Source organism: Herpailurus yagouaroundi, unplaced genomic scaffold (genome assembly GCF_014898765.1).
Source record: "Herpailurus yagouaroundi ecotype Mexico unplaced genomic scaffold, PumYag 217, whole genome shotgun sequence".
Taxonomy (NCBI): domain Eukaryota; kingdom Metazoa; phylum Chordata; class Mammalia; order Carnivora; family Felidae; genus Herpailurus; species Herpailurus yagouaroundi.
The window spans coordinates 1-71,562 of NW_024412448.1; the positions used below are offsets into that span (position 1 = coordinate 1).

General features: G+C 44.3%; 2 protein-coding genes and 1 long non-coding RNA gene across 4 annotated transcripts in view; all 3 read right to left on the reverse strand.

Moving 5' to 3' along the window:
- Positions 1–2,140: 2,140 nt before the first annotated feature.
- CD300E (CD300e molecule) lies at positions 2,141–10,348 on the reverse strand. Its single transcript, XM_040456316.1, has 4 exons — positions 8,649–10,348; positions 5,964–6,308; positions 3,817–3,928; positions 2,141–3,111 (listed from the first exon to the last, which is right to left on the reverse strand). The coding sequence occupies exons 1-4, from the start codon at positions 8,686–8,688 to the stop codon at positions 2,844–2,846; spliced, it is 765 nt and encodes a 254-aa protein (XP_040312250.1). The 5' UTR covers positions 8,689–10,348; the 3' UTR covers positions 2,141–2,843.
- An 11,134-nt stretch (positions 10,349–21,482) lies between these two features.
- On the reverse strand, positions 21,483–27,903 carry LOC121017875 (CMRF35-like molecule 6). 2 transcript variants are annotated; one of them, XM_040456318.1, is made up of 5 exons: positions 27,674–27,903; positions 26,328–26,401; positions 24,740–25,072; positions 23,144–23,240; positions 21,483–21,900 (listed from the first exon to the last, which is right to left on the reverse strand). In XM_040456318.1, exons 2-5 carry the CDS (start codon positions 26,365–26,367, stop codon positions 21,789–21,791), a joined length of 582 nt encoding a protein of 193 aa, XP_040312252.1. In that variant the 5' UTR covers positions 26,368–26,401; positions 27,674–27,903; the 3' UTR covers positions 21,483–21,788. The 2 variants fall into 2 exon arrangements, with proteins under 2 accessions (XP_040312252.1, XP_040312251.1); XM_040456317.1 differs by lacking the exon at positions 27,674–27,903 and having other exon boundaries at positions 26,328–26,491.
- Positions 27,904–62,010: 34,107 nt separating this feature from the next.
- LOC121017883 (uncharacterized) overlaps positions 62,011–71,562 on the reverse strand; it is a 12,567-nt gene continuing 3,015 nt past the window's right edge. The window contains exons 2-3 of the long non-coding RNA XR_005784939.1: positions 69,592–69,680; positions 62,011–62,255 (exon numbers count right to left, since the gene is read on the reverse strand). This is a non-coding gene — a long non-coding RNA (uncharacterized LOC121017883). The remainder of the gene's footprint in view (positions 62,256–69,591; positions 69,681–71,562) is intronic.

Below are 71,562 nucleotides of genomic sequence, written 5' to 3' on the forward strand. Positions count from 1 at the left end.
TACATCTTTATCTATCTATCAGTTAATGGATATTTTGGCTCTTTCCATAATTTGACTATTGCTGATAGTGCTGCTATAATAATTGTGGTACATATGCCCCTATGAATTAGTACTCCTGTATCCTTTGGATAAATTCCTAGTAGTGCTATTGCTGGGTCATAAAGTAATTCTATTTGTAATTTTTTGAGGAACGTCCACACTGCTTTCCAGAGTGGCTGCACCAGTTTGCATTCCCACCAACAGTGCAAAAAGTTTCCATTTCTCCACATCCTCGCCAACATCTGCTGTTTCCTGAATTGTTAATTTTAGCCACTCTGACCAGTGCGAGGTTGTATCTCATTGTGGTTTTGATTTGTATCAAAACATCATCACTGATGATGAGTGATGTTGAGCATCTTTTCATGTGTCTGTTGGCCAGCTGGATATCTTCTTTTTTTTTTCTCCAATATATGAAATTTATTGTCAAATTGGTTTCCATACAACACCCAGTGCTTATCCCAAAAAGTGCCCTCCTCAATACCCATCACCCACCCTCCCCTCCCTCCCACCCCCCATCAACCCTCAGTTTGTTCTCAGTTTTTAAGAGCCTCTTATGCTTTGGCTCTCTCCCACTTTAACCTCCTTTTTTTTTTTTTTCCTTCCCCTCCCCCATGGGTTTCTGTTAAGTTTCTCAGGATCCACATAAGAGTGAAAACATATGGTATCTGTCTTTCTCAGTATGGCTTATTTCACTTAGCATAACACTCTCCAGTTCCATCCACATTGTGGATATCTTCTTTAGAAAAGTGTTTGTTCATGTCTTCCGCCCATTTCCTCACTGGATTATTTGTTTTTCATGTGTTGAGTTTGATAAGTTCTTTATAGATTTTTGATACTAACCCTTTATCTGATACGTTATTTGCAAATATCTTCTCCCATTCCACTGTTTGACTTTTAGTTTTGTTGATTGTTTCCTTTGCTGTGCAGAAGTTTTTATCTTGATGAGGTTCCAAAAGTTCATTTTTGCTTTTATTTCCCTTGCTGCTGGAGACATGTCCTGACATGTTTCCAGCTGCATTTTGCTGGTGCTGTGTTCCTCTCCTTGAGTCTGTCAGTGAGGAAAGGTGCTGGTCCATTTTCAACTAGAAGCTTCCTTTGAATGTGGTCAGGGCACTGCAGAGAGGGTTGGGTGGGCAGGGGGGTGTTCTACAGCAGCAGGTGACTTCTTGTGGGGAACACCTCCCACCAGTGCTGACAGCTCCAGCCCACATGATTCTGATTCACGCCTCTGAAAAGGGCAATACCTCCAGGCCTAGGAGCCCATGCATGTTACCACGTGGGGAGTCGGCCCCAGGTTCCCACCATAGGGCTGTGTCTCCTAGGGCTGTATCTCCCAGGGGCCTCCCCCCAGCCCACTGTGCATCTGGCAGAGGCAGCATGTTCCTCTGAACTGTCCTGCCTGGGACTGGAACATCCAGTTCTCTCTGCTTAGATCTTCTCTGGGGCACAAAACAGCAATCTGCCTGTCATGTCACAGATTCTGTGGTCAGGAATTCGGACAGAGTGCAGCAGGGATGGCCTGTCTCTGCTCCAAAAAGTCTGGGGCCTCAGCTGGGAAGACATAATGGCAGTGGAAGGGGGGGGGGGACCTAAATGGCTGGGTGCTACTGTCATCTGGAAGCTTCTTTTCTGCGTGTCTAGAGCATGTGCCAGGTTGATCTCAATCTTGATAGTTGACCTGAGATCCTACAGGAGGCTTCTCCATGTGGACCTGGGTTCTGAGAAGGAGAGTGTCCAAAACAAACATTTCAAGAAATGGAGGATGGAGCTACAGGGTTCCTTTGGGCCTGGCCTCAGAAGTCACACAAGGTCACTGTCACCATACTCTATCCATGCATTCTGATGTCCGATGGCGATGAACGCTGTTTTTGGGGGGGTGAAAAAAATGCTGTTTTTATACCAAAAAATTATTTTTATATACAAAACATAGATGATCAGTTGATAGATGGATCGACTGATCGATATATAGAACATAGGCGTATAGTATATCTTTGGTATTAAAATTTCATACCCGTGGCAGGGGGGGGCGGGTTCTAATAAAAGAAAATTACTAAACAACCTCCTTAAGAGGATATCCTTAGGAGGATAATTACGCAACCCAACAGAAGCCCTTTCCAGGGCTGGTGTGCCCCGTGGTGGCTGTGGCATCATGTCAACCTGATGTGGGGAGGTACTCCTCACCTCTGTGTCCTTGTCTTTAGAAAACTGTCTGCTTCTCCTATGGAAAGCACCAACTGTTGACAGGTGGCTTCAGCCACACTTCTGCTACAGTGGACTGTCCACCAGCCCTGTGTGCAGGAGGCCCACCAAGGTGGAGAATTCTGGGAGTGATATTGGGGGCACCCACTGCAGCTCCAACCAGCTCCAGGGCTTTAACCGAAAGCTCTTCAGTCATGGCCGGCCCAGGCAGAGATGTTTGAGCACAGCGTACATTCCCTGATCACAGGGACACAAGTGAGGTTGAAGCCCTATTGAGCCCAAAGACTGAGACTATGAGGGGTAAGTCCTCAGGGAGCCTCCTGGCTACGGGGAGGAGGTGGTTATTACCCTGGGAGACACTGAGCTGAGGAGCTTTTGTGGCAATGAAAAGAGTAAAGGGCTGGACTTTCCAGTAACCTCTAGAGAATTCTTGCCCTTGAGAGGTAGGCATAAAAGCAAGGGGCCAAGGGATCTGGGATAGAGAGAGGAGGACCCCAAACACTGGCCCAGGAGACTCATCCTTCCTGCACCTGAGCACTTGCAGCAAGTGTCATCCAAGACCCAGGATTCTCCCTTGAGACACAGGAACAATATCTCCAGAAGACTTAGGTGCCTCCAGAATCCAGGGACTGCTGCCCCCCTGCCCTGGAGTCCAGAGTCTGAAGGTCTCTTCTATCTGGTCTGAAGGGCTGTATTCCTGGACAAGGCTTTCCTGGGGACGGTGCACTACGTGATGGCTTCTCTTTGTCAGGCTGACTTCCTCCAGTGCCCTTCAGAGGCCTGTTCACCCAGAGGACAGCACCCACCAATGTCAAGAACAGGGGCAGCTTCAGGAAGACCAGGAGTAGCAAGTGGACGCTGCTGGACGAGGACCTGTCCGGGGAAATAGGGACAGAAAGTGAGCTGCCTCTTCAAGGGAGTGGGGCCAGGACCCTTCTCTCCCCAGCTGTCCCTGCAACCTGAGCCCAAATCACTTAGGATCAAACCTGGAAAGGACACGTATCAGGGCAGCACTTCTCTGGGCCCTCTCCCCTCCCTTGATCGTGAAAGCCACCCCCACCCTCACTTTAAAGTCCTGACCCTTGTCCTCTGTCCTGCAGGACCTTACAGAAACATCATGGCATTTTCTGGGTATCTTTGGGAGGAGAAAAACAGCCTGGAGCCAGTCCATCTCCCTGCCCTGGACCCCACAAGTGGCTCCTGGTATAGGATCTATGATACAGCCAAGACCTCTGGAGGCAAGCCTGGGTTGGGAGGACAGAACCAGAACCTGGAGTCCAGAACCAGGTGGAGAAGTAGAGGGGGTGGGGTGGGGTGGGAGAGGCTGCACATCCACCTGAACCAGCCTCCTGGTTCCCTGTAGCTGCCCCACGTGGGAGAGGGTTCACAGAACAAGTGGTATTTTCTGTGAGGAATCCCCATGCAGCCATGGAGAATGTAAAAATCAGGACCAGAACTGGAAGAAAACCCAGCAGACAGTGAGGTAAAAAGAGCATGGTGTGTTGTCAGCCCCCACCCAAAGGTCCCATAAGGCTTCTGAACCCCTTCTTCTGTGATCTGTAGGTTGTGATCCCTTACCCCGAGCAGTGGATCAACACTTCCTCAGCACTGAAGTTCTGCTTGGTACTCAGCCCCGGAAAGATGTCAGATGCAGCTTGACATGTGGTCTCCTCTGCGGTTTTACTTGGTGCTAGAGACAAGTCACACATCAGGTGCTGCCCTCTCCCTAGCCATGCATGAAGTGCCCATTTGGACCCAATGTTGCACATCATCACCCACTCACAAAAGGGACTCTGAAGCTAGACCCAGGCCACCTCCTGGATGGAGTGAGCCCCTCAGGGACCAAGTGAGACTTTTTCAGAACTGGTCGTAAAAGCCACCTCTAGTAAGTGCCAGGTCTTTCTTTCTATCCCAAGTCTGACTCTGCCTGGGGTGACAGCAGGGGTCTCTCAGGGGCTTCCCCAGCTGATGAGGAGCCCCAGAGGGAGGAGGGACAGGGATGAGTCTAAATAGATGGAGTCAGGTCAATAGAAAGTGAGTACAGGGGCAGACTCCATCAGGTGCAGCAGGAGCACAAAGGAGGACATGGACCTCAGCTACTTTCCAGGCAGACAAAGGAAAGACATGAGGGATGGTGATGCCTAGCGGAGGCCGCAGGGATTACAAGATAGTTTTAGGACTCCAGCCTGTTTCCAGGTTGAGGTAAAGAGTGTGGATAATCGATGGAAGAAGGATACAGATGCGCAAAGAGAGAATTTGGCTCAAGGGAATGGAGAGGCAAGGAGCTACAGGGTGAGAAGCCAGCTTCAGGATGACTGTTATTGAACAGAAGGAAACTTCCTTCCACCTAGAAGGGAAAGACGGAAGAATGAGTTAAGCAGCACAGAAGTGTGGAAGCGCAGAAGAAAAGAAATTGAGAGAGTTCACGTCTGGTATCCCGTACTCCCTTAGTAAGGTAGAAGAACAGGAGGGTCATATTAGAAACCATGAATTTGTATTGACACCCATAGGTGCCTTCTGTGACTATTCTTCAGCAGTACTGGAGCAAATAGATTTTAGGTAGGGGATCAATTTGCCCTAGCTTGCCTGGGACTTTTCCAGTTGTAGCACTGAAAGTCCTGCATCCCAAGGAACTTGCCAGTCCTGGGCAACCCCCAATGGTTGCTCACCCTAATTTTAAGATGGATCCAGGGATGAAGTTTTCGAGAAGTAGGTAGGGAAATGGTGCACAAGAGTGGAGGGTACTGGTGAGAGAAGAAAATGTAGTCTTCCATGAAGGTTGAGGAAGGAAGTGAGATCAGGGCAGGAGCAGGATGGGTAATAAATGGGGAGAGAATGGAGAGAGGCATCAAAGGATTGGAGGCATATGTGAGGTTGAGAATAGAAGGGCCAGTGGGGGTGAGGGTGTGGGAAAGCCGATGCACAGAAAGCTGTCCAAAAGTACAATGTCTGAGTGCAGGGTTCTGAACATGGACCAGTTTAGGGTGACAGAAAGCTGTGCAACGTTGCCATGGAGTGGAATTCTGGAAAGTGGAAATGTGGGCCACTGCAGTCAAGAAGGCCATGGAACCCAAGAAAAGGATGTTGGACTAGTTATTCATTAAAAACTCCCAAGACAATGGCAGGGATTAGGGAGTAAACTAGAAACTAATGGAAGGCCATGCAAAGGAGAGGTAGAGGGGTGTGGCCATGTGACAAAAGTGTTAAAGGAGGCAGATAGGACAGTAATAGGTTGGAAGCTGTAATGAAGGGGTGGGAGAATTTGGACACAGCTTCACAGCCCTATAGCACATCGAGGTAGGAGAAGGAGCAGCTTCCACTCAAGAAGCTTATTTTTTGAAATGAGAGGAGTGAGGTTAATTTCAGGACAGTATAGTAGAGGGAATGTTCTGTGAGCAAGCTGAAGATGTATATACAAAGAGTTTATTTCCTTTAGTGCAGGTTTCCAAAGGGCATGGTGGAAATAGCCTTCGTCCAGCAGGGAGGGGCCTCCCAGGCAATGGAGTGAGAGAGTAAGGGCACCTTGGGCTATGCACCCCCACCCATGCCAAGGCTAAAGGGTCAGTCACCTCTCTCTCTCTGCCCTCATCATAGGCTCTTCCCAACACCACTGGGACTAAGGACTAGACAAGGCCTAAAGACATTCTTCAGTATGGCACCCATCCTCATCCCCATGTTCAGTCATGTCCCATAAGCTCCGCTGATGGAGTGAGAAGATCTCTTACCTGGGGAAACAGACACCTTAACCTGGACTGAAGTGCCAGATGACCAGAAGCCCAGGTACCATGTTTTCCGAACTCTACACCAGTAGGATCCAGCATCGTCTGCAGTGAGGTTCTCCATGGTCACGATGAAGGTGAGGCGATCAGCATGGTCTCTGATAGTCACGCGACCATTCTTTTCTTTCGCTTCTCCCTGGGTCTCCACAATATTGTCACATGTGCCCTCATTCTGCCCTCGGCACCAGTATTTTTTATAACTCTGGTACTCTTCCTCATACTGACACTGCACACTCAGAGAGCCACCCAAGGTGCCTGTCACAGAGCTGGGGCCCGTCAGGGACAAAGAGCCTGGAAAACACAAGCCATGTCCCAGGACTCTATCTCAATGGGTCCCCTCAGTAGCTGTATGCCTGAAGCCCAAGGGGAAACTTGCCAAGGAAGTATAGGTGGTTCCAGGCTCAGGTATGGGGACCTGGAGGGACATCTGAACTTAGGACCTAAGCCAGAGGGTTTGGAGACTACAGCCAGAAAGATGAGTAGAGACCTGTGCTCTCTAAGCCCAGAAACACTGAGTAACCACATAGGGATGCCAGCCCTTGGGGACAGGGAGAATTGGAACAAAGCTAGTTCTCAGCAGAGTGAGCTGACTGTCTTGCCCTGTCCTTAGACTGGCAGCCTTTGCCAGACGTGAAATTCAGTCACACACAAAAATATTTCCCTTTGGAGAGAGGCTCTGCATTCTAGGTTTTCTGCAATTCAAACTTGTTCTGCAAGAGTACAACTTCTTGTTTACTCTGCTCTCCACATGTTCTCAAGAGAGGAAAAGTAAACCCCTGGCTCTCATCCAGACTACACTTGAGGGAGGAGTGACGCATTGCTGAGAAGGGCTCAGTCCCAAGGAGACCCTATTAGGCTTCTCGACAGAGGTTTGGGGCATGAGCTGACTCCCTCCCATTGACCCCCCATCACAGTACCCGGAGCCTCACCATCTTTCTTTACAACTTTCTCCCCTTCCTCTCTCAGGCTAGCCATACAACTCTTTGGGGTGCCCTCTATAAAAATGTAAAGTGGTCACACATTTCCAAATGGTGTTTATAACCCCAGTGTGTGGTGGGTGGGAGAAAGTAGGGACAAGCAGGAAGGAGCTGAGCCAGGAGCTGGGATGGAAAAAAAAAGAACCAAAATTCATAAGTGACTCCAAAATTTCAACCTGGACCCAGGAGGAATCCTAGGGTCAGCCCACGTGCGTCTGGAGAGGTCAGCCAGTCCACATGAAGGAGTGGGAAGAGGTTTCCAGTCCAGTTTAATTGCACCCAGGCTAGGGCACTTAAACAATTATATCAGATTTAAGCAAGCAGATGTGAGCAAGCTGTGATAGGCCGGTAAACTGACTCTGGGTAAGGAACAAGGCGGGGTGAGGGGAGTCGAGGAGTAGCCATTGTTTATACCGTTTGCCAATTTCTGTGGTGTAAATGCTCTCACCACGACTGATTTCAGGCCAACAACATGCTGTCACTGGACACGGGGTTGGGAAGATAAGCCCATAATCAGTTCTTATGAGCCGATGCAAGCTGGCTTCAGCCACTACTGCTTTGGATGCCCATTTCATTAATTACGGTAACTCAGAAAACATCTATTATCATCGTCACCCTCATTCAAGACATTTTGAGCACCTCCCACGTGTAATGAGATGCATCTCTTTTAAACGTCTTTCTGAGTCTAAGATCTCGGGGCTATGAGGGCTCTGGAGGGCCTTGAAGATCATCCTGTCTACTCTACCGTGTTACTGAAAAGAAAATTGTGTTTTGGCCAGTTGCATCCAGCTGGTATTCTTCCTTTAAACCTTTGCCTTTTCCACTCACTATTCTGGAACAGTCCATGATTATGTTGGGCAGGTTGCATGTTGTAAAAATTATTCTACAAACATGAAGAATACCGTCTGATTTTTACCCTAAACTTACTTCCTGTAGAGAATGGGCTCTCGTCCATGTTGAATGCCTATTTTTAACAGTTTCTATTCTGAAACTCCAACCTTCAATGGACAATTTTATTTACCTGCCTGAACTACATCTTGTTCCAGAAAGGGTCTGAGGTGGGTGCGGAGGATGCCATTTTAAATCCTTCATTAATTCCTACTAACAAACCTTTCCAACCCCTTTAAACTAAGCTCTGACAAAATAGAACTATTGCTAATTTTTGAAATCTCCATGATCTTTAATATCTCTACACTTTTTCATAAGCTATTCCCACTTTCCACTGAGCCAATTTATTCATCTTTCAAGACCAATGTCCAGTGGAGCATCGGTGAAGAATTGCACCTGGTCAAGAGCAGTGTTTGGGGCCCTTGTTGTGCACCCCCACACCATATAAATAAATCTCTTTCTACAACAAGTTCAATACTGTATCATACTGGCTTGACTCCCTCATTCAACTATGAGTTTCTGACTGCAGAAGTTGCTCTTAAACACAGCACCCAGAATGCTCCTGGCACACATCTGGTGCTCAATAAGCGTATGTAGGATCTGTAGGTGAATGTCTGAGTAGATAGAAGGATACACAGATGGATGAATGTATGTGTCCTTCTTGTGTCTGCTGAGACTTCACCTCTGGCTTGAACCCAGGATAGACCTTCTGCCCACTGTTCCACCCCCTGAAATGCCAGGTACCCAAAGCCCCAGCCTCACTCACCTGAGAGGCAGAGAAGGAGCAGAGCTGGGGACAGCCACATGGTCCCGTCTCTCTGGCTAGTGTCGCCAGCAAATCCAAGTCCCAGCTGGAATCCAGGTGTTTATGACAGAGCCTAGGGCATCCACCTTCTACTTGTTCAAGTTTCCTTTGTGTTTCTCTCTCATTTACTTCCTTTTTCTTCTCCTAGACACTTCCTAATTTGAAGCCCTACTTAGAAACAGGAGAAGAAGGACAAGAGATACTTCAGAGAATGGACTAAGAACAACATGGGAAATCTGCTGATTTGTGCTTCATCTAATGGCAATACAATGTTTGGATCATACCCCAAGCCTCCATGAAAGCCAATCCCAACATATGAAACCTCCAACAGAGGTGAGCCTTTGAACCTGCCTCCCATTCTTCTTCCCATCTGGGTTTGCTTGCTTGACATAACCAGCTGCTCCTGCTCTCTGGCTGCCTACTTTGGGGTCATAAAACATGCCCACTTAAAGATTAGGGGTGAGGACTCCCCATAACTCTCTCAACCATAACCTCCAGGCAGTTGACCTCATACCCTTTCTTCTAACCTAGTCTCTCTCTTGGCTCCAGACTCAACTTTCTGATTTCCTGTGGGGATGCTCAACCTGCTTGTACATTATCAACCTAATTTAGTATTAGGGTTTTGGTTAAGGGTCTAGATTCTGGAGTTATGCAGATTCAAATCCCACCTCCATTGTGTACTACCCATGTGCCCATGGGCATGTTGCTAAATCACTCTCTTCCCTAGTTTCTTCATGTATAAGGTAGAGTAGTTGGTAACCATTCTTGCATCATAGGAAATAAATGAGTGAGCAAACATAAAGCATTTGGCACAGTGCCTGGAACATAGTAGTAACCACTCAGTAAAAATTTTAAATATCTTTAGAATAGTCCTGGAACAGGACTAGCTTCTCATCTGGTCTATCAACCAGCTGTACATTCCCTCCAATTCAACTTACACGCCAGAGGCATATTCTTCTCTAAGACACAGGTATCTAAACATGTAATTCCAGTGATAAATAACCCCCATCATTTTCTTCTCTTTACCAGTGGTTGATACCCATAGCCTATAACCTTCACTATCTTTTGAAACTCTCTACCAGATTATCTGTCACTTCAAACTTGCTGTAAGGGCACAATTTCTTATTTTCCTTCTTTCACCATATCTAATGAAATATGGTATACATGTTGAGCTCCAGAGGGAAAAAGCCACATGGCTCCTGCTTGCATGTATGTGACTAGTCACTCAACTGGGGGACCCAGAATGAGTGGAACTGATGGTAGGCACAACTCTGTGTACCCTGTTCTTCAGCACAGACAACACTTGGAGGTTTCCATTCTCCCATCAAGAGCATCAAACAGATCTTCAGTCACCTAGGTCCTGCTTTTACATTGTTTTCTTCTGCTTTCTTTTTTCCCCCCAATCTGATCCTTGTAAAATTTTTTTATAAAATAAAGGAAATTGGAATGAGCAAAGGCAAGCAATAATGGTTTAAAATTTATAAAATATGTCTAATGTGGTCACATTTCATTATCCAATAAGAAAGGACAAATTCCAGGCAATATGGTAGACTGAGCCAATACACAGACTGTCTTCTAGCTCCAAACATGGAAATCCTATCTAAAACGCAACCCAAGGGGCATCTGGATAGCTCAGTCAGTTGAGCATCCAACTCTTCATTTTGGCTCAGGTCATGATCCCAGGGTAGTAGGATGGAGCTCTACATCAGGCTTTGTGCTAGGCATGGAGCCTACTTTAGATTTTCTTCTCTCTCTCCCTCTCTTTCTCTTTCCCTCCCTCTGTCTCCCCTCTCTAAAATTTTTTAAAAAGAAAAATTAATACAAGTAAAATAAATAAAATGCAACTCCAAAGGTTCTGATACTTAAGTGAATTCAAAATCAAGCAAAGGAGGAGATCCTGGGTGGCTCAGTCAGTTAAGCGTCAAACTTCAGCTTAGGTCATGATCTCATGGTTCGTGAGTTCAAACCCCGCATCAGGCTCTGGGCTGACAGCTGGGAGCCTGGGGCCTGCTTGGGATTCTGTGTCTCCCTCTCCCTCTGCCCCTCCCCCACTCGTGCGCGCGCGCGCGCGCGCGCGCGCGTGCTCTCTCTCTCTCTCTCTCTCTCAAATGAATAAATAAATAAACAAATAAACCAAAGAAAAGCAAAGGAAATCCCCAAGTGCCAGAAATGTAAAGGGAACTCAAAGCCAAGACCATGAACAGGATCTGATACCAGATGGCTGATGGGAACTATCAGAATGGATACGGGCTTTAGGAGGAAAGGGCTGGCATTTCAACAACCACAAGGGGACAGGAGCTTATGCTTTAGGTCCATACCAGATGGGTAACTGGAGCAGAGCTCCCTGCCCAAAACTGGGATCCATGAAGGGTCACCACAGCCCCAGAATGGAGCGAGGACGTACTTCACTGATAGCCTCAGGGGAGCACCAAGGTATCTTGGCCCCCTGGAGCCACAGGAGTTACAGAGTCTTCCATAAGAATTGGCACCCAAACAATACTACACTGAGGTGTGACAGCCAAAGTCACTGTTCCCCATAGCATGGGAGGCTTGGGTAAAGTAATTAATATAAAATCAGGTTGACAAATGACGAGGCTTGCAGGGCTTTGGGAGACATGGATGCAAAACCACAACCATGCCTCCTGGCCACCCTCTGGTTTTCTATAGTCCATGAGCTAAGGACACTTTTACATATAAAAAAAATTTTTTTTTAGTGTTTATTATTGGGAGAGAGAGAGAGAGAGCATGAGCATGGGAGGAGCAGAGAGAGGGGAAGACACAGAATCTGAAGCAGGTTCCAGGCTCCGAGCTGGCAGCACAGAGCCTGACCCGGGGCTTGAACCCACGAATCGCTGATCATGACCTGAGCAGAAGTCAGATGCTTCACCAACTGAGCCACCCAGGCACTCCTCAAACGCTTTTACATTTTTAAACAGTTGAAAAAATCAGAAGAAAAATATTTCATGATACATGAAAATTGCACAACACTACCATTTCAGAGTGTATAAGCAAGTCTTACGGGAACACAACCACACTTGCTCCTTCCTATATTGTCTGAGGCAGCTTTTCTGTTACAAGGGCAGAACTGAGTAGCTGGCCCACAAAACCCATGATGTCCCCTATCTGGCCCTGATGAGAAGAGTTTGCCACCCTCTTGTCTGGAGGACAGGCCCCTCACCAGAGATCATTCCTGCTAGTAATTGGAAGCAGAATCCTGAGGCAATGGCAGCTACTTTAGATGTATGATCATTTTTTCAGGGTCCAAACAACCTACAGAGTGACTTTAGGCCAGTCTTGGTTCAGGCTGAGTCCAACCTGGCCCAGTTAGAGACCCGGATGCTTCTGCTTGGTCCTCATCAGCCTCATTTGGTGTGGCCTGAGAAGCTGGCTCTCTCTTCTAGGCCCTCCCTGCCTCTCCGCTTGGTACAGCCCCATGTCACCTCAAGGGGAAGCAGCAGTTCCCACTTGCTCCTCCACCAGCACCTCAGATTCCTTGCCCAGTGTCTCCAGCCCCAATTCCCCATGGCCCTGCTGTGCCCTTGGGACTGGCTGCTCTGGCACCTCACATGACCAAAGTCTACCCCTCCTCTCTCGCTGGTCCTCTATCCCACCACTACTTTATACAATCCCCTCCCACCCACCTATCAGCCTACACACTCACTGGTTCCCTTCCTTTTCTTTGAATACATCAAATGCTTTCTCATTTCAGGGCCTTTGCATGTGCTGTTCCCTCTATACCTGAAATGCTTTTCCTTTCACTAAGGGTTTCTCAATGCCTGTTAGATGTCCAAGTGGAGATGCTTAGTGAGGAGCTGAGTGTACAACCTGTGGTCCAGGTGAGAGACACACATTTAGAAGTTCACAGGGTTACCTGAGAGCACCAGGACCCAGGTTCCCAAGTTCAGCAACATGTGTGGACTGAGGAAGAAAGGTGGCAAAAAAAGTAAGGAGGAGGAAAGTGAAGCAAGAGGAAAACCAGGAGAGTCTGAAAGCAGGGAAAGGAACACATTTCCAGAAGGAAGAGCCATTGGCTGAACCAAACACTACAGAGAAGTAAAGTAAGATGCAGAAAGACAAGATGCTTCTGGACAGGATTAGAACGAGGGATGTGGTCCTTGTCAAGACAGATTGGGAGAGACTGGGGGGAAAGGGAGGGAAGAGGAAACGGAGCCAGCCAGTGTAGACAGTGTTTCACAAGAAGCTCTGGGAAGAAAAGCAGAGAGAAAAGAGGCAGTGGCTGGAAAGGGCTAGGAGCAAAGGGGAGGAGCTGGCCAGTGTGGCGTCCAGGAGTGTGAACGGGCAGACTGCAGGGTCATGTCCTGTGATAGGCAGTCTCCAGGGTGTCATCATGCTGCTCACAGAACTTGAAATACAAGCACAAAGCTAGATTTAATTACATAAAATTTAAATCATTTCTGTGGTTAAAAAAAAAAGGCAAATAATAAAATAGGGGGGGAAATGCCAAAAACATTAAGAGCTTGTACAAATCAAAATGAGAAATACTAAAGCCTTAAAGGAAAAATTGGCAAAGACCATGGAACCGCAAGTCTCAAAAGAAGAAAGAAAGGCAAAGGACTAATATTCAGAAAAAATAAGTGTTTATCCTCACTGGCAAGCAAATTCATGGATATATGAAAACAACTAAATTATAAATTTTCCCAAATTAGTCAAGATGGCTTTTTTTCATGTTTATTTATTTATTTTTGTGAGAGGGAGCGAGCACATGCACAGAAGCGGCAGAGAGAAAGGGAAGGAGAGAGAGAATTCCCAAGCATGCTCTGCACTGTCAGTGCAGAGCCCAACTTGGGGCTTGATCCCACAAACTGTGAGATCATGACCTGAGCCAAAATCAAGAGTCAAATGCTTACCTGCCTGAGCCACCCAGGGACCCGTTAGTCAAGATGTTTTTAAGGTAGTAGTAAAGGCAGACAACGGTGTGGTGCTATAGGAACTCATATATTCCTTGTGGGTGACACACTGCTCTGGTTCTACAATGTAATTTAGCAATAGGTGTAAAGAATTATAAAAGTGGCCTTTTTCTGTGCCCCATATTTCTGCTTTGCATAATCTAGGCTAAGAAAAAAATTGGAAATGAGAACACATATTAGTGAAAAATTGAAAAGACCCTAATTACTTAACAATAATTACCTAACAATAGACGCTAATTACCTAACAATAAGAGACTATATACTATTGTGAATAGGTATGTAGATACATAATAGCTAGATAGATTGAGAGATAGATAAGATAGAGCTAGAGAGATAGATGATGGATGGATAGAGATGATAGATAGATAGATGATAGATAGATGCCAATGAGTAGATCTAAGAGCGAACAGACAAGTGACTAATACACTGTCCTTATTTTCTTATGCATGAATTGAATGTAGAATGTAGTCCTGATCATAACTGCAAAATCTGACAACGAAATGTTCATCGACAATAGAATGGATAAATACATGTGGTATAATCACACAGTGGAATCTTATTCAGCAGCGAAAATGGGCACACTACAACTGCAACATGATGAATCTCAAGCATAATATTAAGTGAAAGAAGCAAGTCATGAACATATTTACAATATTATCCCATCTATATGAAGTCCCAAAGTAGGTAAGACTAAACTATATGAAATTCATATAGAGGTGATAGAAATCGGATCAATAGTTGCCTGTAGCAGGGTTAGGGATGGTCTATAAAGGGGCACAAGGGAACTTTCTGTGGTAATTGATAATGTCCTATATCTTGATTGTGGTGTTGGTCACAGGGAAGGAGATGGTCAAAACTCATTGAACTGTACATATAAAATGGGTGCATTTTCTTATATGTAAAATGTACTACAATACGGTTGATGTTTAAAAATCAAGGAAATGAATGTCACAACTATCAGAGTAATGCATATATCTAGTGGAGAAGGGAGAGGGTATGAACAGAAAGCAGATATCTGGGGTACTGGCAATGTTCTATTTCTTGACCTCATTGGTAGCTATATAAAAATTGCTTTATGATTATTATGTAAATGGTACATATGTTTTATGTAGTCTTTTCCATGTGTATCTTACAATTAAATGCATGTGTGTGTGTGTACAATTAAATATATACGCAGTGGAGTAATGTCTATGGAATTTCAAGACAGAAAATCAATGTCCAAGAATGCTCTACCTTGTAGACAAAAACAGAAAGATATTTCAAAAATGCAAGGACTCCAAATGTGCATTATCCATTTATACTATGTTAAAAAAAAAAAGTCTCAAAGTACTCCACCCAACCGAGAAGTCAATCCAAAGAATTGAAATTTGAAAAAGATGTGGGTATAAAGGAAATAACAGTAGAAAACCTGTTAAACTTTAGAATCTATGTCTAAATCATCATTATTAATATGGTTATTACATTTATTGAAAATGCTAAAGTTTAATATTTGGAAGAAAACACACATAATTTTTTTTAATTAATAAACGTAAGCTTCTGGGTCTCAAAGCCCAAAGCATCACAGATATTTCTCACTTCCTGTGGAGAAAGGGAAGGGAATGGTGGCCAGATCCGTGAGTTCTGTTCAACCATCAAAAGGTTTGGGCCTTTCTTCCTGGCAGGATTCTGCCTGTAAGTGGAAAATCAAATATTCCAGTCGGAAGCTGAGTGAGAAATTGGCAGTGCAGGGATAAGATCTGAAGTTTCTGAGAAAAGTGTGGGCTGGGCAGACCTACAGCATCTCAGGGAGACAGGAAACTGTAGAACTGCAACACCCAGGAGGGGCTAGGCAGGGGTCCCGATTATAACAATAACTGCTTCTCTTCCCCGAGCACAGTGCTAATGGGTTCTCCAAAATTATTTCTGAAGTTCACAGCAAGGCTGTAAGGCAGGTACCATTATTCTTAGTTTATAGATAAGAAGACAGAGGCAGAAGGAGGTCCTGATACCAGACTTCATCAAATCAAATTCACAAACTCCAATCTGGTTTGTTATCCTTTGGGATTTGAGGGGAAAGCCAGTAGAGGAAGCAGCAAACTGACCAAGAGCTTAGTGACCAAGAAGTAGGGAGATCACTTTCCCAAAAGGAAGCACAGCCTCTTCCCCACCTCCATCACCCCAATGTCTTACCAATGCTTTGCAGTTGGGGGCCACAGGCTGCACAATCCACAGCGTGGCTTCTATGACATGGGAATATCATCCAGTGTTTACCCACTGCCCAGAGCCATTCTGCCAGGGGAGGGCAGGAGGCCCTTAGGGCTGGGGCCTGCCCATCTCCACCAAAAACTGAAACACATGCATTTGGGGGAAGCTGCCATAGGGGAAGAGGCTTAGTTTCTAGAAGACAAGACTCCCCTTATTACTATCTGCTCCACCACACTAGGGAGGAGGTAGAAAGCTGGGGCAGTCCAAAGAGGAGCACAGACAACATCATTAGGGAAATGCTAGCCATCAAGGAATGCAAATCAAAACCGCGGTGAGACACTGCTTTATACCCACTAGAGTGGCTAGCATCAAAAAGTCTGAGAGTGAGTCTTGACAAGGATGTCAAGAAGTCAGAACACCCATATACCTGTTCATGGGAATGGAAAGTGGTGGAAAACAGTCTACAAATTCCTCAAAGGATTCGAAGGAAGTGAAAGGACCGGGGCAGGGAGCTGGAGCCACACAAGAGAGCTGCCTCCCAAAGACAGGTGTCTGGACCTCTCCTCCACTTTCAGCAATTGTACAGTAATAAGTTATTACCATAGAAATAGTGTCTCCAAAATGGAGAGGTATGGTGTCCTCAAACCAGTCTCGAATCCAGACACCAGAGTGTGGACAATGCAGACGTTGCTGGTGGTTTTGAAAGAAAATGAGGAAACTTTTGAAGTCTGATTCGTTGGCTTCCTTGCTGTCAAATTTTCACCAAAGCAGGATTTCCGGGTTCCAGGTTCTGGGGTAAACATACACTTAACCTGACAGGTTGCTGTGCAAAATGACTGCACTGGGCTATTGAGTCTCATCCTTGCAGCCAGGGTCTACCACCAGAAACTGTTTCACTAAGCAGAGCAAAGTTTTCACAAACTGGGTGATGGGACTTCCCCCTTTGATTCTGGCCAGCAAATCCCAGACTTTAGCCTCTACTACAAAGCTGTAATCATCAAGACAGCATGGTATTGGCACAAAAACAGACACATAGACCAATGGAATAGAATAGAGACTCCAGAATTGGCCCCACAAATGTATGGCCAACTAATCTTTGACCAAGCAGGAAAGAATATCCCGTGGAAAAAAGACAGTCTTTCTAACAAATGGTGCTGGGAGAACTAGACAGCAACATGCAGAAGATTCTGGCCAGCAGTTTGGCATGGATTTGTTCGGTCCGGTAAAAAAAAAAAAAAAAAAAGTAATTCCTCAAATCTTACGAAATCCCTCTGTCTAGACTCTCCAGTGCAGCTCAAGGCCAATTCAGGATCCTTTGTTTGGATCCTCAAGGGCAACAACTGGGGCTGCCTATGGGACCTTCTGATGCGTGATCAACAGTCACTTGCTGCCTGCACACGTCCCAGTGGATCCTGGATGCCTGGTGGCTGCACACCCAAGTTGTTGCTAATTCTGCCTTACAGTGGCTCATTCACCTGACCACTCACATTACTGCTGCCCCAGTCACTCTCCCCGGCCCCAAGACAGGTTGTGCCACTCCACTAGGCCTCTTGAGAATTGGGGTCTACTCCTGTGAGGCCCTGCACACCCAAACACCAGGCCTCTGGCTTGTCCTTACTTTGTTTCTCATGGGAAGCTTGGCTGTTGTCCCCCTTAACCACTGGCCTCCCACTGCTGAGGAGAGTACACCTGTCCCTCCCTGGCACCTCTGTAGCCCCCAGTTTCTTCATAAGGATGGTGGTATCCACCTCCTAAGGACTGTTGTTAGGAATAAATGAGATCAATGATGTCAAGTGCTAGGCACAGACCCTGGTGTCATGCTAGCAACTGCTATCACAAGTGTACACACACACACACCTGTGGGCTGACAAAATGCCCCACCCCAGCCTGTGCCGTGCAGTGATAGCCATGGTCTCGATATCCTCCCGCCCATCTGCTTAGGTGGTGGTGATCTCATGGGACCTGTGTGTGCCTGAACTTCCTTCATTGTTTTCTCCACCTCCTCCTCCCAGGGAAGATTCAGTAAGTGACAAGTCCCAGCCCCAGTCACCTGAAGGCAGAGAGGGGGCCGAGCTACAAATAGACCGGTGGTCCTGTCTCCCTGGCCCCAGAACATCCAAATCCTTCTCGTCTGACATCTGGCCTAAGAGTTCCAGCCCTGGACACTGTCACTTCCTGTCCATATTTTGTTATCTGCTTCCTTCCTCTGCTACTTCTTCATTTTAAGCTGCAAAGTTATCAGGAAAGGGGAAGGACCTGCTGAAATAGAGAGTGGCCCAAAACCACAGCCACAAGGGGAGTTTGATGGCACCATGTTCCCTCACCTGCTGAGGCCCCACCCAGACACGGCAGAGCGCACCCATCCCTGGGAGGCCAGTTACCCTTCCATCCCAGGCTGTCCTCTGCTTTCAACCCTATAGCTTTTCCACAACTCCAGCCCTGCCCTGTGGGAAATGCCTGTCCACTGTGGTCACACACAGGTCCTCTTGGGGGATGGTTTCTGATCCAGCTATAACCAAGGTTTACATCCTTCCACAGTTCAAATCTTAACCTAGATGCCCTTTTTGGTGTCACAAAGAGGAGGGGGGATGTATACCAGTCTTAAAGTTCTAGAGGTTGGAAGTCTGAAATTAGTTTTGCAGGATCAAAGTCACAGTGTCAGCAGAGCTTCATTCCTTCCGGAAGCTCCAGGGCAGAATCCACTTCCTTGACTTCTTCCACCTGCATGTGGCTCATGGCCCCACATCACTCCACCCTTGGCTCCCATTATCATATCTCTTTCTGTGACTCTGACCCTCCAGCTTCTGTTTCATAGGAACCCTTACAATAATATTGGGCCCACTGGATAATCCAGGATAATCTCTCCATCTCAGGATCTTTAACTTAATCACATCTGTAAAGTATTTTTTTGCCATAAAAAGTAAAATATTCGCAAGTTCTTTTGGGGGTTACAATGGGGACATCTTTGGGGGTGCCACTGTTCTGCCAAATAATGGAGTTAAGGGAGGGGTGAAGAGAGCCCGTTCCCTTCCTTTCATAATAACAAGCTCCTCTTTTGCCCCCTAAACACCTTTTCATTCTGCACAAGGGGTCCCATGATCTCCCACTAGTTTGGTGATTCACTGGAAGGACTCAAACAACTTAACAAGTTATGGTCATGGCAAAGGCTTCTTAAAGCAAAAGATACAGTAAAGGAGTATCAGGAATCTTATCCATGAGCAAACACTAGAGGTGGGGTTGGAGGCTTCTCTGCAAGGGCCATGGGAATGGGCACTTCTCTCTGGTTGCCAACTAAAGGTATGTGGGAGATGTCTCCACCCAGGGAAGCCCCACTTCCGTTTTGAGGCAAGAGTTCTTAAAGAGAGTTGATAAAGTACCTACAATCCAGGCACCAGCATCTTCATGATGACATGGAACAATGTTGACCACCCGCTCCATCCTGACCCACTGTCTCGGGTTTACAGAATAATTTCACTCATTGGTGACAATGTGAGCATTCCAGGAGTTAAGTCATTAAACCTAAACCTAACCCTAACCCTAACTCTAACCTGGCCAAGAGTCACTGACATGGCCCTGGGCATTCCTGGAGATAAGTAAGAGCTGAATGAAAGAGACACACTGCATTAAACCTTTCTTTGCACACTCCTCAAATGGAGCATGTGCATTGACCTGTCTCTGCCTCCTGCCCTGATGGGGTAATCCTGGATTCACCAGTGACTTCCCATCACTGCAACCAACGTTTCTGTGCATGTTCTGTGTGTCAACACTGTGCTAGAGTCTGAGAAGGCAGAAAGATAAACCTTCATTCCTGGTCCTACTCTTAGGCAACTCATGGGATCAAAGTTACCTACTGCTGCATAACAAATTACCCCAAAACTTAGCTTAAAACAATAATATATACTATTCCACAGAAATTGTGCATGACTTTGTTTACAGGGTTTGCAGAAGGCTGCAGTGTTGAATGGGACCACATTCTCATCTGAAGGCTCAACTGAGGATGGGTCAGTTGCTAAGTTCATTCATGTAGGTGCTGGCAGGATTCAGTTGCTCACAGACCATGGAACTCAAGGCTTTTATGGATATTGGTGAGAAGCCCCCTCAGTTCCTTGCCATATGGTCCTCCCAACATGCTCGCAACATAGCATCTGGCTTCCATCATAGCAAGTAAGTGAAAGCCAGTGAGACAGAAACCAGAGACTTTTTTTTTTGAGAGAGAGAGTGTGTGCATGAGAGTGAGTAGGGGAGGTGCAGAGGGAGAGGGAGAGAGAGAATCACAAGCAGGCTCCACACCCAGCACAGAGCCTGATGCAGGGTTCAACCTCACAACAGCGAGATCATGACCTGAGCAGAAATCAAGAGTCAGATGCCTAGCTGACTGAGCCATCCAGGCACCCCCGAGTCTTTTTGTAACCAAATAGCAGAGTGGCATCCTGTTAATTTGCCATATCCTATTCATTAGAAGCAAGTGGGTTCATCCCACACTCATTTCCCCTTAGCTCTGACTAGGCCTCTTTGTAAGACCTTCAGTACAGAGAAAGCCGCTTACTTAGGGTGCTAGGAGTTAAAGGGCCTATTGTCTTGCTAATTAACTCATGAAAAAGTGTGAGGATATATTTATTCAACTAGAAGTGAGGCAGTAACCAATTGATAGCCTATTGTCACACCTGTCTAGAAGGACAGTGTCAGGGTGCCTGCCACATTCCTCATCCTGCAGGAAAGAAGCCAAGACACCTACAGTCAGATGACCAAAGGTTCTACCTGGGAGGTCACCTGTTCAGTATTTTTTTTAAATTTTTTTTAACGTTTATTTTATTTTTGAGACAGAGAGAGACAGAGCATGAACGGGTGAGGGTCAGAGAGAGAGGGAGATACAGAATCTGAAACAGGCTCCAGGCTCTGAGCTGTCAGCACAGAGCCCGACGTGGGGCTTGAACTCACGGACCGGGAGATCATGACCTGAACCAAAGTCGGACGCTCAACCGACTGAGCCACCCAGGCGCCCCACCTGTTCAGTATTTTTAGCAACACCTTGGATGAAGGCATAGAAGGCATGTGGGATTCTTCTGTAGATCACACAAATCCAGGGGAGAGGAGTATCAAAAAGAATAGCAGATAAGATGTGATTTCTGTACCCTGGGCATAAGGGCTGAACCTTAAGGAAAGAGAAAGGAACTCCTCCTCAGGACAGAGGCCACTGAGGATGGAGGACAGAGGGACAAAGAGAGAGAAGGAGCAGGGAGGGGTTCAGGCTAGAGTCAGGTCAGGCCCCCTCGTGCCTGGACACTCACTGCCCCAAAGCAGCTCTGTTTGCAGCTTGTCACAAGAAAATCCTCTTCCTAGAACCTGCTGCACATAGGGATGGTGCTTTCAGCTGCCATTTAAAGCAAGACCCACATTCTTCATCCCCTTCTCCCATTTGCTGAATGCATATTTGGCACAGACAGATGTGGGTGAGACCTCTGGGGGCTAACCACCTGCCCACATTGTGCCCAGAGTCAAGCAGAAGTCGCAGGAGGCCTGGCTTGCTCCTCCCAGGTCCCTTAACTGCTTACCCTCCTCCCTGTGCCCTGGACCCAAACCAGCAATTGCCATGGCAGCTCCATGTGGAAGCTCCTACACAGCCAATGTCCTCCATGTATTATCTCAATGATATACAAATCCAAGAAACAGATGATGAGAGCCATCAAAAACCTCTACTGGGTCATGTTGTAAGCACTGAAGTTTGAACACACATCCATCTCAGTCCACAGCCCATGTCCTCACATGGAGTCCTGGTGTCTGCTGTCAGACCAGCCCGGGAAAGGATCTGGCAAAGATGACTCAATGCCCAGGCACAAAAGTCTCTGCTGGGGCTGATTCATTTCTGGCTTCACATCCCAGGGATGGGTCCAGGCTGAGTTTGGAGCAGAGAGGCCAGGAACTGTGTCACCAGACAGGGAGTCACTGGGGAGTGAGCTGCAGTTACACTGGGCTGGACAGACCATCATCCTCAGAGGTGACGCTGAAGCCAGGCCAACCAAACGGCAGCATAACTGAAGCTCAGGAAGAGGCTGACTTTCAGCAAGACCAGGAATAGGAAGCTGGCAAAGAACAGGAAGGGCCTGGTGGAGGAAATAGGGTCAGAAGAAAGTGACTACAGTGCATTAGTGAGAGGCCACTCTGCACCCCACCTTTGGACTCTGAACCCAGCACACAAGTCATGGACCATTATCGGCGCCCCCCCTGCCATGCTGGTTCTGATAAATTGTTCCCCAGGACAGAGAGACAGAAGAGAGAAAAGGGAGAATGGCTCACTATGTGGGGAGCCCTGGCTCCATGCTTCACCCTATTCCCTTAATGTATTCTTCACAGGGACTCTGTAAGGCTGTTCTGTTATCATGTCTGTGGCAGGTTGTATTTTCCAAAAATGGTCACAGCAATATTTCTAGTCCCACATGCTCTTCCAGAAGCCTGACTCTTCTCTATCAAGAGGTGGAATCTATTTCTCATCCCTTTGAAGCTGGATGGACTGGTGATTGCTTTGAAAGGAGACAGGGCCCACCTGGCTGTCTTGGAACACTTGCTCATGGACCCAGCCACCATATTGTAAGGAAGCCCAGACCACATGCAGAGGCCACATATGGGATTCCAGCTGAGGTTCCAGACATCCTGGGGCAGAGACAAATTTCCGTGTTGTATCCTGTCCAAATGCTTGACTCACAGAATCCATGAACATCATAAATGATTATATTTTTTTACTAGTTTTTGGCATAAAACAACCACAAATAACGAGAACAACCATAGTCGCTAGAATCACCCTCATTTTATTTTTTTTCATGTTTATTTGGTTATTTTAAGAGAGAGAGAGAGAGAGAGAGCAGGGAAGGGGCAGAGAGAGAAGGAGAGAGAGAATCCCAAGCAAGTTCCACAATGTCAGTGCAGAGCCTGACAAGGAGCTCGATCTCATGAACTGTGAGATCATGACCTGAGCCGAAGTCAAAAGTCAGACACTTAACCAACTAAGCCACCCAGGTGCCCCAAATCATCCTCATTTTACAGATGGGGCAACTGAGACATGCAGGGGTTAAGTGACTTGCCCAGTGTCATCACCCTGTTAATAAAAAGTAGAGCTGGAATGGGAACCCAAACACTGGCTACTAACACCCTCACACTTAGAGACGGGGAAGGAGACAGAGCAGAGAACCAAAGCAGAGGCCAGGTACAGGGGCCCTGGCTCTCCTTGGGACCTGCAGCAAGTACTAAGGTGTCACACCAAAGCCAGGGGAAGCCCAAGCTTGCATCCCCACCAGGAAACTATAAAGCCAGGATAGTGGGACCCTCCTGCAGGGACATGGCTTTTCTTACCAAGCAGGAAGGCCAGGGCTGGCCATGTAACTGGTCAGAGCTGGGGCTCCCATGCTGGCCAATGTCTCAGTGGTCATCATTGATACTGTCGCTGAGTCTACAGAGCAGGTCACAAGTCACTCTCTGCCCCAACCTCCCAATGGCTCAAAGTCTTCAGTCATCATAACATTGCACATCTCCCCATCTTCAAGGGACGCTGTGGTTACACAGAGAGGAGAAGTGTCTTGGGGGAGGTGCCAAGACCAGGCAGGAGAATCCCATATTACTTCTCGGGGGGGGGGGGGTCCCCAGCCCCATCTCACACCAAGACATCCCAGGCACAGGCAGGGGATGCTGGAAGGAGGGGTCTTTCAGGGGCCTCAGCCAGCCCTCCAAGAAACCCCACAAGAGGCCTTCCGGTGAAGCTCCAGCACATTCTCATCACTGTGGGGACTCTGAAAACTCCAGAGGGCAGGACCCAGACCCTCCCTCTTTCCCTCACCCCCGCACACAGATCAGGTATATGGCATAAAATAAAAGCATGGAAAAAATGCTGGTGTAGATTTTCATGTGCCCCCTTCTGAGTGGGGACCCGAGTGAGGGAGCTGTAAATACATAGTTGTGTTCATGCTGGGCTAAGAAGAAGCAGGACACCAGGGCTGGGGTCCCCAGCAGAGCCATAGGGCAGGGGGGCCATGACCCAGTTCACGTGCTACCTCCTTGGGAGGGAGCCCTCCTGGGGGTCTTGTACCCAAGGTAGCCCCTCCCCACTCAAACACCATTTAATCCCTATCTCACTAGCCCCCACACACACTTACATTGCACCTGTCACCATCTGTATAGTGAGTGGCTGCATGTCCATAAAGGATGGGCTTCCCCTGCCCCACCAGTGTTCCCAAGCTCCCCTGTTCTCTGTCCCTGTCCTTCCTCATCTCCACTCCAAGGTCAACATCTACAACTCCCTGCAAGCCCACCGGGCTGTGAAGACTGAATCTGTCTGCTTTCCCCGTCTCCCCCCGACATCGCCAGACTAGGTCCATAATAGGCAGATAATAATGTTTCAATAACTGAGGGAGAGAAACAAGGGGACCCCCTAAGGCCCATAAATAAAGCCACTTTTCCCTGCCAGACCTGGAGATGTGAGTGTTGCAGCTTTGGTTTGGCCTGGATGATAGTACCAATGGCTACCATCTTGTAAGTCCTAACTAACTACCAGCCACTATGATCAGCACTTCACCCCTACCAACTCATTTAATGCTCTCAATCACTGTACAGCAACACTATTGTTCTCCAGTTTTACTAATGGGGAAACTGAGGCACAAACCAGTTAAGTAACTTGCCCAAGTCACACAGCCCACAAGTGGCACAGCTGAGACTTGAACACAGCTTTCTGACTCCAGGGCTCAAGATGCAACCCGACTTATTTCACCAGTCACACTTACATGTAGGCACGGACGCAGGCTTTTACAGATGCCTGTGCCTACACATAGGTGCATTCCTGTCCCCCTGGGTAGCCAGTCATGGGCCTTGGCTGGAGCCTCCTTTCACTCCTCAGCAAGAGAGACTGGGCACCCATGACCTCAACCTATGCAGGCAAAGGGTGTGGGAAGGGATTACCTGGAAAAATAGTCACGGCCACCGGGGCCTGGGGGACACTTGTGGCCCTGTCCACCCCGCACCAGTAAGTGTCTGCATCTCCTTCCTCCAGGTCCTCCGTGATCACATGGAAAAGGTGCTCTCTGGGGTTGTCTCGAAGGGTTACTCGGCCACGCCTCACCTCTTGCCCTGCCATCTGTTCCGTTTCAATGACTCGGACACAGTCTGTCCAGTTGGGCCCTCGGCACCAGAACTTCCTGTGACCCTCCTCTCCCACATTGTACCGGCACTCCATCACCAATGTTCCTCCCGTTGTGCCTTTTAAGATCCTGGGAATGCTCAGAGTGAAATAGCCTGAAAAACACAAACCCCCACACCTTATCCAGTGCATCCTGTAGCTCCTGGCCCCTGTTCACCAACTTGCAGTGACCTTCGATGAACAGAGACACCATTCCCCATCCCTGGGTGCCCCCCACATCCTCCCATGCTCACCCCTCTACAGGAAACATGCCTAGCTGCACAAACACGTGCCTACATGGGCAGCTGTGTTCCCCTCAGATCTGTGAGCAAGATGAATTTTCTCCTGCTTTTCTAGCAGACCAGAAAAAATCTTTCCTCTATGGCAAATCAACTTCCCTCCACACAACACACATACTCATCTCTCAAATCCTCCTTCCACACTCATCTCTCCCCTCCCCCAGCCCCCACCAAGCCATTTTGACCTTCTTGAGTCTCTGGAGGTGATGTTAGTCTGAATCATTTCTCTTGGGTGATTTTTCACTCTGTTATAGGCCCAACCTGGCTCTCCTCCGTTAAGAGGGGGAGTGAGAGAAAATTGAGCAAGGATCCAGCACTGTCCTCATTATAATAGCAAGTATTGATTCAGAGTTTAGGAAGGAGCGGGCACTGTTCCATGCTCTTTACATGTGTTAATGGGTTAATGGGTTTAATCCTCGAAGCCGCCTTTGGCAGGACTCATCTCTGACTATCCCATGTCGTGTTCGGGCTTCAATAATCCTCATGTTAACACAGCATTACAAAGAGTGGGATTTGGAATCTGAACACAGAGGACAGAAGGGAGAGAGAGGGAGTTTCTCTCAAGTTACAGGACTAAAGCTGGAACACTCTGCTTCTGAGTGAGGACCCCACAGTGGGTAATCTGGTGTTCCCCAGGTTGTGGGGGGACGAGGGGTACAGGATGCTTCCCCTCCACCCCAGGAGTTAAGTGGGAGCAGAGACACAGAGGAAAGTCAATAAGAGCTGGGAGAGGCTGAAGCCATGTGCTGACTAGCCTTAAGTCAACCCCTTTCTCTCCCTGACAAGGGCAACACATGATTCTCCACATAGAAGAATCACTGGCAAATAGGGATCATGCCCCAAGTCAGGAAAAGTCAAGTGGGTGATTATCCAGAGGATAATATTTCCCTTCTCCATTCTCAAGGGAGGATAGGTGGGAGAATCAAGTAAGTAGAACAAAACTTTGAATCTTCCAGGAAGATTTTCCCAGCCTTCCACACCTCCTATATGGATCTGTCTCTGTAGATTCTCTTCCTCCCCGTCATCTCCAGCTCCACGGAGTAGACATGCCCCTGCCCCAAGGTGCACTCACCCAGAAGGCAGAGGAGCAGGAAGGCACTGGAAAGACACATCTTCTGGCCTCAGTGGATCGCTCCTCTGCCGTATCTACAGGAGGAAAGGTGCACTGGACCCCACAGTCCTCCAGAAACTCAGTGCCAAGTACTTGCTTCTCTTTGTTTGTTCCGCCTTCCACTCCTACCCTTGCGATCACATCTCTTTTTAATTTCTCAAAATGAAAAATAAGGAAGATCCCTGGAAAAATCTGTGAGGAGAAAAGTTGTTTAAAAATATTACGTACTTGGGGTATTTCATAACTAACCTAGAAATACAAAAATGTGGTTGCTGGAAAGGAACTTCATCTACCTCTCCGGTGCTCTTAAAAGTTTTCACCTGAGGGCACCTGGGTGGCTCAGTCAGTTGAGCATCAGACTCAATACTGGCTCAGATTGTGATCTCATAATTCATGAGATTGAATCTTGTCTGTACTGCAGTCCCCTCTGCACTGACAGTGTTGAGCCTGCTTTGGATTCTTTCTCTCCCTCTCTCTGGCCCTCCCCCATTTGCACATGCGCACTCTCTCTTTCTCTCAAAATAAATAAACATTTAAAAAAAAGTTTTCACCTAAAACCCACAATAAGAAATAAGTGTTACATTTCAGCCCAGAATTACCACCCATATTTATGTCTGAAACAAAAGTCTCAAAAAATAATACTGTGCACTAAGATGTTTTCTATTCTATTCCAATTTTTAAAGGTTTATTTATTTTGAGAAAGAGAGTGTGGAGGAGGTGTTCAATTCTATGCACTGTGAAATCATGACCTGAGCCGAAATCAAGAGTTGGATGCTTAACCTGCTGGGCCACCCAGGCGCCCCTGATGTTTTAACCTAGTAATTCATCATAGCCTACTGACTGATGTAGGCCAATCCTTTCAAGTTAGGGTTGAAGAAACCAAAGCCCAAAAGTTAAGGGATTTGAACAAGGCCATCCTGTGTGATCAGATGTAAAGCCAACCCAGAACCCAGAACCCTACAGCTCTGATCAGGTGCTCTTTCTCACCTTGTGTTACCTCAGTGATGCAAAGCACCTACTGAGTTTGTGGAAGGAATGACCACTTCATTCAGCTGGACTCTTGACTTACCCCTTACCCCTGGCTGAACTGAATCACTCATTCCTACAAGCTCCTCACTCCCCTGCCAGTCAACTCAAGGTAGATCTTAGTGTTGTCCAAAGTAAGTGCTGCTACCTCACCCACTCCCTGGAGTTCAGGAAAACTCTCAGCTCAGTTAGAGCAAGTGAGAGTGACAGGGAACCTCCCTTAGAATGCAAAATTATCATTACTCACAAAGACAGAAGAGCCAGCAAGCAGGCTGCCTTACCTCCTTTCTTCCTCACTTCTTCTCCCTTCCCTCCCTCCACTCTGCTCTTCCTCTCTCTCAGGCTTCAGCAGGTGGTTCTGTCTTCATCCTTCTCAAGTCTACATTCTGCCTTCTAAACAAGGCCCCAGGGCTGTTGGCCCCATTGCTGTACCTCACCCTTGAGTCACCAACTTTCACTGTCAGCTCTGTCCACTCCAGGGACACCCTGAGCATCAATGGAGGGTGGGGTGCTGTGGCAGTGGCATTTTCATCATAGCCCCCACCCACACCCACGCTCAGCTAGGATTACCCAACTAGCACACTTAGGAAGGGCCCCGTGTTCCAGCAAAGCTGCAGAAAAAAAAAAAAAAAAAAAAAAAAAAGAGAGAGAGAGAAAGAGAGAGAGAGACACACACACACAAAACCCAAAATATTTGCAAATCATATGTCTCAAAGGGATTAATATCTAGAATATAGAGAAAAAGCCTACAACTCAACAACAAAAAGCAAACAACCTAATTCAAAACAAAAACAAAAACAGAAAAACAGAGGACTTGAATAGACATTTCTCCAAAGATATTTAATTGACCAGTAGCACATAAAAAGGTGCTCAACATCACAATCATTAGGGAAATGCAAATCGAAGCCACAAGACACCACCTCACACCCATTAGGATGGCTACTATCTAAAAAAACAGAAAACAAGCATTGATGAGGATGTGGAAAAAGTGGAACCCTGGTGCACTGTTGGTGGAGATGTCAAATGATACAATCACTGTGGAAAACAGTTTGGTGATTCCTCAAAAAATCAAAAATTGAATTACCATATGATTCAGTGATTCCAGTTCTGGGCATATACCCAAAAGAACTGAAAGCAGAGTTTCAAAGAGTAGCATGTCCACAGTAGCATTAGTCACAACAGACACAATGTGGAAGGAACCCAAGTGTCCATTGACAGATGAATGGATAAACAAAACTTGGCATATATATACAATGGAATTATCCAGCCTTGGAAAGGAAAGAAATGCTATACTATGTTACACATGGATGAACCCCAAAGACATTACACTGCATGAAATAAGCCGGTCACGAAAAGGCAAATACTGTATGATTCCACTTACATGTGGTACTTAGAATAGTCACAATCATAGAGACAGAAAGCAGAATGGTGGGTGCCAGGGGCTGGGATGGGGGGAGGAGAACAGGGAGATAAGTTTAATAGAGACAGAGTTCCAGTTTCACAAGATGAAAGAATTCTGGAGGTGGACGGTGGTGAGGGCTGCACAACCATGTGGATATTTTTTTTAATGTTTATTTTTGAGAGAGAGAGAGCAGGGGAGGGGCAGAGAGAGAGGGAGATACAGAATCCAAAGCAGGCTCCAGGCTCTGAGCTGTCAGCACAGCACCCGACGTGGGGCTCAAAGCCACGAACCGTGAGATCATGACTTGAACTGAAGTCAGACACTCAACCAACTGAGCCGCCCAGGCACCCCATGTGAATATATTTAATGCCACTGAACTGTACACTTAAAACGGTAAAGATGATAGATATTATGTGTATATTTTATCACAACAAACACACACACAAAAGAACTGTACATCAAAAAAAGCAAGAGCTGCGTCTGGAAAGGAGGGCATGGAGGAAGGAGTAGAAATCCATAAAAGTGGAAGCAGGAAAACTGTTGGGATTCCTTGCAACTTCCTAAGCAGATCATGACTATCCCTGGTGTGGCATAGAGAACACAGCTGGCATAGATGTGGCAGAGTCCCCAGTATTTGATGGCTGGGCACTTCACAAATGCAATTGATAATATTTTTCTGTCTTTGGCAGAGGCTGGTACAATTCATTAGGCTACAGACACAGATGGAGAAGCAAGTGTTGGAGAAAAGAGCTGAGGGCAAATCTGAACCCCAAGATGAATCCAGGGAGAACACCACACAAAGACAAAGCAGAGATCAGGAATGCCAAAGATTGCCAGCAAACCACCAGAAACCCTCAGAAAGAGCCAACTCTGATGACACCTGGATCTTGGACTTTTGTCCTCCAGTACTGTGAGCCAATAGATTTCTACTGTTTAAGCCACTCAGTTCAAGGTACTTCATTACAACAGCTCTAGGAAACTCACATACTTCAAGAGATAGAAGGTAATGTCTCTCCGGACTAGAGGAAAGAAGGGGAAATTGGGTTATAGAAAATAAAGGAAGCAATCCCTATCAAAATAATACCAGCATTCTTCACAGAACTAGAATAAACAATCCTAAAATTTATATGGAACCAGAAAAGACCCCAAATAGCCAAAGCAATCTTGAAAAAGAAAACCAAAGCTGGAGGCATCACAATCCTGGACTTCAAGATGTATTACAAAGCTGTAATCATCAAGACAGTATGGTACTGGCACAAAAGCAGACACTCAGACCAATGGAACAGATAGAGAACCCAGAAATGGACCCACAAATGTATGGCCAACTGATCTTTGACAAAGCAGGAAAGAATATCCAATGGAATAAAGACAGTCTCTTCAGTAAATAGTGCTGGGAAAACTAGACGGCAACATGCAGAAAAATGAACCTGGACCACTTTCTTACACCATCCACAAAAATAAACTCAAAATGGATGAAAGACACAACATAAGACAGGAAGCCATCAAAATCCTAGAGGGGAAAGCAGGAAAAAACCTCTTTGACCCCAACCACAGCAATGTTTTACTCAACATGTCTCCAGAGGCAAGGGAAACAAAAGCAAAAATGAACCATTGGGACCTCATCAAAATAAAAATCTTCTGCACAGCGAAGGAAACAATCAGCAAAACTAAAAGGCAACCAACAGAATGGGAGAAAATATTTGCAAATGACATATCTGGTAAATGGTTAGTTTCCAAAATCTATATAGAACTTATCAAACTCAACGCCAAAAAAAAAAAAAATCAAATAAAAAACCCAAATAATCCAGTGAAGAAACAGGCAAAAGACCTGAATAGATACTTCTCCAAAGAAGACATCCAGATGGCGAACCGACACATGAAAAAATGCTCAACGTCACTCATCATCAGGGAATACAAATCAAAACCATAATGAGATACCACTTTACACCTGTCAGAATGGCTAACAATAACCACTCAGGCAATGATAGCGTTGGCAAGGATGCAGGGAAAGAGGATCTCTTTCGCACTGCTGGTGGGAATGCAAACTGGGTGTGGCCACTCTGGGAAACAGTATGGAAGTTCCTCAAAAAATTAAAAATAGAACTATCCTATGACCCAGCAATTGCACTATTAGGTATTTATCCAAGGGATACAGGTGTGCTACTTCGAAGAGGCACGTGCACCCCAATGTTTATAGCAGCACTATCAACAATAGCCAAAGTATGGAAAGAGCCCAAATGTCCATCGACAGATTAATGGATAAAGAAGATATGGTATATATACTATGGAGTATTACTAGGCAATCAAAAACAATGAAATCTTACCATTTGCAATTATGTGGACTGAACCAGAGGGTATTATGCTAAGCGAAATTAACCAGTCAGAGAAAGACAAATATCATATGACTTCACTCATATGAGGACTTTAAGATACAAAACAGATGAACATAAGAGAAGGGAAGCAAAAATAATATAAAAACAGGGAGGGGGACAAAACAGAAGAGACTCTTAAATATAGAGAACAAACAGAGGGTTACTGGAAGGGTTGTAGAAGGGGGGATGGGCTAAATGGAGAAGAGGCACTAAGGAATCTACTCCTAAAATCATTGTTGCACTATATGCTAACTAACTTGGATGTAAATTTATAAATAAATAAATACATACATAAATAAAATTTTAAAAAAGAAAGAAAAGAGAGGAAGCATTAGAGAAGCTCATTAAATGAGAGCACAGAAGGCTGAGGAAGCTTATACCTCTCTGAAGATTTTTTTTCCACTCTAAGGGGAAGCAAGGAGTTGAAATGGGAAGTAGAGAATGAGAGGAAAGTGTTGGGATAGTGGCTAGAGAAAATGGAGAGGGAGGTGACCAGGAGCATGTCTAAGGATTGCTAAGGGCTGCTGAGAGCCCAGTTAATTGAGACTGAGGGGGTGGTGCTACCTGGCACCATCACTGAATTGCCCCCGGTAGCACTCAGTCACCCCAGAATAAGACAAGGAAATGTACAGCTGCAGTGATAGAGAGTGAACAGTTTGGGATTTGTGAGGCAGAAAGACAAGGTGGGAAAGTGACATGATAAACATTGCATAGATGAACCTTGAGGTCCAGCCTCATTGGGGGAGAAAGTGAAGAAAAGAGAAGGGACATGGTGCACTGGTCTACATAAATATTAGCTGCTGTAACAGTCCTAAGATCTCAGTAGCTCAATGCAATACAGGCTTATTTCTTGCCTACTTTGCACAGTAAAGAAAGTCAGGGAACTCTCCAAGTGGAAGGATCTAGACTCTTTCCAGCATACAATGCCAACACCTTCAATACTGGTCCTGTTTTTATCATGCATTGTGGGGGTGGGTATTGTGTAGATGTCTTATGGGCAGGCCTGGAAGTGGTGAAACTCACTTTCACCCACATCCAGAAGGACCATGAGACAGAGGCTCTGCAGGGGAATGTCATCAGAAACAAAGTAAGCCATGTCTATGCCTAGTCCTTAGAAACACGCATTTCTGCTTCCAGGAAGATAGTCCATTTTTTCCCTATCCCTCTCCCAAAGGACATCTAACCCCTGCATCTGACACATAAAACAAAAATAGGAAGGTTCTGAAAGGTGAAGAGAAAGTAGACTGGCAAGGGACCTTGAGAGTCAAGGAACAACAAATGAATTGGTAAGTTCTCTGGGTTTTCTTTTGGCTTCATATACCCCAAACTTGGAAATATCCCAGACTGGAGAAGACAGCAATCAGGATATATTAACAGGCACCGGGAGAAAAGGGTGAAAGAGCCTCAACAAAAACCATCTCTCTTGCCAAAGAACCAGGAAATGGACAATCTAGCAAAACAGAAGCTTAGAGGGTAACTTTCCTACGTCTGGCCAAACCACAGAGAAAATGGCAGCCCCGCCCACCCAGCGCAGCACAGGGCGGGGTGTCCGGGAGCAGCGAGGCACAGAGCCCCTCCCAGACAGGGATCTAAGCAGTGCAGGCCCAGTGGAGAGCCAGAACTTGCAGCTTTACCCAACAGGGCTCAGATAGCCTCCTGGGAGTGCCTTTCAAAGCTGGGTCAGATCAACCTCTATGTATTGCCACACACATTCAGCCATGAACTTGTAAGTGCAGGTGGCATCATCTGCAGCCTGCACTGCATGCAGCACTCTGCGGGATTCTGCCTCGTTCACTCCCGTGTCTCTGGTACCTGGCCCCACATCTGCCGCTTAGTGGTGTTTAATGAGCACGAACTGATCAGGAGGAAAGAGAGCAGCCTGGAAAAGGTTTGGGGGACACAAAAGAATGCTCTGCCAATGGGATAAGATTATTTTGCATTAACCAAGTGTTAAAAAAACAAAAGTTCAACTGACTAAATTTGAAGATTTAATAGGCTTTATTATTTATTATTATTATTGGTGGGAGAAAAAGGACCAAAGACTGGACAGGGCTGTGGATTGTCGCCTCCAGGCAGATTCCCTGAGGCATACAGACTCTAACGCTTCTGAAGCTCCCTCAAGGACTTCCTTTAATGTTTTACCACTACAGCTTTGCTCTCGTTGGTGTTACTTCCCTCTGAGAGCTGAAAACACCCCCCCCAAGACATATGTTAGCAATCATCTATCAAACATACGGCCCACTGATGTACATCTGAAGGGTCTCGTGACTGATGTTTTACTAGACGGTAGTAAATAATCTTGTCTTAGCAGCTAGCCCTTCAAGGTCCTGGAGACCTTGCTTCTCACATGCACAAATTCCTTAGAGACCTCTGCTATCCCTAACCCCCACTAACTGAAATGCAGTTCTTTCTGCCCACAGGTCCTGAGCCCACGCTATAATAAAAGGGGCACCCGGGTGGCTCAGTCATAGATCATCCAATTTCCACTCAGGTCATGATCTCATGGTTCATGAATCTGAGCCCTGCATTGGGCTCTGTGCTGACAGCTCAGAGCCTGGAGCCTACTTTGGATTCTGTGTCTTCCTCTCTCTCTGCTCCTCCCCTGCTCACACGCTGTCTCTCTCTCTCTCTCTCTCAAAAAATAAATTAAAAGATTTTTTTAAATAAATAAAATAAATAAAGGCACTTTTGGCACCAAAAAAAAAATCTCAGGAATTCTTTCTTGGCCATTAGCTCCAGGCCCCACATCATTACTATCATAAATCATGTGGAGCATCCTGATCAGGTCGGGGCTGGCGGTACAGGTGGTGAAAGAATCCCCCCAAGGCAGAACAAAAGAAAAGTTTATTGAATACACTTGCAAGGGGGCAGCGGGTAGGATAGCAAGAGAGACCGTCTGCCAGGAAGCAGTGGTAAGGGCCAGAGTTATGGGGTGGAGTGCTCAGTCATGGAATGTAAGGACTTTTCTGCTTTTTAGTAATCTTATAAACTGTGTGTGGTTGTAACTGGTCTGTAAGGGACTATGGCTATTTCCAGGTGGGTCGCTTAATGAGCCTGTTTGCCTCAGGCTCCCTCACTGTGGGCCTTTTGCCTTGGCTCAGGTTTCCAGTGCCAAAGCCTTGTTGCCTCAAGGTGGCCTCTACAAATCAGGTAGCAAGCACCCCATCTAGCAAGTAAAAAGATGCTCCTGGAAGCTGTACAAAATAGAAGGTTTTGATAAGAAGGATGGTGCGGCAAGGAAGTTATCAGCAAAAGAAAATAAGGATTATTTCAGGCAAGGTCACCTTTCCTTAGTTGGGAGGGGGGGAGGAAGCAGGAGGTCTTATCATGCAAATTCCTTCACTAATGCTCATTAGGAAATTCCAGATTGATTGGCTTAAAATTCCACTCCTGGGAGAGGCTGAAACTGCAGTTAGGTTAGGTATTAAGTTGGGAGTGGTGGGGAGGGCTTCCCACAAGCAACTCTTTTTGGGGACTGTTTGTTTACAACACAAGCAATACTTTGAAATTAGAGATTGCAAACGGGGATCAATGCCCAATTTCAACAATGAATTCATGGTGTTGGGAAAATAAGTAAAGTTATGCACCATAAGATGGCCTACAAGACTAACACAAACTCTAGTTTCTAGCTTAGAGACCCCTCTTCCGGATTCTTCTTCCTGCCCTGTTTGCCTTGTGCCAAATTACTACTAATGCTGAATGCGGAAATAATAGACTATTTTTTGTCTCCCATGCTTGTGCTCAGGGCTCAGATCTTTGGAGAAACGTCTCCTCTGAGCCCACCGGTGTTAAATAAATCTCAGATCTACCAAGATCTCTGAGTGCCAGTTGGCTTTTCCACCAGCGTTCCAGCCTGGTTCCATAACAATGGAAAAAGTCCTCTCTGCCCTCTTTTGACTTGCAAGCTTAGCTCTCACAAGGAAAAATGTCATCTGGGCTGACTTCAGGTGTGTGAACTTACTCAGCATCCACTTTCCCAGGCTTCCTTGGGAAGGTCTTCATTCTTAGAGGATCAAAGAAAATAGCTTTTATACATAAATTTTTCTAATAATTTGACATCTAAACTGATGCCCCATTTTTTTTACATAAAACTTCATCTTTATTCAAAGAAATCCATTCAATAAATATCACAGATATTTCTTTCTTGCTATAACACAATGTGAATCACAGAAGCAAAAGGTATCTACATGATCATCTAAGCTGACTTACGGGTTTATAGAAAGACCATACTAGAGAAACAAGTACTTTTGTTGCCCCAGGTCCCATGGCTGCATGACTGTGGAGTCAGGAGAGGGGCCAGGTCTCTGAATTTGTTTGTTGTCCAAAAGTCATGTCACTGAAGATGAAAGGGGAAACTAGTTGCTATCACAGCACATCAGACATAAAAAAGGGATGTCTGGTCACCCTCACCACACCCCAGGGTCTCTCTAGACAAGATAGGAAATGGGGAAGGAATTCTAGAAAGGGAAGCTGTTACTAGGAACAAACACAACGGGCACACACATGGATGCGTTGTTACTGGCTGGGTTGTGTCCCCACCCAGATTCATACGTGGAAGTCCTAACCCCACATATGTGTTTGGAGATAGTCTTTAAAGAGGTGATTGGGGTAAAATGAGGTCATTTACCATTAGGGTAGGCCCTAATCCAATGTGATTGGTGTCCGTGTAAGAAGAGATTAGGACACCCATATACAGAAGGAAGACTGTGTGAAGACATAGGGTAGGGGTGCCTCAGTGGCTCATTTGGTTAAGCATCGGACTCTTGATCTCAGCTCAGGTCTTGATCTCAGGGCTGTGAGTTCAAGCCCTGTGTTGGGCTCCATGCTGGGTATGGAACTTTCTTAAAAAAAATAGTAAGACACAAGGTAAAGGTGTGTCTACAAGCCAAGAACTGAAGCCTCAGAAGAAACCAACCCTGTGTACATCTTGATCTCAGACTTCCAGCTTCCAGAATGTGAGAAAGAAAAATTCTATTATTTAAGCTGCCCCTTCGGTGGTGCTTAGTTATGGCAGCCTGCAGTAAGACTGATACCAGTGTCGCCCTCCTCAAATTTATATGTGAAACCCTATCCTGGTGTGATGCAAAGGCCTTTGGGAGGTGATTAGGGTGGAAGGTAGAGCCCTCATGGATGGGATAGTGCCCTCAGAAGAGGCCAGAGAGCTCACTAGCTCCTTTCCTGCCATCTAAGGATACAAAGAGAGGTTGGTCAACCAGACCAGACAGAGGGCCCTCACCAGAACCCAGCCATGCTGGCTCCCTGATCTTGGACTTCCAGCTTTCAGAACTGTGAGGAAGACCTGTTCGTTCCTAAGCCATCCAGTCTGTGGTTCTGTTATGCTGCCTGAACTCACTGAGACACACGGTCACACATAAGACAGAGGGAGCAGAAGGTACTCTAGATCAAACTGTCAGCCCACGTGGCCTGGCACATGAGACCCCTGCTGCCTGGTCCTCAGGAAACAAGCACAGGGAAACAAAATCATCACATGCCACCGAAGGAGAAGTGAGCTATGCCACAGCAAATGTGGCACTTCTGTCAAGTCAGGAGGTTGAGTGACAGGGGACACTTGGAAAATCAGCTGTCAGCAGTGCCAAGTGGAGTTGTTTCCTTCTGATGAGTTGAAGAGACTCGAAATGTAGCCACTGCTCACAAGCAGGGAAGGCCGAGGTCACCTGTTTCCGGTAAGAGAAACACAAGTCTTCTCAAGGGAGAAGGAGCCAGCCTTGGAGACCCTTTGTCACCAGCTAGACCCCAAGACCTGACCTTTACTTCCCACCTGCTTGTACTCACTAACTTTTGTCTTGTCTTTTTCCTTAAGCTCTTCTTTCTGGCTTTCCTCTTAACTCAGGCAAAGGAAACCCAAAACCACCTCTCAGGCGATGGTGACAGTGACTGTCCTCACAAGACCTGCCTCCCATTGGCCCAGACCACCCAGACCTTTTGAGCTAATACCACACCCCACTCATGATGGACTGTGCTAAGAGTGACCTCCTGAATGACCTCCCATTACCTTTATCTCATTATAATACTAAAATCTTCACCCAGGGAGGAAGCTCAGCCTCATTTACATAAATACAATGTATGTAAAGGTGTGTTTCCTTAAGGTGCATGCTCTCTACTAGATGACAAGTCTTTCCTATTTAGTAATCCTAACCCTGAACATAAGGAACCCATTCACCCTCTCTTATTCGCAGAGATCTCCTTGTTTACTGCAAATAAACATTTTCTTTGGGCAACAACTCAACCTGGTGCATCTTCTGACTCCCCACGGAGCGACTCATGTTGGCTGGGTTACACCTTGGGCGTGGGAAGTTCTTGCCTGCTCTCTCGGATATGCCTTTCTCCACAACTCAATAAGAGAGAAGCCCTGTAGCACAAGACCGAAGTCAAAACTGGACCTCATCATGGGTGGGAGTTGTACTTGAGTTTCATGTATCTCTGCACCAGAAAAAAAAATAATTAAAAAAAAAAAGAAAGAAAGAAAGAAAAAGGGGGGAAGTCAGAACCCTCTCTCCCTTGCTGGAATCAAGACGCAGTACTTCCTCCAGAGGCTCCACGACCACATGAAGGCAAAAGCCCTCTGTCACTTCTGCCTTCCCCTCAACCACTGGGCATGAGCAAGGCCAGCCCCAGGGCCCTGGACACTTACCAGCATTGAATGTTTGCACCCTGGGGCACCCACTTTACAGGTGAGAAAATGGAGAGTACCTCCAAGAGATTAGGAATTCTTTTTCCCCAGGGGTCCCTGGGTGGCTCAATGGGTTAGGCATCTAATTTGGCTCAGGTCGTGATCTCATGGTTATGAGATCAAGCCCTGCATCAGGCTCTGCACTATCAGTGCATCTTGGGATTCTCTCTGTCTCCATCTCTCTCTGCTCCTCCCCTGCTCATGCTTTCTCTCTCCCTCAAAAGAAATAAACTTAAGAAAATAAAAAAGAATTTTCCCCCCAAAGGGCAAAGCTATTTATTCAAGAATGTTTCCAGTGGGTTAGCTGACTACTGAACACTAATGCCTATTACAACGGCAGCTAACATTTTGGAATGCTTACTGTGTTTCTGACACTGCTGTAACTCTTCCACAGCCCTGTAGAGTATGGAAGATTATCATCCCTGCAGATTATGGAGGTTAAGTGTTTTACCCTGGATCATGGGGTCCAAAAGTGTCAGAGTCAGGCTTCAGCCCCAAGCAAGTGGACTCTAAAAGGCACCTACTCTCAGAGGCTCACAGCATGAGGTGTAACTACACACACAGAATAACAAGAGGGCAGTTCTCACCAAAATCAAGAGGAAGAAGCTGGTCTTTATTCAAGGTGGTTTGATTGACCAATAGAATGCAGCAAAAGTGATGTTCTGGAAATCTCAAGGAGGAATCGTAAGAATCCGTGCAGTGTCCACCTGGCCTCCTGGAATGCTCTCACTGGGGAGGTCATCTACCATGAGAGAAATCCAAGTTGCCCAAGACCACCATGTTGAAAAGACCAAATGTGGGTATTCTGGTCAACAGTCTCAGCTTAATCCAACCTTCTAGCTACTTCCACCAAGCACAGACATATGAATTAAGTCATCTTGCTCCTTCCATTTCAGTTCATCCACTTAACATCAAGTGGCCTCCATTAATGCCAGGTGCAAAAGAAGAATCACCTAGCCAAGTCCTGCCCAAAGTCCTGACCCATGAAACTGTGAGGTTTAATAAAATGGTTATTGATTTAAGCCATTAAGCATTAGGATTGCTTGTTATATAAGAATAGATAACCAGAACTTTTTCTGTAGCAGAGAACTTTTCTCTTTCTCCCTCTCTGGAAGCCCAGGGTTGGGAAGCATCGGGACCCTGCCCCCCTCAAAGACTCCATCAGGCAGCCCTGCTGGTGAGCTCCTGTGGTCCTCACTGCCACCAGCATTCTGCCATCTACTCTGGCTGCCTCTGTCCTTCTCATGTTAACCTGCAGACACTGCCTTCCTTTGCTTCTGGGCTTATGCATGTTCAGAACAACTGGGATCCATTTGTGCAGTCAACTGCCACATGTGAAGACTTCACTGTGCACCAGCCCTACTTTGTGTTGGAGCACCCTACTGAATGAGATTCCATCTTGCCTCCAAGACTACCCACACACACCCTGGGTTGTCTCTGTGCCCTCTGGAGGACAAAGCCTGATTGGTGGCTTTGCTTAGGTCTCCAGATTGCCATCAGCAGGACCACCAACTATCTGGAGTTGGAGTCTGAATACTGGGCATCCCTCTGATTTCATTGTTCTTTCCCTAGTGAGTTCCCACTCCCTCCAACTCCCCTTCTCCCGCCCACCAGGCCTACTCCTCATACTGGAACCATCATCCCACCTGGGACCTGGGACACCAAGGAGCAGAGCTGTGAGCAGGAGCATTGCAGAGTCTCACTGTTCTCCCTGCCTCAGCAGCCAAAATTTAGGGAGCATCTACAGCAGCTGGACTGAAATAGCCTTCATTTTTCTTACTGCTTCCTTATGTCTCTTTTTTTTTCCCCCCTACACTTCAGTTTGTTTTCCCATCACATCAAAATTTGGGAAAATACAATTGTTCAGAAGGAGAAGAAGCTGGAGGAAGACAAGCTGCTATTAGTGACAGAAATGCTGTGGTTTTGATTCTTTTAACAATTAGCATCACAGGGCACCCACTTCTACAAAAACTCCCACAACTTCCCAAAACAGACAAGTCACATTTTTTTAATTTATCATTGTGTCTTCAAATATGCTAACCAAGCAGATTTTTCTGGAGTCAGGACTGGAAGCTGGATGTTCACAGAGCAAGTCTTATAAAAACTACTACATGGCCCTTATCACATCATATTATTATTAATTTGACAATCATTTAATGAGCATCTGCTAGGTACCAGCCCCTACAGATACAAAGATGAATTAGAAATCCGCATTGGCCAGGATCCTGGTACACCTACAAGATGGTATAATTGAAGATAATTTGATTTGGCAGGGAATGAGTTAAAGGAAATCAACAAAAGTTAGAGAAAAAAAAAAAAAAACCCAGGGCTAGCAGCAGCAGGGAGCCCTTACCACCCCTAAGTCTAAAGGAGGGAGTAGATGGGCACCGGGTGGCTCAGTTGGTTAAGCCTCTGACTTCAGCTTAGGTCATGATTTCCTGGTTCGTGGGTTTGAGCCCCACATCGGGCTCTGTGCTGACAGCTCAGAGCCTGGAGCCTGCTTCAGCTTCTGTGTCTCCCTCTCTCTCTGCCCCTTCCCTGCTCACACTCTGTCTCACTCTCTCTAAAAAATAAATAAACATTTAAAAAATTTAATAAATAAATAAATAAATAAACAAACAAATGAGGGAGGAGAGGGGATAAAAACCATAACCCAACAGAGCCACTGGAGAGACCTCCCAGAAAGTTGAGGGAGAAAAGCACTTGGCAGGGGCTGAGGGCCTTTGGTGGAAGGACACAGACATTCCCAACCCAGCAGGGAAACACCTTTCTTTCTGCCCTTCTACCTCCCACTGGCAATTAGCTGAACTCCACCAGAAACTGGAGAGTGAGGTTATGTCCCCTCTCCAATAAGACCAAGAACCCCTCCAGAATAGGCACCATGTGTGATTTATCTTACTAGTCTCAGCATTTAGTATAGTGGCTGGCTCACAACAGGCATTCAGTAAATGGGTGCTGCTTGAATAGATGAGTGAATGAGTTAATATACATCTACCTGGCAACCAGAGTCAGGGCTAAGCATCCAGCTGATAATTGCCTTCCAAAAAAAAAAAAAAGTGAAATGGGGGGCGCCTGGGTGGCTCAGTCGGTTGAGCGTCCGACTTCGGCTCAGGTCATGATCTCACGGTATGTGAGTTCGAGCCCCGCGTCGGGCTCTGTGCTGACAGCTCGGAGCCTGAAGCCTGCTTCAGATTCTGTGTCTCCCTCTCTCTCTGACCCTCCCCCATTCATGCTCTGTCTCTCTTTGTCTCAAAAATAAATAATAAAACATTAAAAAAAATTTTTTTTTTAATTAAAAAAAAAAAAAAAGTGAAATGGTATAATGACCCCCAAGCATGCCCATGGAATTAGTTTGAGACACTAGTTGACTTACGGAAACAGGTTATCCTGACATTAGTCACCAGACCACTTCACACAAACAGGTGAACCAGCCATGTCTGATGAACCAAGAAGCAGGCAGACTCCAGGGGTCCATCTACATTGGAGAAAGAACCCTGAGAGCAGAAGAGGCAGAGGAGGGGGTCGACAGACAAGGGTCTCTCAAAGCCCTTCTCCTTGCACCTGAGCTTAGGTCTAGCCTGTGAGGAGAGTGGCCATAGGCAGCAGATGATAGAGCTGTCCTCACCAGTCCTCTGTGACATATGGAAGGACAAGCATCATTGCCTCAGGGCCTAGACAGTGTGAGCCAAAAATGGGAAGAAGGATACAGCATGGCTACTCTGGGGCCCCAAGGGGTAGCAGATCTGGGTTCACCTAGAGACACTGATATTGGTGTCCAGGAGCATGCCAGCTGCCATGGCAGCAGTGTTTCACTCAAGCAGTTTCAGTGATCAGGAGCAGAGCAAGGCCCAGATTCTGTGTTAACCATCCCTGAGACAACCCCAGAGCACTGCTAGAAAGGCTGAAACTTCTATGGGCATGGGAGTCTAATGCCAGGAATGAAATGTAAGTGGGGTCTCACTGCCATCACCCAATAGGCTGGCAAGGGGCAGGGGAGAGGCATTTTTCATAGATCTTGGTAAAGTCTTTAGTCTTCATTGCAAAAGCATGGCAGTTAATTTTTCTGTTAAGATTGATCCTGTGGGTCACAACCAGTACTCATGTTATATACATCCTCAACTCCTACAGGAAGTGTGAGATTCAGTGCCAATCATGGATGTCTGATCACCTCCCTCCTATGTCTACAGGCTTCAGGAAAGAGCAACAGCATGATTCATTTATCCTGTCATTGAACAAGTATTCATTCTTATAGCACCTGCCATGCTCCAGGTACTAGGTAGGTTCTAGGGACTCAGAAGTAAGATAGTGTTCTTGTGAGTTTATTCTACCAACATTTATAAACACCCAAGAGGTGAAGGCAGATACAAAGAAGAAAGACCAACGGATAAATACATAAACAATAGTAAAGGCAGATGGGCTGAGCAGGACTGCTACCCTAGACAGCTTCCTGGATTAAGAAATGGTCCCAGATCTTGAACCCTGGGGGGATAAATGGAAGTTTCCAGTTTAGGGTCCATGTTGGTTTCATTAAGCAGAGTCTTAAAGTCTTACACCAGAGTCATCCATATCTCCGTTTGGGGAGTGGCCATGGCACCACTGCCTCAAGCACAATCTGGTGTTGGTTTGATCTTGATGACTCACCATGGGCCACAGGTATAAATGAGCCATCAGCTCTGATTATCCTCTTAAGCCCATCAGAAAGGGTTGAGTGCTGAGGGTAAAAAATATGGCTCCTCCAAATAACTAGCATCAGAGGTGGTTGTAGACAGAAAATGGAGGTCTTTGCTTCAACTCCCCATGGTGCCTATTTTTTTTAATTTTTAAATTTATTTTTTTGAGAAAGAGAGTGTGTGTGTGTGTGTGTGTAAGAGAGAGAGAGAAGAAGGGAGTGGGGGAGAGGCAGAGGAAGAGGGAGAGAGAGAATCTTAAGCAGGCTCCACGCTCAGCACAGAGTCCTACTCAGGGCTCAATCCCATGACCCTGGATCATAAACTGAGCTGAAATCAAGAGTCAGATGCTCAACTGACTGAGCCACCCAGGCTCCCCATCTCTTCAGTGCTTTTCTGAGGCCATTTCACACAGATCACAACACAGAGCAGGTTCAGGATTAGGGGCACCTTCAGTGGGGGCAGAAACAGGGAGGAAAATGTGATGAGCAGGGACCTGTGGCAGGAACAAGGGGACAGGTGAGGAGTGGCTCATCTGTTCTTCCCTGTCTTTCTCAGGATCCACTGTGGTCCCTAAGCCACACCCACTTTAATAACTGGCCCATGTAAGGCCACAGAGGAGGTTACCAGGTGTGAAAGATGTTAAAAGTACAACAGGGAAATATCCATTTCAAAGACACTTTTCTACCCTCTGTGTCTGTCAATTGAAGTCCACAAAGTAGCTAAGGCTATACCAGGATCCAGGAGAAACAGCTTACAAGCCACTCTTTGGGTAATGACTTCCATTAGAATGGCACCTTTGACTTTTCAAGGCACTTCTGCATCTGTTACATGATTTTCTCCTCCCAATAATCCCATGAATCATTTGGTTAGCATAGTCAGGCTCTAAGATAGAAGCTTCTCAAAAACCATCACTTTTAAGCTTTTGGTCTTCCCTTGAAATTTGTTTTGAAGCTGCTTTTCCCTCTAAAATCTGGTTTTGTGTCATTTACAGTAAATTTCCCAATGAAGATCTCTTTTCAATTTATCATTTGGTCGAGAATGTTTTTTCTTTCTTTCCTTCTTCCTTCCTTCTTTCTTTCTTTCTTTTGGTACAAAAAGGTGATTTTATTAAAGCATGGGGGCAGGATCTGTGGGCAGGAACAGCTGCACTGGCTTTGTGAAGAATGGCTCGCTATATACCATGAAGTTGGGGGAGGTAATGGGATATGTGTGATGTTCCTCAAGCACTCCTGGCTGCCCAAGGACAAAGGAAAGGAAAGAAAACAAATGGCTAACTGATAGAGATCACAGTCATACAGGACATGGTTCTCCATCAGTTTACAAATATGTTAGTAAATTACAAGAAAAAAAAGCAATCTTATCAATAGTCTAATCTCCAGAAACCTGTAGACTCAGTTTCCTGGAGAATGTTTTCTTTAGGTGCCATAATTCATTGAACAACTCACTTCCAGGTCAAAGGAGTGAAGTTTGTCAAAGCAGACCAATATTAATGTGTGTTGTTATATCCCACTTGCTTGTCAACAGATTACCAAGAGACTGGGCTTTGATTTGTGTAGTAAAGATGTAACAAAGGAATGCCTGTAGAAGTACCTATTTTTATAGTGGACATCACTCAGTAACAAACGACCAACCTTCACAAAGTATCTACCCTGGGGCAGGCCCAGTACCAAGGGTGGGGGGATACAAAGATGAAAAGGGCAGTCCCCAGCCCCAGTAGGACTTAGAGTCCAGGAGGCAATCAGCCATAACACAATGTGCGAAAAGTGATAAAAACCCAGACATGGGCATAGCTGGGCATGACCAGCTATAGCTGGACAGGTTAGGGGAGACTTCCCAGAAGAGGTGATGCTGAACTAGGTCTTAGAAGAGGAAAAGAGGGGCGCCTGGGTGGCGCAGTCGGTTAAGCGTCTGACTTCAGCCAGGTCACGATCTCGCGGTCCGTGAGTTCGAGCCCCGCGTCAGGCTCTGGGCTGATGGCTCGGAGCCTGGAACCTGTTTCCAATTCTGTGTCTCCCTCTCTCTCTGCCCCTCCCCCGTTCATGCTGTGTCTCTCTCTGTCCCAAAAATAAATAAAAAACGTTGAAAAAATAAAAAAGAAGAAAAGAGACAGAGCAGCCACTTAGAAGAAATCAAAGGGTGAGTCGGTCCATTGTGGCTGCAGCATGAGGCCTCATGGGAGTGGGGAGTGATAAAGCTGTAGACGTTAGCAGAGAAATGGGTCTTGGGAGGCCTCGAACTGCACCCTAAAGGTGGTAAGTAATCCCTGTAAGTTTTTGAGCAAAGGAGTGATTGACCAGGGTGAGGTTTAGAAAGAGACCTCTCCTGCAGAGATATGCGGGGTGGACTGGAAAGAGGAGAGGCTGGTAATAAGAATCCCAATCATGAGAGTTACTATGAGAATTAGCAAAAAGAAAAAATTGAATTATTAAATAAAGATCTAATTGACAAGACTTTTGACCAGGTATAGGATAAGGAGCCAAAAAAGAATCTAGAGTGTCTAGCCTTGGTAAAGATTGGGCTGAGGACACCATGAACTGAGCTAGAGGGAGGAGGCTGTGAGGGAAGTAAGAAGTGTGATCTGGGGCATGGGGAGTTGGAGGGGCTTCAGGAACAGTGGTAGGAGATATCCTGGTGAATGTTCAAGACAGAGGTGGTAGGTAAATATGCTGACTGGAGCATGTGACAGAGGGGCTTAGTAAGACCAACTGAATGGATGAATGTCCATCCAGGGTTGGAAAAGCGTGTGTAGGAAGCACCAGGATGTCCATGAGAACCCTGTTGCAGACCAAGAAGAAGACAGGGATGTTGGAGGGCCTTGGTTATTTAAAGAGTTGACCAAGGAAGAAGAGTCCATGAAGAAAACCAAGAAATTATGTCCAGAGAAATGGGAGGCCCAGGGGACTTGATAAGGCAAAGTTTCCCAAAGGGAGCAGTCAATAATATCAAATGGGACAGATGGGAAAGATGGCCTTCACATCTAGCAGAAGGATGTCACTGGAGATCTTTACTGCCAAAGGTCAAGGTAAGAGAGGAAAAATGGAGATGAATATCAGAATGAGATTTCTCTGATATTTTCTTCCTCCTCACCATGAGCTTCAGCTCCTTAGGTCCCACAGCCAGCTTTGTCTTACACTTAGGGCTTCCTCCCAGGTCAGGGACACAGAAGCTGGTCAGTGACCCTGCACCCTCAAGGCTGCAGTAGGATGCTCTAAGCCAGCTAACTCCTTGACCTGCATGCCGGTGTCAACATTGCCAACAATCCTGCATTTTCTCCATGGTAATAGGGAAGGTGTGTTGACTGCGATCATCTGTATTGGGGACCTGCTCTCTCTTCTCTTCGTCTTCAGGTCCTTTGGTATTAATGAGGTAGGAACAGGAATCCCAGGTGGCTCCCCAGCCCCAGTGTTTCCCACATGGCTCCCAGCCAGAAGCTGGCATTGCATTTATCCTCTCTTCTGGCCACTTTCTGGCCATGGCCCCTCACTGAGGAGTCATCTGAAAAACGAATGCTCACATATCTTCTCAGCCCTCACTGTGGCCCAGAAATGCCACTCTCTGACACCAACACACACACATATTAAAATGGAAGGGAAGATGCCTAAGGAAAGAGAACCAACGTTTATCCAGACTTTGCTGTATGAAACACCTCTCAGAAGCCCTACATGGGAGATGCTGTAACCCCATTGTACTGACAGAGAAAGTGAGACTCAGGGAAGTTGTATGGCATGTCCAAGTTCACAGTGACCCACAGTGAAAGAGGAGGCATTTGAGTCACTTTGTGTTTTGATCACTAGAGTGTATCACAGGGCATAGGGATAGGAGGCACCTGTGTGCTTTATGATCAATGTGTTTAGTAAATGTTTATTAATAGCTATAATAATAACCCATATGTATTGAAAGATTGTATCTGTTATCTTATTTCATACCGACAATTACCCTCTGAAAAAAGAACGATGATGATCCCCCATTTTGCAGATGAGGAAACTGAATCTTAGTGAGATTAAGTGATTTATCTAAGATGAAAAAGCCAAGAAGTAGTAGAGTCAAAGTTCAAACTCACATCCTTCTGTCCCCAAACCCCATGCTTTTAGCCAGTTTATTTGCAACCTCTATTGGTCAAATGAGGCCCATGAAGATAAAAGAACAGCCGTTCCCCTCCTGACCTTTCTCTGAGTAACTGCTCTGAATTCAGGATGTTGTCAACAAGGCCTCGGTGCATTCGCTTCAGTTTTAGAAACCTCAGAAACATCGTGGATGGGACACTGAGGATCACAAAGATTCTGGATATCTCCAGGCACGTATGCATGCTCTACCCACAGATCCCAGTTTCTTAGTTGATGAACCCCATAGAAGAAGGAACACATGCAAATACAGTCAAATACAAAGAACTTCTGCACATGCCCACCTACATTCACATGCACGGTCCACACTAGTCAGCAAGAGAAAGACAAAAAACAAGCTTCTTATCCACAAATCATGAAGGACCACAGAAGCGGTAACTTAGGAACTGCCCAACATTGCACAATTGCTTCTAAATCTGGCCTGCAGTTTCGATTCCTAGATTCTATAGTAGTTTTTGAGTGAGCTCATATCAGGGGAGCGAGGGGGCATAGGGGGAGTGCCCCGGAGAAATTGGGGGTTATAAACAATGATGAGATGCAGCCACCAAAGCAGCTCAGGGCTTTCTCTGCTTACTGGTTAGGAGGTTGCAGATTAATTGTCTGCTGTCATCCTAAATTTCTGGGCAAGGTCATACTAATAGATCCATGGAACTGTATAGAGACTCCGAAAACAAACTTCACATGTACACGGTCAATTGATTTTCTCTTTACTTAAAAAAAATTTTTTTAACATTTATTTACTTTTGAGAGAGAGAGAGAGAGAGAACACAAGCAGGGGAGGGATAGAGAGAGAGGGAGACACAGAATCCGAAGCAGGCTCCAGGCTCAGAGCTATCAGCACAAAGCCCGACACAAGGCACCAACTCATGAACCGTGAGATCATGACCTGAGCCGAAGTCAGACGCTTAACTGACTGAGCCACCCAGGTGCCCCCAGTCAATTGATTTTCCATCAAGACACCAGGGCAATTCCATGCAAAAGGAAAAAGTGCTGGAACAAGTGAATATCCATGTGAGAAAAAATGAACCTTGACCTCTACTCACTCCATACACATGATTAATTAGAATTCATTAATTAATCTTAAAAGGACCACAGACCCAAACATAAAAGCCAGATCCATAAGGCTTTCAGAAAAAAGCATAAAAGAGAATATCTTTGCAGCCTTGAAGTAGGCAATTACTTTCTTAGGACACAAAAAGCACCCCCATAAATTACAGATTGGATTTCATCCAAATGGAAGTTTCCTGTTCATTAAGTGACATCATTTAAAAAATGAAGAGGCAGGGGGAAAGTATATGCAAAACATGTGTCTTGCCATGGACTATAGACATTGAACATCTAGAATATATAAAGAACTCGTATAAATCACTGATAACAAAGGTGAGCAACTCAGTTTTTTAAAACAGGCCACAGATTGGAACTGACACTTCACCAAGGAAGATCTATGAATAGCTAATGAGCATATGCAAAGCATGTGCAGCTTCATTAGTCATCAGAGAAATTCGATTTAAAGCCACAACAGGAATGTTGTTGATTGCTATACAAAAATGTGAATATACTTAATGCCACGGAAATGGACACTTTGGTGCTTAAGAGTTTACCTCTGTTTGAAACATTATAATCTTCAGAAAAATGATTCGGTCATACATACGTACAGACCCACTCCTCCCGTCTCTCCACCCAGCTACTAGAGACTTAGTGCTATCACTAACTTCAATGATTTTATGAATTTATGTCACAGACAAGGTAGGAACACAAATAGGGTATTGGCAGATCAGATATTAATATTAAGTTAAGTGGGGCGCTTGGATGGCTCAGTCGGTTGGGCATCTGACTTCTGCTCAGGTCATGATCTCACAGTTCGTGAATTTGAGCCCCACGTCAGGCTCTGTGCTGACAGCTCAGAACCTGGAGCCTGTTTGAGATTCTGTGTCTCCCTCTCTCTTTGCCCCTCCCTGCTCATGCTCTGTCTCTGTCTCTCTCAAAAATAAATAAACACTAAAAAAATATATATTAAGTTAAATAAAAATTTTAAGTGTCCCCCCCAAAAAAAACCCCACAAGGCATGCTACTTCACAGCCACTAGAATGACAAAATAAAAAATTCAGGCTCTGTGTCCTCATCTATAAAGTCTTATATCACTGCTGTAAAGTTCTGTCCTATGAACTTCTACTTTATAAAACTAATGGCCATAGAAATCAATACCAAAGCAGTGAGGCCCACAGCTCATTGTCCCAACACCATGATCTGTGAAGTTCAGTTACCACCTGATATGCCACCAGGAAGTAGTTAAGTGAAAGCGAGCATAATTATCATAAAGATAAAGAAGCAAGAGCCTGAATGGGCACTTATTTGCAGCATTTATTTGCAGGAGGCCTGTCCTGAGGTTTCCACACTATCTCACATCTGCTTTATGTCCTTACCTCTGCCCTATGGCACTGCCCCACTTCCCGTTACTTTCTGCACTGGATCTCGGCACATAGAACTGAAATCAATCACAAATATCAGTTTGTGGCTCTGGCTTTGGCTTTTATTTTATTTTTACTTTGCTTTTTGTCTTCTCCTGTGACCCTACATCCCCTCCCTTTCACTCATACAAACACGCTTTCTTGAATATTTATTTTACATGAATTTTGAATTTGTCAGCCTCATATTCAGTGGCTTTTTCAGCTAAACATCAAAATTCTGAGCTTCCTCCCGGAAGTTGAAGATCATTCCTCTTGACGGTTGTGGACTTTTCCCTCATTCCAGATCCCATATTTTATCTGTTGTTTATCTATTAACATGCATTTCTGACTAGTTACCATCATAGTCCAGGCTGGGGTGATCTTCAGTCTCGTCTCGGCATGTGGCTGTGGCCAAGAGCCGCAGGGAATTTCTCCAGAAATAATCTCAGCCTTAGTTACAGAAGAAGAAGCAGGTTAAGTGTCTGCATGAGTCACAGTGAGTGACGGGGCCAGGATTCAAATGTTGGTCACCAGATTCCAGAATCCACATCTGTGTCAGCCCCAGGCACTGTCTCTAGGTCACAAGGTTGGATGTGACAGGACAATCATATCTAATAGCCATAAACGGATCCAGAAAAAAATGGTTGGGAGTAACAACATGTTAGTGACAAGCCTATTACTGAGACAAACATAGCACACCATTAAAGAAACAAAGCAAACTGAATCGGCTTGACACGGGTGACTTTTGACTACGATTCCTGGTTACTAATTCTATCTTCAATCAATGTTCAGAATGATCATTTGGTCTCCTGAACAGACCTTCCACTTGGTAAGTAAAGATCACCAGTTATCTTGTCACAAATATTTCCCATTGCAAATAAATAAATTGGAAACCTGGCTTATAAATCAGTCTCTTGGAGGTTGTGGATGAGGTGAAATACTCTCATCACTGCCATTAATCAGCTCTTCTCCTTGTGACAGTGAGTCTTATCCCCTTTTCTCTAGTACATGACCGAGGACTTAGGTGAGCAAATGTTTGCTGAAATGAAAAAACAAAATTGAGGGGCACATTGGGCTGTCTCAGTCCGTATAGCATGCGACTCTTGATCCCATGGTCATGAGTTCAATCCCCATGCTGGGCTGTGGAACCTACTTTAAAAAATCAGATAAGGGGTGCCTGGGTGGCTCAGATCTCAGCTCAGGTGTTGATCTCAGGGTTTTGAGTTCAAGCCGTGCGCTGGGCTCTATGCTGGTTGTGAAACTTACTTAAAAAATTAAATAAATAAACAAAATCTTTTTAAAAATGAAATAAAATTATTAAAAAGAAAGAAAGAAAAACAAAACAAAATCGAATTCTCTTCCATCAAAGCTAAGTTCTGCCATGAAGCATGGTGATGTCCACTGAACTGAGACAACCCACCAAGCTCAGCCTAAAAACAAGAGACTCTTGCCTATCCCTGTCTACCACCTGCCACCACCACCTGAGCACCTTTCTCTGTGCATGCCCCCCTAATGCTGTCCTCACCACCCCATTCGCATCCATTGGTCTTTCCACTTTCCTCAATTGTCCCTGAACTCAAGCAGTTGGGAAGAGCACTGGATTGGGAGTCAAAACCCTTGTGTTCTACTCTCAGCTCTGCCATTCACTTGCTAAATGACCTTGGGCAGGTAAATAAACTCTGAGCCTCAGCTTTCTCATGTATTGTTGTCATGAGAAATAAATGAGTTGATGAGTAGACAGTTCTTTGCAAACTATGAAGTGCTGTGTTATCTAAATTTTCAAAATAAAACTTTATAAAATGTTATATGCAAGTGAGGGTGGTTGGAATTAACAATCTCTGGAATAACACAGGTAATTTTATCAGTTCTACTAAGCACATATAAATGGCTGCAGAAGTAACCTGAAAGTCTTTGTCATTTCAATTGTTATCCCCGATACCATTTTTACTCAATTCTCCATCAACACTTCTGCCCCAGGCACTGGGAAGAGAGAAAAGGAAAGTGACCACAAACAGGTTCATGTTTCTGGCCACAAGACTCACTTCTTCCCTCTACACAGGCCAGTCATGTTAGACTCCATCTGGGCCTACCCTGCAGAGACAAAGGACTACATTCTCTTACTTGTACTTTCATGTATATCTTTCATCGTTGTGGCTTCCACTCACAACCCCAATCATTTTTTATTCAGCTGACCTTTTTTTTTTTTTTCTGGAAGAAACTGAGAAGCAAGTGTTTGGCAAGCAAGTGCTAAAAAACAATAGTATGGCAATTTTCTGTTCTTGTAGCCTGAAAAACCACCAACAGCACTGTGGTCATGGAGAAGAAATCAGTGTGTCACAAACCACAAGTGCTAGTTGTAGGGTCTCCTTGAAGGGTTAAAAGAGCACTTTGAACACAAATGTTTATAGCAGTTTTATTCATAATTGCCATAAATTGGAAGCAATCCAAATGTCCTTCAATAAGTGAATGGATAAACAACCTGTGGTGCATCATACAAAGGAATATCATTCAGTGATAAAAAGAAATTAGACAGAGAAGAGCGCCTGGGTGGCTCAGTCTATTGGGTATCCAACTCTTGATTTTGGCTCAGGTCATAATCTCATGGTTGGTTCACGAATTTGAGCCCTGCATCAGGCTCTGCAATGACAATGCAGAACCTCTTTGGGATTCCCTCTCTCCCTCTCTCTCTCTGCCCCTTCCCTGTGTACATACTCTCTCTCACTCTCAAAAATAAATAAATAAACTTAAAAAAAATGAGAGCATCATGGTGGCATATGGCATTCCTCCTTTTTATCTCTCTCCCTTTTAACAACTAAAAATTGGCATCTGTCCACAAACAGTAGTGTCTCTGTGGAAGTTATGGAATCTGGTACCATACACCAAGAGACCCAGGAAGAGTGTTGCCCATTTGTGCAATGAGTAGTAGGCAGACAGACCTTGGTAAGGACTGCAGAACCAGCAGTAGCCAATGAGCTAGCCCCCACCCTCCCCACTTGCATTTGGGGAACATCTGGGGAGTGTTAGTGGGAGATACCCATGAATGAGAGAGCCTTTGTAGAAGTCCAGACTTCCCCAGGAGAGATTCCAGCACTCCAGGGGAGAAAAAAAAAATACAAATTTGGACACATGAAAGAAGATAAGAGGAACTTTGCCAGCACAACCCCTCCCTCAAGGCAGCAGAGTATGGGGCTGTACTAGCCTGCAGCGACCTCTCGGGAAGGGAAAGGAGTGGGGGTGAGTGAGTGCCTGGCTTCTCCAGCTGTGTGGGTCACTGCTGGGAAAACCCATTTCCCTCCTGCAATAACCAGACTATTTAAGCATGTTCTCCATGACAGGGGCCAGGGAAGAAACCAAGAAAGAGGCAGATAAGAATATCAAAGGGCATTAAAGGGATGTGGTTCTTGCTGACTGCATCCAGGACTTCAACAGGAAACTCCCCTATGAGCTGATGAGAAAACCTGACTCAAGGACCCCCCAGCCTGGACTGTGGGAACCCTAAAGACCCCAGGTGTTAAACCTATACCTCCCCACCCACCCTGCAGCCAGTTCTTTGGGCACACTCCCAAGTGGGTGGCAAGAGCAGCCTCTGGTAGACCAGGAAGGAATGCACTCAGAAAACAGGCCTGGCCCTATGGGAAATGAAACTACAAACTTGAGCTATAACGCCACCTTCTGGAAAAGAAGAGAGGTTTCCAACAGCCAGTGCATTGTAAGATAGACATACAAACCTAAGAATTCTGCCACAAAAGAGAGCAAGAAGCAGGAAGTGGGCGTATCCATACAAGGTTGGAGAAAGTCCCAGACATAAGAGAACCAATGAAAATATCTCCTAGCTGAAGCCAACTAGTAAAGATTGGAAGAGGTGATTGCTACTAAAATGAGAAAACAGCTACACAAATCTCCAAGGAACATGAAGAATAAAGGACACATGACCTCATCAAAAGAAACAGTAATCTTTTAGTAACCAAACTCAAAGACACAAAATTCTGCAATCTACTTGATAAAGAATTTGAAATAGCTGCTTTAAGGTCTCAAATAAGAAAGCACAGAAAAACAATTGAACAAAATTGTAAAACAGTACATGGACAAAATAAGAAATTTAAGGAGGGGATAGAAATCAGGGGTGCCTGGGTGGCTCAGTCAGTTAAGGGTTCAACTCTTGATTTTGGCTCAGGCCATGATCTCACAGTCATAGGATCAAGCCTCACATCAGCTCCGCACTGAACATGGAGCCTGCTTGGGATTCACTCTCTCTCTCTTTCTCTCTGTCCTTCCCCTGCTTGCGTGCACATGTGCACTCTCTGTCTCTCTCTCTCAAAATAAATAAATAAAACATAAAAAAATAAAATAAAGAAGGGACAGAAATCATTTTTTTAAAAAGAGCCAAATAGAAATTCTGGAGCTGAAGAATTCAGTGAATAAAATTTTTAAATGCAATAGGAGAGCATCACAGCAGAATAGACCAAACAGAAGATAGAATCACTGATGTACAAGATAGAGATTTTGAAATAATCTGAGAAGAGAGCAAAGAGATAAGAATGAAAAAGAGCAAAGAAATACCACATGATCTATGAGACCTCATCAGAAGTACAAACATCAGAATAATTGGAGTTGCATAAGGAGAAAAGAGATAGAAGGAGGCCAAAAGTTTATTTAAAGAAATAATCACTGAGAACTCCCCAAATCTGAGGAGAGACTTAGACACCCAACTTTATGAAGCTAATATATCATTAGCTCAATGCAAAATAACCTTCCCCAAGATACATTATAATAAAACTGTCAAAAGTCAAGGACAGAGAGAATTCCTAAAGGCAGTGTGAGAAAAAAAGGTTACAACCTACAATGGCACCCGCATTAAGCTATTGGTAAATTTATCAGCCCAAACTCTATAGATCAGGAGAGAGTGGAATGATGTATTCAAAATGTTGGAAGAAATACTTTATCTGGCAAAGCTGTCTTTCAGAAATAAGGGAGAAACAAAGACATTTCCAGACAAAGAAAAGCTGAGGCAGTTCATTACCACTATATCTGACTTACAAGAAAAGAGGAAAGGAGTTCTTCAAGTTGAAATGAAAAGACACTAATTAGTAACATGAAAACATATGAAAATATACAACATACTGGTAAAGATAAACATACAGTTAGATTTTAAAAACTGTAATTTTATAAAATGATGGTGTGCTAACTACTCTGGTATAAATGTTAAAGAGAAAAGGTATTAAAAATTATAACTACAATAATTTGTTAACAAATGCATTCAAAAACACAGGCAAAGATGACATCAAACACATAGAAGGTGGGAGTAAAAGGGTAAAGCTTTTGTATGTAGTCAAAGTTAAGTTGCCCTCAGCCTAAAATAGACTTCTCAATCTATAATATGCTCTATGAATGTGTCATGGTAACAACAAAACCAACCAACCAAACAAACAAACAAACAAAAAAACTCTGGTAGGTTCACAAAATATAAATAGAAGGGAATTAGAGCATACCACCACGGAAAATCACCAATTCATAAAGATAGGCCAAAAAAGAGGAAAAATAGTACAATGATTCTACAAAACAGCCACAAAGCAATAAACAAGATGGCATTATTAAGTCCTCACATATCAATAATTATTCTAAATTAAATGGATTGAATTCTCCAATCAAAAGGCACAGACTGGCTGGATAGCTAAAAATAAGACCCAACCAAATTCTGCCTACAAGAGATTCACTTCAGTTTTTAAGGACACACCTAGGCTCAAAAATGAAGGAATGGAAAAAGATACTCCATGCAAGTGGAAACCAAAAGAAAGCAGGGGTGGCTATACTTATATCAGAAAAAAAAATAGACTTTATGCTAAAAATGGTAATAAGAGACAAAGAAGGTCATTCTATAACGATAAAGTGTTCATTCATCAAGGAGATACAACAGTCATAAATATATATGCACCCAACATCAGAGAACCTAAATATATTAAGCAAATACTAAGAGATATAAAGGGAGAAATAGACAACAATGCAATAATAGGAGAGGGTTTCAGTACTCCACATCCAACAGTGGATAGATCATCCTGACAGAAAATCAACAAGGAAACATTAGACTTGAACCAAACGGACCTAACCGACATACAGAACATTCCATACAACAGCAGCAGAATACACATTCTTCTCTAGTACATATGGAACATTTTCTAGGATAGATCACATGTTAGGCTAACCTCCAGGGAACGCCTTGCTTTAATTAAGAGAGCATCCAGATTATATTTTATTTAAACAAAAGGTTCTGCAATTGAAAAAAATTGGACTGTTAAATCTTTTATACAAAGTGTATGTATAACCTGTAAGTAAATGATAAAGAATAATAATAAATGCACATCCGTGTGCCCCCTACCCAGCTTAAGAAAGAGAATTTCTTTAGTTATTTTTTTAACTCTTGTTTCCTGATTTAAATGTAACATATATTCACTATAGAAAAATTTCAAGATCCAGAAGGCAGAAAACAAAAATCAACACGATCCAATTACCTTACTGCTAATATTCTGGTAATAGTACTTCCCTACTTATTCTAGATGTATATTATTTTTCTGAAATTGAGATCCTATTATACAAATTGTCTCTTTTTTTCCATCATGACCATTTTCCTTAGAACACCTAATTTCTTAATATCTTTCATCCCCAAGATTCCAAGAAAATAATCCTTAAATATGCTTATTTTTGAGTTGAGAGTTGTTTTTCCAAATGGAAATCAGAAGTAGAAGCAGGAATTGATAGATGGGGGAAATCTTTCTCATCTTGCTTCTACCTGAAACATAAACTAAATGAAGAGGTTGATTAAGTGCATCCTGTGTGTCTGGCAAAGGACAGTATCTGGAGAGTAAATGTTGATTGATGATTTAGTCTCATGAGGCTGACAGCGTCTCTGGAGATAAGAGGGAAAACAAAAGCCAACACTTCCATGATAAACAAAAATACCCAAGAAGCCTTCTTTACAGCCCAAACCAAGTTCTGTGTCCAGGATGGATTCTCAACACATACCAAAAGTACTTGTTGCCTGTGCCTTGTCATTGCATCTTATTTAATCATTATTTATCCAAAGGATAAATAAGGCACATCTGAGTGCTTTGATGGAGGCAATGAAGAAGCCAGCATGGGTATTGCTCTCAAGGAGTCAACAATCTACTGGGGCAGGTAGGGCTTGTAGACAAATGACTCCATACCATGTAGCTCCCTGAGCACAGCAAGGGCTCAAGAACACAGTGATAAGAGAAACACAGAGCTTTACTACTGGAAGAATCTCAGTGTGGAAAGAGATATCAGAGCAAGGCCCCTTTCTTAGGGCCTTTCCCTAAGGAAAAAATGGTCTCTTCTCCTATGTCTACCACCATCTACCTTCATTCCTACCAAGACTCTCTCCCATCTCTCTGAAGGAAACAAAGCCTTATTTAAATTATGTTTTTGGGCACAACCATTAACTGTGGACCAAACAGAAATTCCAGAGAACTGCAATATCCAGTGGGCTGCCCTCGTCCCCATGACCCATCCCTGAAGCCTGGATCTCCCTTTCTCCATGCCTTGAGCTATAGGAAAACTTCAAGGCAGGCAATGAGGTCATGTGATGACTGGATATATATCAAACATAGGCAGTGCTAGAATCTGGGGATTTTTCCAGGCTGACCTTATTTAATGTGTCTCACAGCCATTGATCACCTGACACACTGTGGCGCAATAGAGGACAGGACAAAACACAAAAGCGCTGACACATGCATTTGCCTCCTGCAAATGGGAAGAATGTGTGACCTAAGTTCCCTCCTCAGATATCTCATAAAAATAGGTTCGCCTCTCACTCAGCCACAACCAATGCCCTGTAACCTCACTTCAAATTTGGCTGTGAGGTGTCAGGTTGCTGACATTCACCTGACTGTCACACATCCCCATCCTTTGTCACATCCTCCTTGTTCAGTTTTTTCAACAGTGTTTTCCTCCCTGTCTATCCCTAATTTTTAGAGCTGGTAGATGAAATAAGACCTTCTATCTGTTCCCACTTTTAAAATATCAAGTGTAAAGGAATACTCTCTCCGAATTAAAAACTTCCATGTTGAACCAGTTGAAGATTGGTTCAACTTCAACTAAGTTGAAGATCACCCTTACTCCTTCCTTTTGCCCTTTCCTCTCTACCTTCTTTCTCCTGTAATTCCTCTCCACCCAGCTCACCCCACTCTCTCCTCTTTCCACGTTATGATCATCCCTCTTCTCAGTTCTGATCCCTCTATTCCCTACCTCTTTTCCTTCCATGGTTAAGAGTATAAGAGAGGCACCCAGGGCACAAAATTTAAGAAATCTTGAATGACCCTGAGAGTGACTGTCCCTAGCCGCCTCTCTTGCCTCACCCTAGACCTGTTCCCATTTTTTCATCCCCATATTTCTATCTTTACATCACTCAAATAAGTATTTTTCCTCCTCTCCTTACCTACTCCTTTGCTCTTTTGACCACCTGGTAGAATGTTTACTTTTTATATACATAACAACTACATTATGTAGAATACCAATTCAGGTATTGTATTAAAAGCCAATGTGGGGGCGCCTGGGTGGCGCAGTCGGTTAAGCGTCCGACTTCAGCCAGGTCACGATCTCGCGGACCGTGAGTTCGAGCCCCGCGTCAGGCTCTGGCTGATGGCTCGGAGCCTGGAGCCTGTTTCCGATTCTGTGTCTCCCTCTCTCTCTGCCCCTCCCCCATTCATGCTCTGTCTCTCTCTGTCCCAAAAATAAATAAAAACGTTGAAGAAAAAAAAATTTTTTTAAAAAGCCAATGTAACAATAACATACACAAGACAGAAATGTGCATTCATCTTTCTTATAATATCCAAAGGTAAACAGTCCAAAACTGACATGGCAGCTCCATGGGTCTTAGGGCCCTTCTCACCCATGACTCCGTGATCTTCAGGACCTGGCTTCCATCTCAAGGTCTAAGGTGGATGCTTCACCTTCCTCCACCACCTCCACTTCCCAGGAAAAGGAAGAGAAGAAGGGAAGGAGAGGGCTTGCTCCTTTCTTCTTAAGGGCATGACTCGGAAGTTAGAAATGTGGCTTCCACTGATCCTCTTGGCCAGGACTTAGTTATGTCACCTCACCGACTTGCAAGGAGGCTAGGAAATGTTTTGTGTTTTTTTTTTTTACTCCTTAACCATGTCCCTAGCTAAAACTTCCATTACTGTAAAACCAGGAAAGAACAGATATTTGGGGATTAACTAGCAATCCTTTTCACATTTATATTCTACTCAGGGATACTATCTTTCCTTGCTCAAAATAGTAGGGAAAGGAAAATAATGGCAATCCTTCTTTTCTTATTTTCTAAACAGGACTGGTTGCATGTAAATGTTTTCTTAACGTTTATTTTATTTTTGAGAGAAGAGAGAGAGAGAGAGCATGAGCAGGGGAGGGGCAAAGAGAGACAGGGAGACACAGAAGCCGAAACAGGCTCCAGGCTCCTAGCTGTCAGCACAGAGCCTGACCTAGGGCTTGAGCCCACAAATCAAATGACCTGAGCCAAAGTCACCACTCAGCTGACTGAGCCATCCCAACACCCCAGAACTGGTTGCATTTTTAGATGCATTTTAGATTCAGTTTAGATTCATAGAATCCTATAAGTGAAATGTATGGCAGAATGATGATGATGATGATGATGATGATGGAAGTAACACCAACCTTTCACTTTCTAAGTGCAAGACACTACAGAAGCTTTTTTATTAAGTCTTATAGATTAACCCACCTTATCCTTACAACAGCCCTGTGTGGTATACATATTATCATCCATATCTTACAGATGGGGTAACTGAGTCACAGAGAAGTTGTAGTGACATGCCCAAAGTCACACAACAGTAAGGGATGGATCAAGATTCAAAGCCAGTTAGTCTAGCTCTAGAGAAAAATAATATAAGTAGACATTCTTCCTAAGTAGAAACATAGGAATATGTTGCACTGTTTCAGGAGGACTCATCTTATAGAGCACTATGCTGAGCTCCGAGGAACTGGGGGTCATTCCCACTGTATTCTATACAAAAGGTGCTCCCTAGTGACCTCATGTGGCCATCTGGGTCATGCCCTCCCTCCTTTCCTAAGAAATCTAGATGCTCTTCTTAATTCCATTCAGTATCCTCCTACTGCTCCACAGTTCTCCTAACCTCTCTTGGGGAAGTGAAGCCCTTTCCGAACAGTTCCTCAAAGCACAAAAGTTAAAAGGGATGTTAGAAGCCACTAATCCAGTAGTTCCTAAACTTGTCTTCATGTCAGAGTCACCCACAGAACATTATAGTCATGCGAATTCCCAAGTGTCACCCCAAGAGATTCTCATTCAGAAAGTCAGGGGAAATCTGTATTTTTGATAAGGACACCCAACCTGCCCAGTGCTGAGGAAACCCATCTGAAGTCTCTATTGGGAAATATTCATAGACCGCTTCCCTCCGAATCCAGTATTTGAGTCTCCTCTACAGTATCCCTGCCGAATGGACACTCAGCCTGTGCAAGGATCTCACATTACACCTCAGGTTAATAGCGGCTCCCATGGATTGAGCACCAACTATATGCCAAACATCCTTTTGCCCATTTATTCCTCACAACCCTGTCAGGAGGTATAATTCCTTCCCATTTTAAAAATGACAAAACTGAGGAGTTCCTGGTGGCTCAGTCGGTTAAGCGTCCAGCTTCAGCTCAGGTCATGATCTCGTGGTTTGTGAGTTCAGGCCCCACACTGGGCTCTCTGCTGTCAGCACAGAGCCCACTTTGGACCCTCTATCCCCCGTTCTCTCTGCCCCTCCTCATTTGCTCTCTCTGTCTCTCTCTCTCAAAAATAAATAAAAACATTAAAAAATTGTTTTAAAAAATGACAAAACTGAGGGACGCCTGGGTGGTTCAGCCAGTTGTGTGCCTGTCTCTTGCTTTTGGTTCACAGTTCATGAGATCAAGCCCCACATCAGACCCCATGCTGACAGCAAGGAACCTGCTTGAGATTCTCTCTCCCTCTCTCTCTGCCCCATCCTCATTTGTGCATGCATGTGCATGCACACTCTTTCTCTCTCAAAACAAATAAACTTTTTTTTTAAAATGACAACACTGAGACTCAAAGATGTCAAGAAATTGCCCAATTCATAGACCTGGTAAGTGGCCCAGGTGGACCTTAAATCAGGTCTATTTGAACCAAAATCCCCGGTTTGTTTCAATATGTCACGTCTCTTTCCAGCAGAATGCCTTGCAGCCTTATCCCCTAACATGTTTTTTTTAAGAACCAATTTGTTGTTTTAATTATTTTATAATTTTAAGTAATCTCTATTCCCAATGTGGGGAGCAAACCCACCACCCCAAGGTGAAGATTCATATGCCCTACTGACTGAGCCAGCCAGGCACCCCATTCCCCAGCATGGTTTGACATGAGGAATGCCACACTCTCCACCAAGACCAGGTCAGCACATGCAGGGAGTTTGAATAAATGCTTTGAAGACAGAGAAATAAAGACAAACATTCATGCATGCACCAAAGACATGTAGGAGAAAGCTCACAACAGTGCCGTTCACAGCAGATAAAAACCAGGTGCCCCCTGCAGTGAGAGATCAAATGAAAAATTTGTGATCTATTTACTCAACCAAACATACACAGCACTCAAAACAACAACCTACAGCAACATGCAAAAACAATTATAGCAATATAATTTTAAGTAAAAAAAAAAAAAAACCTAAAATACAAGATGTATTTTTAGAAATGCAATGTATTTTTAGATGCAACAAAACTACATAAAAAGATAGGAGTGATGGACATAGGATTCAGGATGATCACAACCTCAGAAGGAGGGATGGGTGGGGTGAGGGGTGGAAATATGGTTAAATGTAGGTTATTGTGATGGCCCTAGCTTTTGCTTTAGGTTCTTATTACATTAGAAGGAAGGGAAGGAGGGAGGGAGGGAGGGAAGGGAAGGAAGGACCATTTAAGGATGAGTGTGATGAGTGTGTCAGAGTTCAATTATTTTGATTATTCCAATTCTGTGCACCCTAAGGTCCAATTTAAAGAAAACATTGGCTGGGGCGCCTGGGTGGCGCAGTCGGTTAAGCGGCCGACTTCAGCCAGGTCACGATCTCACGGTCCGTGAGTTCAAGCCCCGCGTCAGGCTCTGGGCGGATGGCTCAGAGCCTGGAGCCTGTTTCCGATTCTGTGTCTCCCTCTCTCTCTGCCCCGCCCCCGTTCATGCTCTGTCTCTCTCTGTCCCAAAAAAAAATAAATAAACGTTAAAAAAAAAAAAAAAGAAAACATTGGCAGGGCACCTGGGTAGTTCAGTCAGTTGAGCATCCATGACCCAGGTCATGATCCCAGGGTTGTGGGATAGAGCCCTGTGTCAGCTCTGTGCTGAGCATGGAGCCTACTTAAGAATCTCTCTCTCTCTCTCTCCCTCTCCCTCTCAAATAAGAAAGAAAGAAAGAAAGAAAGAAAGAAAGAAAGAAAGAAAGAAAAGAAAGAAAATATTGGCTAACAGATGCATAAATGGCTTAGTATCCTTGCATTATCAGATCTTGGAAGGAAGGATTCAATTCTCTTTTCCAAGTTTTGATGCTCAGGTCTGTCTCAGAGTACCTTCTGCCTCTTCTGGAAAATACCTGAAACTGAATACACTGATCCCTGCAAGCAGGTGGAAGGCTGTGTAAGAGGGCCTGCCAGCATAGGATCATGGCCAAGTGGGGTGTGATTCCAGCAGACAGATCCTCAAAAACATGATACCTCCTACACAGAGATGCACATGCACACGCACGCACACACACAGGTGCACACACACAGGTGCACACACACACACACACACACCTGCTGCTGCTGACTATGGAAAAAATCATTTCTTTCTTATGTGGAAAAGGGTTTAAGCTCCACAGAGCGGAGATAAAGCATAAGGGGTGGCTAAGAAGAATACAAGTAGTTTGCTGACTTTCTCATTTCGCCTGAGCTTCCCTGCATATTGGGCAAAAGAAGCTCACCTCCCTGGACTATGAGCTTAGTAGTTCTCCAACACACAGTTACCAACTTCTGAGACTCTGCCAGGGATAAATGTCCACAAGATGGAGAACGTGAGCTGCAAAGAGCTTTGAACTCAGTAGAGGGGCTGTGCCTGCCTGGATGCTCAGTTTGTCCCATGGTTGATAGTTGCCGGCCTGTGGGTGAAACAAGAGAGAGCTCAATACTAATGACCATTTACAAGGACCCCCGGTGCATGGAGCCCTAGCCCATGGGGGTTCCCCAGGTTCCTGGTAAGAGAGGCACCAGAACACTGCTCTCTGCTTTGTGGCATTCCCATTATGTACCAGTAACAGAGGTGTTGGCACAGATGTGATACTTAGGTATCTCTGGAACGGAAAACACCCTCTGCTTCTCTCCTCTCCCCAACCCTGACCAAGTGGCAGGAAAGGTTGAAATTTAGAGTTAAAAAAAGTCCTCTATGCCAGGGCATTTTTCCATCTATGGAGCTAAAAGCCCTGAATGAATCTCCACAGTCCCTTTCTGAACCACAACTCCTGGTTGAGGATCCATGTGAAAAAGGCAGCTGCAGGATGTGGAAAACCTATCAACTTGGGGCTACACTTATGGGGATTGAATCTCAGCTCCATCTGCCACCTGCTCAATCTTGATTAGCTTATTGTCCCTGATCTTCACCCCCACCACTCATAGAATATGAAGAAAAGTAGCCTTCTCCAGAGGATTATTGAGCAAGGTTAAATTAGATAACATGCAAAAGAGCCTGGCACATGGTGGTCATAATAAAAGTTCATTCATTCATTCATTATCTATCTGTGTCTCTCCCATAAAATATCTAATAAAGAAGCTAGAGAAGACAAGGTAGCAAGAATCTAGTATCATGGAGAGTTGCCCACCTGACCTTATAGAGATTCTCCCTTATTGGAAGCTCCCTTATTGGAACTTCACCAATTTGACCCCGTGGGGTGCTAGGACAATGGAAGACACCATTTGGGGGTTTTCTCGGGAAACAAGAGGGGCATTACCTCTCAAATGTTCCCCTCTCTGTAAAGAGAACTTTCCTACTATTCTTCCTTTCTAATCTTATACTCTAATAAACTTTTGCCTGCTGCTCAAAAAAAAAGGGGGGGGGAAGAAGAGTTGGTGTTTGGAGGCACCTTCCTGAGTAAAGCCTTCCCTGCCCCCCATCTTCCTCCTCACCTCTGGGCAGACAGAGTTGGTCACCCTCTTCTCCAGACCTACAGCACATTCAGTCCATATTATCCACTACAATGACCCCCCATATTGAGTACTCAATATATACCAGGCACTGCACTGGAATGAGCACTTCCCATGCCTTATTTCATTTACTCCTCACAATAACCCAATGAAGGAGGAAAGTGAAGGTTAGCAAAGTGAATTAATATATCAAGTTGCAAAAACAAAAAATGGCAGAGCTAGAATTCAGACCTGTGTCTGTGGTTTTTTTTAACCACTGCGCCATACTGTCTCCCTTACATCCCATCACAGCTCTTATCACATTATATATATATATATATATATATATATATATATATATATCTTAGCCATGCCTAGTAGGCTGTCAGCTCTTCAGAGGCAGGAACTGTGGCTCTTTTATCTGTTTATCCCCAGCACCTACCACAGCGCCTGGCTAAGAACGAATGCATGAAGGAAGGAACCATCTTCTCCAAAAACCCAATGGAAGAGGACAGCACCATTGTTCGTCCTAGGCCACTATGACTCATAATCTCTATCCCCATCCAAGCTTTGCAGCATGAGGAGAGGGCAGGTGGCTGCATATACAGGCTGCACCTTCCCTGTAGTGCTTTTCTCACTCACATTAAGAGCCCAGAGCTTAGCCATGGGAGTAGTGCCAAGCCTTTCAGTGGAAGAAAGATGTTGCTGGATCTTTAATGTTAGGAAACCCATCCCATCTTTGCATTTCACAACATCCTGCAGCATTAAATCCTTATAGGATTTATTCTGGGTATTTTCTTCAAATCCATTGAACTCAGCCGTTCTCTTGTTTCACATTCGTTACTACAGTTTATAGATTATTTCCTTAGTGACCCAAAATGAAACTGCCATTTAATCCCCACATGAGGTTCAGCTCAAACTTTCAGACTCAAAGTAGTATATTGGTTTAGAGTACGGAATCTGAAGTCACATATTCCTAGGTTCAAATTCCAACCTCCTATGTGAGCTTTTTTTTTTTTTTTTAAGTTTTTATTTATTTTTGAGACAGAGAGAGACAGAGCATGAGCAGGGAAGGGGCAGAGAGAGAGGGAGACACAGAATCTGAAGCAAGCTCCAGGCTCTGAGCTGTCAGCACAGAGCCCGACACGGGGCTTGAACTCAGACTGTAAGATCATGACCTGAGCCGAAGTCGGACGCTCAACCGGCTGAGCCACCCAGGCGCCCCCTATGTGAGCTTTTTAAAATTTTTTAACGTTTATTTATTATTGAGAGACAGAGAGAGACAGGGCATGAGCATGGGAGGGGCAGAGAGAGAGACAAAATCTGAAGCAGGCTCCAGGCTCTGAGCCGTCAGCACAGAGCCTGACACGGGACTCTCGAACTCAGGAACCCCAATTTCATGACCTGAGCCAAAGCTGGACGTTTAAGAGACTGAGCCACCCAGGCGCCCCCTATGTGAGCTTTTTAAAACTCTGATCCTGTTTCCACTTCTGTAAAATGAATACAACAAAAACTATCTTATAGAATTACTAGTTAGATTGAATGAGAATATATGGGGCGCCTGGGGTGGCTCAGTTGGTTAAGCCTCAGACTTTGGCTCAAGTCATGATTTCCCAGTTGGTGAGTTGAAGCCCCGCATTGGGTTCTGTGCTGACAGCTCAGAGCCTGGAACTTGCTTCGAATTCTGTGTATCCCTCTCTCTCTGCACAAACTCCCTGACCACTCCTCTAAAACTTTAACCTGCTACAAATCCTGCCCACATACAGAGATATCAGAGCCATTCCCATGCCTCATTAAGCATGAAGGTAACCAAAAATCCTTAGATTTTTTTAAAAATCTGAAACATACAAGAAAATAAATAAATAGCAAAACTGACCGTAACAAAGCAGAGATCATTCAGGAACAGGAAAGAAATTTTAAAACAGAGATATTTGAGAAGATACCACTTCCATAATACAAAGGTATAAAAAGGCATTGACCATGGTGGTTCCTCAAAAGATTAAAAATAGAATTACCATATGATTCAGCAATTTCACTTCTGGATATTTACCCTAAAGAATTCAAAGCATTGTCTCAAAGAGATATTTGTCCACCCATGTTCACAGCAGCATTCTTCACAAAAGCCAAAAGGTGGAAGCAACCCAAGTGTCCATCAATGGTTTCTGGAAATGTGGTATGCACCCCTATGTTTATTGCAACACTATTTACAATAGCCAAAGTATGGAAACAGCAGTGTCCATTGATAAATGAATGAATAAAGAAGTTGTGGTATACACACACACACACACACACACACACACACTGGAATATTAGTTAGCCATTAAAAAAGAATGAAATCTTGCCATTTGCAACAACATGGATGGGGCTACAGAGTAGAATGCTAAGTGAAATAAGCCAGTCAGAGAAAGACAAGACATGATTTCTCTCATATGTGGAATTTAAGAAAGAAAACAAACAAGCAAAGGAAAAAGAGAGAGAGAGAAAAACCAGGAAACAGATGCTTAACTATAGAAAACAACTGATGGTTATCAGAGGGGAGATGGTTCGGGGATGGGTGAAATTGGTGATGAGGAATAAAAGCACACTGAGTAATGTATATAATTGTTGAATGGCTATATTGTACATCTTAAACTAATATAACACTGTATGCTAACTATACTGGAATTAAAATTAAAAACTTAATTTTTAAAAAAAGATTAACAAAAAAATTGGAAAAAAAGAAAAGAAAATGTGGCACATACATACAATGGAATATTATTTGGCCTTTAAAAGAAAGGAGAGTCTGGGATGCCTGGGTGGCTCAGTCAGTTGAGTGTCCGACTTCAGCTTAGGTCACGATCTCATGGTTTGTGAGTTCGAGCCCCGCATCAGGCTCTGTGCTGAAAGCTCAGAGCCTGGAGCCTACTTTGGATTCTGTGTCTCCCTTTCTCTCTGCCCCTCCCCCACTCATGGTCTGTCTCTTTTTCTTTCTCAAAAATAAATAAAAACATTTAAAAAATAAAAGGGAGAGTCTGAACCTGCTACAACATGGATGAGCCTTGAAGATATTATGGTAAGTGAAATAAGCCAGTAACAAAAACATACTCTATGATTCCACTCCAATGAGCTACCTAGAATAGTCAGATTCAGAGTCTGAAAGTAGAGTAGTGGTAGCCAGAGGCTGGGGTGGCAGGAAATAAGGGGTTACTATTTGATGGGTACAGTTTCTCTTTTGAAGATAAAAAGAGTTCTGGAGATTGGTTTCATAACAATGTGAATGCAGTTAACATTACCAAACTACACACTTAAAAATCGTTAAGGTGGGGGGCGCCTGGGTGGCTCAGTTGTTTGAGAGTCCAACTCTTGATTTTGGCTCATGTCGTGATCTCATGGTTCATGAGTTTGAGCCCTGTGTCTGGCTCCGTGCTGACAGTGCAGAGCCTGCTTGGGATTCTCTCTCTCTCCCTCTCTCTCTGCCTCTCCCCAACCTGTGTGCACACTCTCTAACTCTAAATAAATAAACTTAAAAAAAAATTAAAGGGCTCCTGGGTGGCTCAGTCGGTTAAACCTCAAACTTTTGATTTCAACTCAGGTCATGATCTCATGGTTTTGTGAGTTTGAGCACCACATGGGCTCTGCACTGACAGCGGAGCCTGCTTGAGATTCTCCCTCTTTCTCTGCCCTTCCCCCTCTCACACTCTCTCTGTCTCTCTCAAAATAAATAAATAAGCTTTAAACGAAGTCATTAAGGTTTGGGGAGCCTGGCTGGCTCAGTCAGTAGAACATCCAGCTCTTTATCCCAGGGTAATAATGAATTCAAGGTGTAGAGATCAATGAAATAAATAAAAATTAAAAAGCTGTTAAGGTGGTGACTTTCATATTGTGTATATTTTATCACAATTTAGACATTTTGATTAAGAACAAAAAAATAATTCTTAGAAATTGAAAGGAATTTTGCTAAAACTTTTTAAAAATGTTTTTATTTATCTTTGAGAAAGAGCATGAGCAGAGACAGAGGGAGACAGAGAATCCAAAGCAGGCTCTGTGCTGACAGCAGTGAACCTGATGTGGGGCTCGAACTCACAAAGCATGAGATCATGACCTGAGCTGAGATTCAACACTCAACCAACTAAGCCACCCAGGCACCCTTTGCTAAAACTTTTAAACGTACTGTGAGGGCTTAAAGATGAGGTTGAGGAACTGTCCTACTTCACAGAACAAATAGACAATGAGATGTAAAATGTGAGGTTTTTTTTTTAAAGAGAAAAAAGGGGGCACCAGGGTGGCTCAGTTGGTTGATCCTCCAACTCTTGATTTCAGCTCAGGTCATGATCTCACATGTGTAGGATAGAGCCCCATGTTGATCTCTACACTGAGCGTGGAGCCTGCTTGGGATTCTCTCTCTCCCTCTCTCTCTGCTCCTGCCCTGCTTGCATGATCTCTCTCTCTCTTAAAAATAAATAAATAAACATTAAAAAATAAAAACAGCAAAAGTAACACGGATGCCTGACTAGCCCAGATGGTGACTCTTGATCTCAGGGTCATGTGTTCAAGCCTCATGTTGGGCTTGGAGCCTATTTAATAAATAGATAAACTCACCTTTATTTAATAATTTAAAAAAAAGGAACAATCCAGAAAGCGCAACATCTCATTCCTTGGGAACTTCAGAAAATAATAGTGATAATTAAGGGGAGAAAAAAAAGTAAAATGAAGAGAATTTCCCAGAGGGGAAAAGTGACACACATCTTCAAACTAAAAGGGTCTGCTGAGTACCCAGCACAATAGATGTAAAAAGGTGTACAATTATATAAAGTAACATAAAACTTCAGAAAACTATGGATCAAGAAAAGATCCTAAAAGTTGCCAAAGAAAAATAAATAATGAAACAGCCCATTTCCAAAGCTGAGGAATTAGTCCAGCAACAGACCTTCGGTTAGCAACACCTCGAATTAGCAATACTACCTCCTGTTAGTGTACCAGACGACAATTCAGTAATATCTTTAAGCTTATGGGAAATCATCTTCATTGTGAATCCCAAACCAAGCTGAAATCAAGTAAGAACAGAATAAGGACATTTTCAGATATGCAAAGACTCAGAAAGTCCACCTCCCATGCCCCCTTTTTAAGAAGTTTGTTCGGGGGTGACTGGCTGGCTCAATCAGTAGGGCATGTGACTCTTGGTCTAGGGGTTATGGGTTTAAGACCCACATTGGGTGTAGAGATTACTTAAAAATAAAAAATAATTTTTAAGAGGTTATTTGAGTGCATTTTCAAGTGACTTCCTCAAATACTTTCCATGAAGAGTAAACCAAGAAAAGTATGCCAAATTCATGAGGGAGTAAACTGAGAAAGAGGAAGGTATAAACCACAGGGAATACTGAACCCACATAGGAATAAGGCTAAAGGGAAATGTCAGGGTTATGGCCATGCAGCAGGCCCAGAAAGCAACATGGTCAGATTAAAGCAGGAAAATAAAGCCCTATAGGAGAGAGGTTTGTGAGATCATAGAGAAGAAAACTTGGAAAGTAAGTCTTGAGCAAATGATGAAGCCCTGGAATTAAATCTTTAATTTAATCTTTAAGCAATTAGAGGAGTGCCTGGGTGGCTCATTTGGTTAAACATCCAACTCTTGGTTTCACCTTAGGTCTTGGCCTCACAGTTCATGGGTTCGAGCCCCATGTACGGCTCTGCACACCTGCTTGGATTCTCTCCCTCTCTCTCTGCCTCTCCCCACCCCCACCCCCGCTTCTCTCAAAAATAAATAAATAAATAAATAAACATTTAAGACAAAAACACATTCGCATCAGACGAGGAAATGATTGAAAGGAATTAGAAAGGAATTAGAGCGCCTGGGTGGCTCAGTCTGTTAAGCGTCTGACTTCAGCTCAGGTCATGATCTCACAGTTTGTGAGTTCAAGCCCTGCAATGGGCTGTGTGCTGACAGCTCAGAGCCTGGAGTCTACTTCAGATTCTGTGTCTCATTCTCTCTCTGCCCCTCCCCCACTTGTGCTCTGTCTCTCTCTGTCTCTCAAAAATAAATAAAAATGTAAAAAAAAATTTTTTTAAAGAAAGGAATTAAATGGTTTCCAAGAGAAAAGAAAAGTGAAGACATTGACAATATAAAAGATACAAAGAAGAAGGTATGTATCTCTTCTTTCAATAAACAAATTGAAAGGCAATCAGAAACTTCAGAGAAAACAACAAATACATACAATGGCAAAGTACAGATTAAAACAATGCCTGATTTTAGCAATGGAGTTTTTATGTTTAAAAAGAATAAAATTTTTTAACTTGGTGATACAAGTCTTTGAAAATGAAATGTAAAGAATCATAACTTACTATTTAACCCTGCACATAAACTGTGTTTGCTTAATGATAGCAGTTTAAATCCTGGAGGCTTGGGAAGGTGTTCACATTTTAGAATAAACCTGTAAAAATTACAGAAGATGATAATTACACATTATATAACTATGATAACATTTAAAATGTGATTTCTATTCATTGGAAAACTTTGAAAATAAAAGTATACCTGACAATACCCCAGTAGCAACGAACATGTCAAGTACCCCGATCTTGGTTCCTGATACCACTTGCCAATAAAAGGAACCAGGGCTTCTTGAAGAAATTACTAATTCCAAGAGGACAGAATCAACAAGATAACCCCAGAGCTAGCATCCTAAAATCCTAGTTCCAGAAAAAAAGAAGTGTTCAAAACAAAACAAAGGATGTCAAAGAGGGATAAATGTTCAGTGGATAAACCCAACAAACACTACCTTAGTGAGGTGATCCAGGTTAATTAACATCATCAGTGATAAGTCTTACTTATAACACAACCTGTTGATATGATGTGTTGATAATGAAACTTTACCTCCATGGTCTTACTTTCAAAAAACACAGAACCTTGGTCTAACCAAGGGAAAAAATCAGCCAAATCCAAATTGAAGGACATTTTACAAAATACCTGACCAGTACTCCTTAAGCCTATCAAGGTAATCGAAAACAAAGAAAGTCTGAAAATTTTTCATAGTCTTAAGAAGCCTAAGGAAGCATAACACTTAAATGTAATGTGATATTTTGGATTGGGTCCTGGGAAAATACAAATAAAGCATTGATTTTAGTTGATAATAATATACCAACATTGGTTCATAGTTGTGACAAATGTAAAAATGTTAATAGTAGGGGAACCTGGGTGTGGGTGTACAATAATTCTCTACACCATTTATGCAACTCCTCTGTAAATATAAAATAATTCTAAAACAAAATGTTTATTTTTAAAAAGTATATCTGATAGAGGTTGGGAGATAAAGAGGGAAAAGAAGTGAAAGGAAGGGTGGGGTGCTAATAAATGATGGTAAGATAAAAGCTTATCTTTCTTATTCTTAATCTTTCTGAAGGATAATTTGAAAGTAACAATAGCAACAATGTATTTAATGATTATGGCTTATGGATAAGTGAAATGAATGACAGCAATGTCACAAGGGGTGAGAGGGAGAAATTGGGAATACCGTTTTTAAGGTACCTACACTGCACATGAACCAGGAATGTCATAATTTGAAGATGGATTAAGTTTAGTTAAAAATATATACTGTTAACTCTAAGACAACAACTTAACAGATTTTAAAGAAGAATTTTTTTATTGTTGTGCCAAGAAAGGAGATAAATGGAATTACACAAATTGCTCATTTAAAACCAGAGAATGCCGAAGGAAGAGGCACTTGGCAATGAATAAAATACAATTGCAAACATGACTGACATTAATCCAAATATATCAATAATCACTCTAAATATGAATGGCTTAATAAGCCAATTAAAAGAGATCGTCAGAGTGGATTTTTTAAAAAAAGACAACTACATGTTGTCTACAAAAACCCATTTTCTTTTTTTTTTTCTTTTTTTTTAAATATATGAAATTTATTGTCAAATTGGTTTCCATACAACACCCAGTGCTCATCCCAAAAGGTGCCCTCCTCAATACCCATCACCCACCCTCCCCTCCCTCCCACCCCCCATCAACCCTCAGTTTGTTCTCAGTTTTTAAGAGTCTCTTATGCTTTGGCTCTCTCCCACTCTAACCTCTTTTTTTTTTTCTTCCTTCCCCTCCCCCATGGGTTTCTATTAAGTACAAAAACCCATTTTAAATATAAAGACACCAACAGGTTAAAAGTAAGGGAATGGAGAAAGTTATTCCATGCTAACACTGATCAAAAGAAAGCTGGAGTAGCTATTTTAATTTCAGACAAAGAGGACTTCAGAAAAGAAAATTATCACTAATAAAGGGGGCACTACACAATGAAAAGGAGTCAATTCTCA

Excerpts from the sequence above, each read along its gene's own strand:
- CD300E (XM_040456316.1), bottom strand. The coding sequence starts at position 8,688 with ATGTGGCTGTCCCCAGCTCTGCTCCTTCTCTGCCTCTCAG. Across the intron at positions 6,309-8,648 it reads GCTCCTTCTCTGCCTCTCAG|GCTCTTTGTCCCTGACGGGC; the intron begins GTGAGTGAGGCT and ends TGTGTTTTCCAG. Across the intron at positions 3,112-3,816 it reads GTGTTGATCCACTGCTCGGG|GTCCTCGTCCAGCAGCGTCC; the intron begins GTAAGGGATCAC and ends TTCCCCGGACAG.
- LOC121017875 (XM_040456318.1), bottom strand. The coding sequence starts at position 26,367 with ATGTGTCTTTCCAGTGCCTTCCTGCTCCTCTGCCTTCTGG. Across the intron at positions 25,073-26,327 it reads CCTGCTCCTCTGCCTTCTGG|GCTATTTCACTCTGAGCATT; the intron begins GTGAGTGCACCT and ends TGTGTTTTTCAG. Across the intron at positions 21,901-23,143 it reads AGCCCTGGCCTTCCTGCTTG|GCCCTTCCTGTTCTTTGCCA; the intron begins GTAAGAAAAGCC and ends TTCCTCCACCAG.